Source organism: Rutidosis leptorrhynchoides, chromosome 2 (genome assembly GCF_046630445.1).
Source record: "Rutidosis leptorrhynchoides isolate AG116_Rl617_1_P2 chromosome 2, CSIRO_AGI_Rlap_v1, whole genome shotgun sequence".
NCBI classification, from domain to species: Eukaryota; Viridiplantae; Streptophyta; class Magnoliopsida; order Asterales; family Asteraceae; genus Rutidosis; species Rutidosis leptorrhynchoides.
The window spans coordinates 709,978,916-710,051,004 of NC_092334.1; the positions used below are offsets into that span (position 1 = coordinate 709,978,916).

Below are 72,089 nucleotides of genomic sequence, written 5' to 3' on the forward strand. Positions count from 1 at the left end.
AAATCTAGGGTTTGTGTTCTTGAGCAATTTGGAGCTTTTTGATATAAACAGGTTATGGCCGATTTTTGTCATGAATTATTGCTAAATTGAGTAGTGTAACATGTTTAGATAGTTAAATGATCCAAACAATGATCCTAAACATGATTTTTGGAGATTAAAGTGGACTTTTTAAGTCCAAAATTCATGAACTTGATTAATTTGATATATTTGCCATTTGAGACTTGTTTAATTATTAATAATGAATATTTTGACATGTTATTTGAGTTAAATGCTTATGAATTTTGTATACATTTTCATATGTGCTTATTTGAAAAGTGTAGAATTGTGAAAAATTGTGAAAATGTGTATAAGTTTAATTTTGATTTAACATGTTATAGTGATTGTTTTAAGTTGTTATTTTGCTAACACTAATGCATATTTGGATGCACAATTTTTGTGTTTAATGTGTTTTACAGAGAGCCGATACTGGAGGTTCAGGAGCATCATCATCTAGACGACCAGCACCAGCACCAGAACAAGAACCAGAAATGCAACACGAACAAGAACCGCAACAGGAACAACAACAGCCTGATCAGCACATACCTTATTATGATCCAGTACAGTTTGTTGATGAATTCATAGTATTCCCAATGAGGCCGCCAGTAGAATTCCCAACAATTCCTGAGCATACTCTACATCCTAATCTGAGATTTGATAGAAGATGGAGAGATTACGAGACATATCAAAGGAACAAATTCAAATTGGTAACAAAAAATGTAGAGGTGCCAAGGGTAATTGATTGGGCCCCTTTGGAAACGGTCCATCTAGCTGACCGTGTTAGACAGCTTTTAGTTCAAAGGTATGGCAGTTCTTCTTTTACAGATTGGGAACGTCTTTTCACCATTCGTAGACCTGTATATAAGGAATGGTGTGTTGAGTTGATGAGTACTGTATCACTTGATACAAATATAGTTAGGATAGATGATAGAAGATTTCTTAGGTTTATCCTTGGCGGTAGGATGTACAGAATGTCCATGCTGGACATGGCCAGGGCCTTACAGATATATACTCCTGGTGAGTTGCTATTACCCGATTGTACAAACTTGATTCATTATGGTGAACGGGTAGATAGTAACTTTGACGCTGACGCCATTTGGAGGCGTATGTCACATTTTGATGTTTTTACACGAGCAGGAGGACACTCCTATACACATATTGACAGAGCCGAGCTTCGTATTATTCATAGATTTTTGGCTAACTCAATTACACAAAGAGGTCATAATAAAGAAAAAATTACCTTATATGATTTATTCTACCTAAAGTGTATTCGGGATCCTAGAAGCTTTGTCAATATCCCTTACTGTGTTGCTTTTTATTTATCTAAAATGGTAGAGGGAATGCAGGACGGGAGTATAATAGGAGGGGGTATTTTTGTTACTCTCATTAGAGAGTATTTAGGTGTTAATAGGAACCAAGGGGGTCCATTACAGATTTGTAGAGAACAGGTTGAGCCCTTAGGATTGAAGGTTTATGTGGGTGCTAAGGTATTGAAAAGTAGACGTAACCAGGCAGTACCCTATGAGGGATCTCATCCTCAGGTAGAGAGAGGCTCAGACGAGGAAATGGAGGAGGCGGAAGACATTAGGGATGTCTTTCGAGATGCTATTCTTGACGTCCACGTTCGTATAGATGAGGAAGCAATGACGAACGCGGCAAGACATAGTATGTATGAGTAGTGGAACTCCGAGCGAGTATACGAGGATTATAGGCGACGCCAACATGATAGCTGGTTAGTTCATCAGCACCAAATCATGAGCCAGCTATCATATCAGGTACCAAATAACTATGTACCTACTCGACCTGCTCATTTTCCGCCACATAGCCCCGATATCCGACCACCCTTTAACCGGTATGACTATAACCAAGCCTATCAGAACACCTATAACCAACAATGGAACCCACCCGATGAGATGAACTGGAACCCCTATCCAGACTGATTTAGTTCCATTTGGTTATTTTTATGATTATTATGTTTTTATCTTTTGACTTTTTCATGTTTAAACTTATGTTATTGGATAAATTTGTGTAATTTTTATTATTTTATTATTATTGTGTACTAATATTTCATATTTAGAATTTGAAAGTGGGATATTAAGTCCCATTTCAAATTGCCATGCATGATTATACTTGTATATATGTATATTGTCGATTGTTCAAAACAGGGTAAAACAGCGCATTTTCAAAGACTGGCATTAAGTTCAGCAAAAGCTACTAATTTTGACGACAAGATGACAAATAAATGTGATGTAACAACAGACGAAATGAACAAATGCTATGCACCATTTATCATTCAGCAAACAAACGCCAATATATTTGGAAACTTTGGTAAAATTTAATCATTTTCACACAAATCACCCTCAATAATTTAAATTATTACTGATTTCTTGCAAATGAGGGCATTGCAGGATATTAAGTGTGGGAAGGGGTTAAATTCTTTCGGATTTTTAAATTTTTATCTTTATACACTTGGTTACCATTAAAAATACTAGTAACGTAGTAGTTGTATTAGAATCTAGTGCTCTCTGATAATAAAGAACAACCCTAGTCTTATATACTGACTACCCAATTCTAGTAAAAATTTTCAAAATTTTCAATTAAATGAACTCAAAATCATGTTTATACATATTTATGAACGATAAAACTAGGTGTTAACACCGAAATTATTGTTACCTCGGAAAGGACATAAATTGAGAAACAAACCAAAATGTTGAAATTCATTTAAAATGAAATAGAGGACGATAAAGAGGAAAATAAAAGCCAAGTGTGGGAAAATTTACCAAGTTATCTTAAACATATGTCACATATATCTGTAACAAATAACTGAAAATACTTTTGCTTTGGACTAAACTAAACCATTTTACCCGATGAAAGAAAAAAAGAGATGGATCTACACGATGAATCAATTCCATCATTAAAAGGAAGTAAAGTCTTCCGAAAAAGACACGCGCTTCTTGATTTAGGTCAAGAAGTTGTCGTCCAGACCAGCTGTAGGTTGACGAAAAATCTAGAAAAGTCATCACTAAAATCAGCAGGAAATCCACGGACCTCAGCATTAAACAGGGTCACCAAGTGGTCAGATTTATCCTAACCATGAGAAGGATTTATCTCGTACAATGGGGGGCACCATGCAAATTAGCTTGATAAGACTAATGAATCAGATCCCCAGAAAGGATAATCTCCTTAAAGATTAAAAATCAGCTTTTAAGCCTGATATTACTCAATCCTAGAGATTGACTTTAAAGATTGAAAATTACAAACTCATGGAATTCGATGATATCTAAACTCGAGCTTGAACGAGAAAATATTTTGATCAAATTAAAACCGATTTGTTTTCTGAAAACCCATTTTCAATGCGTTCATTACCATTGAACGTAAAATCTTAGGAATTCACCTGGAATTCATTAGGTCACCTGAACCAAATCGGGTGTCAACCGTAAGAACGGTGGTTGCATAGTGGTCAAAGACAGGACCTTGTGCCAGACCGAAAAATCATAAGGGTGAGCTTTACTATTGCTCCTACCAAGGATAGTAATTGCATCCGACACGTTATAGACCATAATTAAAAGCATGTCAGGGGACATTGCCTTAACAGTTGCTTGTTCAACGCTTTCCTTTACAACCGGACGGTAGTTTATCGAAAGGTAATATACGGGACAAGTAAACTGGACGTGTTGCTTTCCAAATACAAGGTTAGCAAGTGGGTGACACAAAACCGCAAGTTTTGAGCTAAAATTTTCAAATCTGAAACCCACCAAACCCACAAAAATATTTTGCAAACACCGGTAAAGGGTTATTCCGGAAAACTTATCTAGGGTAAAAACTAGATTTAATTTTCAAAAGATCAAATGTTTTCATAAAGATCCAATTTCCTTAATGGATCTAAATTTTTATAGTCATGTGGGACTGTAAACCATATCGTTACTACCATTGTTTATACCGCCGTATAGAAATCACTGATGTACAAAGTGTGAAGAATAAAGAAGTGATTCTAGTATTTCAAGACGATATTGCTTGAGGACAAGCAACGCTCAAGTGTGGGAATATTTGATAATGCTAAAAACGAACATATATTTCATAGCATTATTCCTCAAGAAAGACAAGCTTTTAGTTTCAATTGTTCTATTTACAAGTGATATTCGTTTAAATAATAAAAGGTGAAGACAAAAGACAGATTCGACGAATTGAAGACGCAAACGACCAAAAAGCTCAAAAGTACAAAATACAATCAAAGAGGTTCCAATTATTGATAAGAAACGTCTCGAAATTACAAGAGTACAAGATTCAAAACGCAAAGTACAAGATATTAAATTGTACGCAAGGACGTTCGAAAATCCGGAACCGGGACCGGAGTCAACTCTCAACGCTCGACGCAACGGACTAAAAATTACAAGTCAACTATGCACATAAATATAATATAATATTTAAATAATTCTTATAATTATTTAATATATTATATTATTTATAAAACCGTCGGCAGAAGAAAACAACCAAAAATGAGCCTCCCCAGCTGGCCATGCGATCGCATGGCCTGGAAGGCAAAAATCCATGCGATCGCATGAGCCCCAGTTCCAGCCCACATGCCTATAAAAATCGAGCTTTGGTGCACCAAAAACATATCCATCTTTCTCTTTTCTCATACGTAAAACATATATATATATATATTTATAATTTATATTTTAATTTTAATTATAATTCTAATAATAAGGGTATGTTAGCGAATGTTGTAAAGGTGTAAGTCGAAATTCTCTCCGTGTAACGCTACGCTATTTTTAATCATTGTAAGTTATGTTCAACCTTTTTACATTAATGTCTCATAGCTAAGTTATTATTATGCTTATTTAATCCAAAGTAATCATGATGTTGGGCTAATTACTAAAATTGGGTAATTGGGCTTTGTACCATAATTGGGGTGTGGACAAAAGAACGACACTTGTGGAAATTAGACTATGGGCTATTAATGGGCTTTATATTTGTTTAACTAAATGATAGTTTGTTAATGTTAATATAAAGATTTACAATTGGGCGTCCCTATAAATTACCATATACACTCAATCGGACACGATGGGCGGGGTATTTATATGTATGAATAATCGTTCATTTAACCGGACACGGGAATGGATTAATAAGCCACTAGAATAATTAAAACAGGGGTGAAATTATGTACAAGGACACTTGGTATAATTGATAACAAAATATTAAAACCTTGGGTTACACTCAGTCGACATCCTGGTGTAATTATTAAAAAAAGTATTAAAATCTTGTTACAGTTTAAGTCCCCAATTAGTTAGAATATTTAACTTCGGGTATAAGGATAATTTGACGAGGACACTCGCACTTTATATTTATGACTGATGGACTGTTATGGACAAAAACCAGACGGACATATTAAATAATCCAGGACAAAGGACAATTAACCCATGGGCATAAAACTAAAATCAACAAGTCAAACATCATGATTACGGAAGTTTAAATAAGCATAATTCTTTTATTTCATATTTAATTTCCTTTATTTTATATTTAATTGCACTTCTAATTATCGCATTTTTATTATTATTGTATTTAATTGCACTTTTAATTATCGTACTTTTTAATTATCGCAAGTTTATTTTATCGCACTTTTATTATTCGCAATTTCATTATCGTTATTTACTTTATGCTTTAATTTAAGTCTTGTATTCATTTTTAATATTTTACATTTGGTTTTAACTGCGACTAAAGTTTTAAAATCGACAAACCGGTCATTAAACGGTAAAAACTCCCCTTTATAATAATAATATTACTTATATATATATATTTGTATTTTTATAAAAGTAAACTAATATAGCGTTAAGCTTTGTTTAAAAAGATTCCCTGTGGAACGAACCGGACTTACTAAAAACTACACTACTGTACGATTAGGTACACTGCCTATAAGTGTTGTAGCAAGGTTTAAGTATATCCATTCTATAAATAAATAAATATCTTGTGTAAAATTGTATCGTATTTAATAGTATTTTCTGCTAAAATATAAGCTATTTCGTATACCACGCTGCAGACATCAGTTTCTGAAACCTGACTGCCATGCGATCGCATGGCTTCTCAGTGCAATTCCCATGCGATCGCATGGGATGCCCTGACAGCTCACAAACTTTTGTTGTTTTGCTTGTCGACATAATTAAATATAATATATATAATATATATAATTTAAATTAATTAAGTATAAAATATATTATATTCTCTTGTCTAGTTGACTTGTAATTTTTGTTCCGATGTCTTGTACGTTTACGTTCGACTTATGTCCCGCTTTCGGTTTCTCGAACGCATCGTACCTTTGTCAAAATATAGTCTTAAATTATCCATAAACTATACCACTCGAGATATAACTTATACATTTGAGTGTTTAGGTCATTTACTTCTATAAATCAATGGCTCGTTATCTAACAAAGTATATTTAATAATATTGTTTTAAAACAAAATGTTTTGTAACCAAGTTAATATATATTTTCAATATTCATAACCACGTTTTAAATACACGTCGCAAGTTATTCATATTAATTCTTAACAATTAATATTCCAACTTATCATAAATATTCAAATAGATATTTAAACCAATAAGGTTAATGCACAGTATCATATACTTAATACATTGTTATGTTATCAAGTTATAGTATATATATGTACCTATTTACATATAATTGTTCGCGAATCGTCGAGAACGGTCGATGGGTAATTGAACATATGAAAGTAGTTCAAAATTATTGAGATTCAGTTTTACAGACTTTGCTTATCGTGTCGGAAACGTTAATCATACAAAGATTAAGTTTAAATTTGGTCAGAAATTTCCGGGTCATCACACATACATAGCTTTCAGGTGTAGTTAATTTTAGTTGTCACCTGAATATGATTAGATACTTTAGCTTGTAGCTTGGGTTTAACTTTTATTAATCAATTTATCCTATTAATCAATTTAGTGCCATATGTTAGGAATTACTTCACGTAAAACTAACTACATAAAGAACATTAGAGAAATAAAAAGAAATAGTGAAAGATCATAATAGATTCATAATACATACGTGGTGATAGATGTAACAAAGGCATTCTGGCATGAATCTCAAGTTTGCAGCTTCACCCCATATAAGAAGATACAAACCTATGTATAAAAGTTTCCTTTGTTGCACTTCTTTTTGAATATTTGGGAACCTGTGAATGCCAAATATTAGACTCAAAACAAAATTCTCTTACATTTTATGTAATCCGTGTACAGGAATACAGATTAAGGTTAAAAGACAGTAACCTGAAAGTTTATGGATACATAAAACAGCATCAAACAAATAAAATCCAAAATAATACCATAGTACAGTATGTTTGCATTGTTTGTTTGTAATTAGGTCAAAAGAAAATATACACAAAGCTCATACACAATTGATGTTGAACCTAACAGAATGTAACAAAATTCAGTTTTCATTCAAGCATTTCACCGAACACCTAATATGCATGAATCAAATAATCATAAGAGATAATTAAAATAACTAAATTCAATGTTAAAAGTTCAACATGATCTAAAACAGCATCAAGTTCATCATGCTTAAAACCCACCAAAAACTAAATTGTTAAATAAAATAATTCACGATTTGATTATGAACACAACTTATTTTTTGTACCTTCTCTCGTAACTTCAATTGAAGTGAAGCAAACAGATTCATCGATGATTTTTGCAGTTAGAATGATTTCATTGTCCTAAACCCGATTTGATTCATTTTCACAAAAGCTTCAAGCTAATACTTGCAGATTTGATTCCTTGTTTGGAGATGAATTGAAACAATTTTTTTCCAGATGAAAGGGTAAAGAAAGAAAGATTGCTAACAAAGAAAGATTCCATGGAGAATTGGATTATCTAGGTTTAATTTCAATTTGAAATTGAAATAGGGTAAAGAAAGAATGAAGAGATTAGGCGTGCGAGTGATGATGATTTCAAAGTAGTTTCAGGCACGCGTGCATTTATTTTTATCCAGCATGGTTTTTTTTTTTAAATTCACGTTTTATATTTTATTTTAATTGTACACGGTTTTTTTAAATACCTTTTTTTTATTAAATAGTTTAAAAGTTTATGTAATGGATGATGTAAGCAAGGTGTTTTAGATATGTGTCATGTGTCCCATATTATTTTTTAACCTAAGGTAAAAATTATAAAATGATGTCATGTATGTGGCATTTTCATAGCATGTAATAGATGAGGTCTAAAATGTATAATATATTACTGGAGTATAGTAGTAGGAGAGAACCTAAAAGATACTGATATATTTATGTACTATGTACTTTATAAAAGCAAATAACAGGGCCCCATGTAGTCATCTTTCTCATGCTAATAAACCTGTAACTTCCATTTCCATTAACACATATCTACTTTTTTTTCTTTTTCATTTAATAACTTCAAAAATTAAGTAACTAAAACACGTTTCATACCTAAAATTATCATATAAATGCATTAATATACTCAAAAATTAGTATTTCACACTAAGAATATGGACACATGATGCCCCTATCTATTTGATGCCAGTGCGGTGGCACTTACCGCCTATCCTGAGATCCGATCATGCTCACTCGAACGTTATAAAGCCAGATTAGTAGGTGATGGACAATCACAAACTGTTAATGTTGATTGCAATGAAACATTTAGCCTGGTAGTCAAACATGCGACCATTCGACTTTTTCTATCTATTGCGCCTTCCAAGTCATGTAACATATCATTTGGACATTAAATGCCTTTCTACACGACATATTGGACAAAACCATTTACATGCACCAACCTTATTGTTATCGTGACTCGTCTAAACTTGGTCATGTATGTTTCTCGAACGCTCATTATACAGATTAAAATAGGCGCCCCGTGCGTTGTATCAACAGTTTGGCAATTATGTCGCGTCCATTGGTTTATACATAGCGGACAAGACAGCTCTCTTTTCGTCTAAAAGCATGGTCCACATACGCCTTATCTTCTTCTGTACGTAGATGACATTGTCTTGGTTACCTCATCCACATTCCACAACCCTACGTACATCGCTCATGTCTCCACTTGCTTGTGAATTTGCCATGAAAGACCTTAGATCACTTAGCTACTTTTTGGGGACTGTTGTTACTAGAATCGCACAACGGTTATTTTTAAGTAGACAAACGCATGCTCAAGACATAATATCACGAGCAGTGGCGGAACTAGGATTTTTTTCACCGGGGGAAAAAAAAATTAAAACCGTAGCAATATTTTTGGGCAAAATTTGGAGGTTTTGGGGAATAAAATTGAGGTTTTTAGGCTAATTATAGAGGTTTTTAGGCAAAATTTGAAGATTTTTGGGCAAAATTTTAAGGTTTTGGGGTAAAAGTTGGAGAATTTTAGGCAAAATTTGAAGATTTTGGGGCAAAATATGTAGGTTTTTGGGCAAAAAAATAAAATAAAATCCACCGGGGGCAAAGTCGAAAAATCCAAAATTATTACACTGAATATTGCAAATCCAATAGGGCGGGCGCCCCACCCTGCCCCCACATAGTTTCACCCCTGATCACGAGCATGCATGCTACCGTGTATTAGGCCTTACATTTCATATGCAGTCCGACAAATATGTCTACACATACACGATCGGAAGGTTTGTCACATGCAATCATTGCGTCGCATATTATGATATTTGCAAGGCACTCTTACATTCGATTTACAACTTACCAAATCATCGCTTACATCCCTGGTTTCATACACGGATGCAGACTGGAATGTTGTCCAGATACATGAAGATCTACCTCACTCATATTATTGTGTGTTTTTTGGTAATAGTATAGTTTCGTGGTCTACTAAACGTCAGCCTACAATTGTTCGATCAAGGGCTGAAACGGAATACATAAGAGTGGCTAATGTTATTTCGGAATCTTCTTCTTGAATTACATTGTCAAATTTCTAATGCGACTATAGTATTTTGTGATAACGTAAGTGCCATTTACTTGCCCGGTAATCCGGTTCAACACCTACGCATAAAGCATATTGAAATGGATAACCATTTTGTGTTGGAAAAAGTTGCTCGTGGACATGTTCGTGTAATCTACATTCTTACTCGTATTCAGATCGCAAATATATTTACTAAAGGCTTATCTCGCGTTTTGTTTGAAGATTTTAGGAATAGTTTAAGCGTCCGGTCACCTCTCACTTAAACTAAGGAGCTATATTAGAGATTTGCGATATATATTAGATCTATGGCATGTGAATATATTGTAATTTATATAATGATTAGGATTAGGATGTATATATCTTCTACATATGTCAAGCTAAGTTATTTAGGTTACTAAAGAGGCAAGGTTATATATATATATATATATATATATATATATATATATATATATATATATATATATATATATATATATATATATATATATATATATATATACCCATGATTAAATTCAATAGAAATCATCGATATTATCAAGTTACATATATATACTAATTTTATGAGCCCGTGCGTTGCACGGCATTTGTATAAATTATTAGCCAATAACGTTAGTATTCTTATTAAATTTATAATACTATTAAAATAAAACAATCATTTATTACGGATAACATTTTTATCGAAAACATTAGTATTGAATAATAAAGCATAGATTATGAGTCTGTCCGTTGGAATCAATTTAACTTAATTGACAAATAATCGATAAAACACCAAACATAAGCACCTAAAAAATTGTTTAAAATCGATCGTTAAGAATAATATTTTATGTACATTTTTAATTGTATATATTTTTAGTACAAACTCATTACAATACGATATTGATCATTGAGCTTCAAATTCATGAGCTTTTATTATATTTATATATCTAATTATTATCAATATTTATATTAAATTAGTGTATTATATAATATAATATTATTTATGACCATTTAAAACAATTTTATAATAATAATATAATATATAATAACATAATGTATAATGTTATTAATAAAATTCATTATATTATCAAGTCCGTACGATGTATGATCGATAAAAATGGATGAACAATCGTTATTATTTATATTAAAAGAATTTTTTAAAGTATAATCTTAAGGGCTATTTCTAAAACTTCTAAACATGCTTCATTAAGTTGTATTCTTTCATAACCACCCACCAACTTTTGAAAATTGCCTCACCCGCTACCTATATACATCACATATGCTAGATTTAGTTTCTTAGTCATAGCTCCAAAGAGTACATTTAGACAAATCCATCCTTTACCTCATTATTTTTTTCTGTTATTTAACATATACTAATATATTATTATTTAATTTAAATTTGAATTCGAATATCTATAATAGGAATTGCTAAACGATTCTCAATTCGCATTACATGTATTTTGGTATATGCACGGATATTTTTATATGCATATTATATTATATATCTATCCATGATAGGGATATACACGAATATTTATATATGGATATTACGGAGAATATATTAATATAATATTTTTGGATATACCTTCTTTCCTTTTTTATAATAATGATTATATGTATTTAATATTTAATTCAGTTTAATAATAAAAAGACACGTAGGATTAGTTTAATTAAGAATTTTACACATAGGATTATAATAATTCAGAATAATGAGAAAATGACACGTATGATTTAAATCACGTGCTTTATAATAAAATATATATAATATATATATATATATATATATATATATATATATATATATATATATATATATATATATATATATATATATATATATATATATATATATATATATATATATATAGGGGCAGAATCAATGGGGAAGTAACCAAGTGGGGGGAAGCAAAATTTTATTTTTTTTCTTTTTTTTGGAGTTTTTTTCCGGCATCAAGATCACACGAAAATATGAACATTTAGAAGAGACACTTCGTGATGAATGTTATTATTTAGGCGGGAAAACGATCGACAAAAATAACATTCAAGATAATATTGTTCGTGAAGAATATGAACGTTTTTTTCTTCTTCATGTTTTGTGAAGTAAAATTTAGCCCAGTTTAGGGTTTAGGGTTTGGTGTTTTGGGTTTATTCCATAAACTCAAAACACCAAACCCTAAACCCTAAACTCTAAACCGTTCGTGTTAAAAACTCAATCTAAACCCTAAATCTAAACCCTAAACCCTAAATTTCTAAACCCTAATATCTAAGCCCTATGAACCCTAATATCTAAACCCTAATATCTAAACCCCAATAGCTAAAACCTTAACATACGCCCGAAAAACACGATAATTGTTATATATAACTTCTTCGAGCGTTTTCCCGCTAGAATAAAAACATTTATCACAAAGTGTCTCTATTAAATGTTCATATTTTCATCTCATCTATAATGTTCGTGAACAAAGTTTTTTCAGAAAACGAAAAAAAAAAGTTTTTGCTTCCCCCCGCTTCCCCCCGATTGGTTACTTCCCTCTTGATCCTACATATATATATATATATATATATATATATATATATATATATATATATATATATATATATATATATATATATATATATATATATATATATATATATATACTATCCAATCAACTAGTTCTAAGAATAACTAAAGTGAATAAACTATAAATTAAGCATGAGCTTTTAACTATCCAAACATTGTATCTATTACTCTCTCCGTTCCAATTCTAGTTTTAAGAATAACTAAAGTGAATAAACTATAAATTAAGCATAAGGTTTTAACTATCCAAACATTGTATCTATTACTCTCTCCGTTCCAATTCTATAGTCCAGTATTCCTTTTTGAGATGTTCCAAATTAATTGTTCACTTTCATAAATGGAATATTAATGTGATAAAGTTCTTTTATGCCCATACTTTATACATATAAGATAAAAAGATGCGTAAAAAGTAAAGGGTAAGACTGGAAAGTTAACAGAAAAGTACATGTGTTAGTAACTTTTTCTTAAACTGTGTGTTTTTTGTCTGGTAATAATAGATTTGGGACGGAGGGAGTATATTTGATTGTAACTGATAGTGCGAACTACCAATCAAACTAAAAAAGAAATCACATCAAACAAAATTTGATGCAATTCATAAATTTTTTTCAAAAAGATGATAAGCTAAAATAGTAAGCTACATCATAATTATATACGAGTATATAATTATTTTCTTTATATTTTCTTTCTAACATTTTTACTCGTAATAAACAAATGCTCATTATTATTATTATTATTAACTTTAACTTTGATTCCGAACAGATTGATATTGTTGTTGCTTTGTCGATATTCCTATAATGATAATGATAATGATAATAATAATACTGATGATAATGATAAAACTTAAATAAATATGTAAATTATGATGAGGTGGATAGATGCGGATATTGTGTGAGCTTGGTCCGATTTGAATTTATAGACCCGAGCTCAAATTTTCACAGGGCAACTGTATTTTGCTATTTGACTAGAGTTCCTTTTGCAACTGGACCAATATTCACCTACAAGCTTCGAGAAAAAAGAGTCCGTCTCCATTAACTTTGAAGGCTCATCATATTCCACCATTTGTCCTGCAAATCAATAAGCTCGATTTCTTATAACAACTCCTATAAGTTTTGATGTGGACATGTGTTAAAATATACTCTATACATGGTACAATACTAAATTGTTATGTTGTTTTTTTGACATCAACTACTGCACTGGAGGAAACCCGGACCAATCCGAGGCATGACGGGAGTAAAACCCCCTTCCCCGTTACCCCCACACTAAGCGAAATGCGATCTGGGTGGGACTTCAGGTCAGAGATAACATTGAGTGCAATGTTGCAGCCCAACGGAGTTGAACTTATTACATTTCGCTAAGAGATACATGCCACTACCAGCTGAGCTACAACTCAATGTTATCTTGTGAATTGGTTTTAGTGAAGCTTTTGGTTAGCAGTGGCAAACGAGTATTTGCACATATACTTTAACTTCCTTCTTCTATTCAAATTCACCGATCATCTCAAGCATCGTTGACTGCGTACGTATTAATTTAGGGTTTAGCTTACTTACTCTGTAAAATAGCTGCTTATACACCACTCCCCTCATAACCACCGCCTCTCTTCTAGATCTATCTGATCCCGTTGAAACCAGAGCTCTTCGGCAATTAATTTCATCTGGGTCAGTTTCACAATTCATAAATTTTTCATCTTTTTTGTTTAATTTGTATAATTGAACGAATTTGTGTCATATATATGTGTGATTTGTTGGGGTTTTGGTTATGCACGCAATGTGTTTGTTTAAATGCCTGAATGAGATATGACCGAAGATGATGTAATCCCTATGTCGAAGCCAAATGGCTTTTCGCCTACAAAGTCGAGTGATAGTCGTGTTACATCGTTTTTGATTTTCAACTTTCCGGATTCTTGGTCTCTTGATGATTGTCGGAGAGTTTTCGAGAATTATTGGGCTCTCAAAGACGTGTACTTTGCTCGGAAGAGATTGTCGAGCGGCCAACGCTTCGGGTACGTCCGATTCGATGGCATTTCCAACATCGATTCCTTCACGAAATTTTTAAACAACATACATGTTAACGGGAGGTGGATTCGTGCCTATAAAGCCTTAGAGAGAAATGTAACCAAACGAGTACTGAATAAAGGTCGTGTTTCTAACCTGAATGCTGATGTTTGTGGTCGTGCTCCCAATCTAAATGTCGATGATTATGATGAATTTCCACATGCTCCTTGGAGTCGTGCTTCGTCAAACCCGTCAAATCCAATTAGTCGGGAAGGTAAATCCTTCGCAGATTCTGTTGTTGGGTCTAACCAACAACCCAATGTGTCTCAGCATAATAATTCAAATCGTATCGAGATAAAAGTCGGAGGTAAATGGATCGATTTTGATCTTCCGGAATCGGTGAGCAATCATAATCTTGTTTTTAGTTTTAACAAGGATCGGATTTCGTGGTCTCTAATCGAAGTAAATAAGTTCCGATTCGAAGATGCTGATAGTGGGATTCATTCGAAGCAGGCCAAGGGTTATAATTTGGGTGATAATAAATCGTCAGATATGGATTCAGTTTCGTCACGTGAGCTTAATGTAACGGCGGAGGGGGATGTGCATTGTGAAGAAGTTAAGATGGGATTTCAGGGTGATAATCTTACCGTGAATATCGATGTTGTCGTTGATGAAGAGGTTGAAGAGGGAGAGATCACGACGGTTGATTTTGGTGATAACGTAGTTCCGCCACAGTCCGACGACCCTCTAGACTCGGCATCCACACCGGATTTCAAATTAGGCGGCGACTCACTGCCCAAAAATTTACAGTCGCCGATGTCTTCTGATGCAATTTTCAACGTTGATGGTGTTGTGTTCGAGGAAAGCAAGGGCACGCGTGTGCCTGTTTATCTGATTCCCCATTCGTGCAGTTCCCAAAATCAACATCAAACTGGACCAGTTCCTCATGTTGGGCCAGTTCCTCATGTTGGGCCAGACTCTCCATGTGAATTTGCTATGGACAATCAGGCCCTAAACAGGCTGGACCTGGGCTTAGATGAACGTGAAGTGGGTGATCCTAGCCCAATAGAAAATGTTCATGCCGACTTGCAGGACGTACCCCTCTGTCCTGCTTTTACCGCGGTAGCTCGGTTTCGTGTTAAAAGGAAAAAAGCTCCTCCTTTGATCAAAAGTCATTTTATTAAACATGTGTGGGGTAGGAATAATTTGAAGCGTAACCGACATCGAGATAATTTTCGGTGGCACGATAGATATTTTATCGAGAATGTGATAAATAACTCGGAAGAGGATATTGGTTGTTGCTCGTGTTGCTCTTCTTGCGCGTCATCGGACTCGGAAACATAGTATTTTAGTTGTCGTGTCGTGTCCTCGTGATTGTGTGTCTTCTTTAGTTTCGTGCCTTTGTATGTGCGAGCGTCCTTTTTTTGCGGTTGTGTGTTGTTTCGTGTAATTGTCTAGCTCCTTGCTAGCCTTTTTTCGTGTCTAGCTCAATGCTAGCCTTTTTTCGTGTACTGTTTTATTCTTAATAATAAAATCTGCTTGCCTTTCAAAAAAAAATTGTTTTTTTTTTTTTTTTTCTTCATAAGCCACAAAATTTTCATAAAATAAAACAAGTACAGTTGCCATCAGAGGCAATACAGACCCATTTAGTCATGAAGCCAATGACTATAAGAGCCATGCAGAAACCTATTCACATCACATCAATACAGTATAGGAGCTTCAAAATTCAAATTGTTAGAAAAATGTTACTTGAGATGAATGAAAATAATTTGTTAAAAGTTAAGGGGCTAAATTATAAAGAATCTGAAAGATAAATGGCTAAAATGTAATCATCTTAAAATGGTCAATGTAAATGTTGACCTACCGTTTTGAATTTGTAGTTATAAACGTTAATGAGAAGAGATATAGAGAAAAAGAGGGTGAAGATAAGTGATTGTATCTTCAAACAGGTCGCATCTTCAATCATTTATTTTCTTCTATTAGATTTTGTTCTTGGTAATAATCTCTCTATCCTTATGTTATATCTATTCACATATCTAGTATCATGCTAGTTGAATAGTTTATAAAGATTAATTATGTAATGTAATCGTACATACAAAGTTAGGGTTTTTAGTGGATCATAGTTTGATCCGGTATTGTATAGTTGAGTCATTTAGGATTGCACACAATCGTGAATTCATAAAATCGAATATGTAATATTTGATAGTTCAATCTATCTATTAATATGAAAAATTTAAGTTAGAAAAAGTGATTTTCATTGTGTAATTTTAACATGTGCTTATTTTAACCAATTGACTAATGGACAAATGTGCTTACCGAAAGAGAGAACCATGACCTTGTCACTGTCAATAACTGTTGGAACTCTGTGAGCGACGGTTATGACAGTGCAATTCGAAAATTCTGCCCTTATGATTCTTTGTAAAATGGCATCGGTGGCTGAATCGATGGATGCAGTCGCTTCATCGAGTACTAGAATTTTGTTTCTCCTGAGTAATACTCTTCCAAGACAGAATAGCTGTCTTTGGCCAGCACTCCAGTTCTCTCCTTCGTCACTTACTGTCAAAATGGAAGAAAAAGTGTACCTTTTATAACGAGTTAAATGGGTGAAAATTGGCCAAGTTACCTATTCTTGTATTACACCTGTCCATATCAAAAGATTACCATTTTGTAGCTAGGAGCCTAGGACACGATCCCTGTCTTGTATTAGATTTGGTTAGTAATAAGTACTGTGAAGCTGAGTTACCTGAAGAATCTAGCAAATTTGGAAGACTTCTGATTGTACGTTTAAGTTGACACTTCTCTAGTGCCTGCACGTAAATTAGAAATACAACAAATTTTGAATAAATATTATGCATATCAAATTCATTAAGAATTTAAGATCATATATAAATGGTTATGTTACCTCCCATATCTCATCATCTGAATGTAGTCCAAGAGGGTCCAAGTTTGTTCTAATACTACCCCTAAAAAGGGTTGGTTCTTGAGGAATGACACTCAGTTTCATCCTGAGATCTTTAAGGCCTATAGAACAAATGTCTAATCCATCTATAAGAATTTTTCCGCTATCAGGTTCTACTAAACGAAACAGGGCTGTTATCAGTGTCGTCTTCCCGCTTCCTGTCCTTCCAACTATTCCTATTCTATTCCCTTCTTTGAATGTACACGTGATCCCTTTAAGAACTAGTGGTGCATTCGGACGATACCTCAACTAAAACAACATACATAAGCATTACAAAAATGAGAAATGTTGAACACAAAAAAGGGTAAATATGCATTTACCTTTAGATCCTCAAACTGTATTATTCCTTTCGAAGGCCACAAAGATGGTGGTCTAGTGTTCTCCACAATCGCGGGTGGCTCTTTTGGAATGTGCATGTATTGTTTCATTCGTTCTACCGAAACGATATAATTCGCAAGGTTACAATACCATCTAGTAAAGAATACTTGGTTACTCGATAGTGCTAGTGCATAAGAAAGAGATAGGCCAACCAACCCTATATAAATATCAAATTCATGAATTTAGCAAATTTTTTGTTTATATACATGCAAACTGCAGGAACTGTGGAGTCAAAAGGATCGCACACCTGAAGATTCAGAACCTTTTGGCATGAGAACCATGAGGAAACCAGCTGTAAAAAGGGTCAGATTTGAAAAAGCTTCAGTTCTTAAAATCAACCACTCCAAGGTTGCATTTGAGAAGATGAAAGTACTTGCATCTGTATCCACTAGCCTCAAGTATTCTTTGAAGAACCTGTCTTGCATCTTGAATGCTCGTATTGTTGCCACTCCAAGTGATGTTTCCGATGCATAGTTCATAACAGGTGCTTTTGTAGTTCCATTGATTCTCATTAGTTCTCTTGCAGTTGGTTGATAATATCCCTGTAATTAAGAAATAGATGTCATGCCAATACACGGGCCTATCCATAAGGTAGTTAGCCAAGAAAGTAAGTTAGTTCAAATAGGAATGACGTAGCATGCTGCATGGTTGTCAGAAACTAGTGGATATCTGAATAAATGCAATGCATTGTTTTTGTAGTAACTACTTTGAGGATAATCACCTGAACGTATTTTGAAGCTGCGATAGCGAAGATGGCTACGATGAGAACTTGCCAGGTTACTGAAGCCATAATGCCAATAGTAACTAGTAATTCAATACCACTACCAACCACAAAAGCAACTGATAATGGTATGTCAAAGTCAATCACGCTTAGATCAGATGAGGCCTACATATATAACAGATTAGTTATCAGACATGTTGTATAGCACCCTTTTCTTATCCCCTACTTTCATCTGACACGGGTAAAAAACGTTATTATAATAAACAGGTCAACCCACCCAACCTAGTTTCCACTGGACCAACTTAACCCGGCTAATAAACTTGAACCGTGAGTCCGTGACTTGTACAACCCAAACCCGTCTGACTAACCCTGTCCCTTTTTCCAACCTTAAGTTCAATGAAATCGTACCCTTGTCAGAATTCGTCCAATCGGAGTAGAGTCAAAGAAGACCATGGGTGCGCTGAAAATTGAATCGGTGAACTTATTGAAGAAGGATTTAGAGGCTTTTAATCCTAAAAGGGTAGCAAATAATGATCTCATAGACACAAATAAGATGCTTGTGGATGAGAGCAAACTGTAAACACCAATCAACATGATGGTGGTGATTTTAGGAATTTGAATACCAAATGCTAGCCAATAACTTGCTGCTGCCTGAAGAGCAACAAAACCAACATAAGTTAGGATACATAAAAAGAAGAAGCATGATCCTTTTGATATATTGACGTAATCTAAGAACGTCTTCCATCCAACATCCCCAATCTCCTTCTCTTCTTCTTCGGTCAGCTGTACGCCTGTGAAGCCCTTTGGCGGTATCTTCTCCTCGCTAATTTCTCTACTGAGGTAACTTTTATTCATGTCTTTCATGCTTTGATGTATATTTCCTGTTTCATCAAGTTCATTTTTATCTTCACTAGGCGATGGCTCTAAGCTTGTATTGACACCTCTATGAGCATTCACAAGTTGTTCAAACGTTGTCCCTGCCATCAACAGATCCTTATAGTTTCCTGACTGAGTAACTTGACCATCTTTCATTACCTGAAAAGAAAAACATTTGAGTCGTAAGTTTGATTGAAAAACCATCGGTAACAACGACCTGTGTAACAATATGTGTTATAGTTTTAATCCTGTTTACCAAAATATTGTCAACTGACGATAGAAACTCCACTTGATGAGTTACAAGAATGACTATTTTCTCCTTGAGACAAGACATAACACAATCCTGTAGCAGAAGTTATAAAAATTAAGTATCTGGACATGGTAAAAACAAGATAGCTAGAAAATTGAAACTGATTAAATGAACCCATTTTGAGATGGTCGAATATCACATTAAAGAGACTTGCTGCAGTATGTGCGTCTACTGCACTAAAAGGATCATCAAGAAGATAAATGTCAGCATCATTGTAGACTGCTCGAGCGAGTTGAATCCTTTGTTTTTGTCCACCACTCATGTTAAGTCCTCTTTGGCCTATTTCAGTTAAATCTCCATGGTCGAAAGCTTCTATGTCCTTATCTAAAGCACACGCATTTATAGCCTTTTCGTACCTAGTTCTCTCCATTTGAAGCCCATAGAGTATGTTATCCTGAATTGTGCCACTTTGGATCCAAGAAATTTGGCTAACATAAGCAATTGATCCAGAAACATCTACCTGTAAGCAGAAGTTTGGGTAACATAAGCAATTGTCCCACATTGAACTGAGTCGGAAGACAAGCCGGTCAAGACATTCTAGGGACGCGCCGGTCAAGATCTTCTAAAGACAAGTCGGTGTTGACCAATGTTGACTTTTATTAATAAATAAATTAAACATATATATTACGCATAAATATATCAAACATAAAACATAAATATTTCAAACATAAATATATGGCACAAAATCTAATTTAATAAATATAAAAATTTTGACCTAACTTTGACTTTGACAGACTAAGACCTGACTCGGCCGACTCAACCCGACTTTTTTGGCGTTGACCGACTTTAAAGGCGTTTTTATGCGAGTCAGGACGGGCTAATCCCAAAACCGACGCGTTGGCCGACTTTTACAAAAGTGACTGTATATATATCGCAGAAAGTTAAATGCTTTTAAACATTCGTGAACTCACTGTTCCCGAAGTTTTGGTTATTTCTCCAAGGAGTGCATATAACAAAGATGATTTTCCAGCACCAACGGGCCCGCAAACTGCAACCTTTTGCCCGCACTTTACTTTAAGATTTACATTCTGAAGTATTGGAGCAAGTGAATCAGGATCCCAAGCGAAATCTGCATCCTGTATTCTGATGCAATCATCCGAGTTCTCCAATTCTCTGTCCCTTTTTACTCTATCATCTTTCAGTTCGTCGTCAACTAAAAAAGAAGCGATCCTATCAAAGGATACCTTGACCTGGATTAATGCAGAAAGAGCATCAGGAAACACCCGTACAGGTTCAGACATACTTCTTAATGTTGCTAGAATTGTAAAGATTGTCGCAGCATCTAACGTTCCGCTTCTCAGTAGCACACATCCGAATAGAATGAATGAAGATATGAGTGTCGGAGACATCCAATACAAAACGTTAGCATAAACCTTCATTAGGTGAGTGTCACGCAGCCATCTGAATTCAATTTCCCGACACGATTCAATTACTTTCTTGAAATTGTCTTCCCAAGATTGTAACTTTATGACCTTCATATTGTTTAAGATCTCTGAAGTGGATCTTAGTCTTGTATCCTGAGCCACCATAAACCCCAACTGACAATTTTGGATAGCTTTTGCAAATGGCACATTAAGAATCCCGCAGAAGATTAGTGGGGTTAAACCAGGAAGAACACCTATTCCTACTATAGAGAACAGGACACCAATGGCTAGAAGTAGTTGAATGAAACAAGACCAAGCCACATGAAACCACATAGGAAATTCACCCATTCTGTACGCATCTACCGCTATGTAATTCACAACTTCCCCGGTTGAATGCCTTTTCTTTCCTAAATTCGAAAGCTTAAGTTGTTTCTCGTACACTGCCACCATTAATGCTGACCTCATCCTCATACCAGTTCTTCTTGCAATAAAGAAAAAGTGTCTGTGAGCCAATGATTCGGTTAACTTGACTACAATCAAGCATCCTACTAGTAAAAATCCCTGACTTAAATCCTTAAATCCACGGTTTGTATATCTCACAAACGCGTAGAGTAACAACGGGCTAGCCACAACAGCAATTGTTCTAAAAAGAACAAGAAGTCCGGCCAAAATTATCTGTCGAAAATGAACTTTGGCTAATGCTTTAGGAACCATGTTAGTTTTGTTTGAATTTTTTGGCGTTTGAAGCGAACCCAATGCTTTGGTAAAACCTTCATGTGCAATGGCTGCTTGGTCTACAGAGGGTAGAGAAGGAATATCTTGAAGAAGTAAGGGTTTATTGTAACCTAAAGCAAGCAATGGGTTAACCCAAGAAAACATGAGCTTGCTGAAAAAACTAGGTTCTTGTAGTTGGTTTAAATTTTTGTCAGCAGCCAGTAAAGGGTCTGATACAGTCTGGTTTAAATTTTCCCCTGTAATTAATAAGTAAAGATTAACAAGTTACAATCATAATAATATCAGTATGTATTACTTTGCTATAAGTATGACATAAAAAGTTGCATGCATGATGCATTGTACAGAATCAAAAGAACAGACATTTTGATTTTGGTGAAAGTGGACTCAGTTGTAACAGTATTTAAGATTAATTAAGATGATGAAGGTACTGTACCGTGCAAACTAGTCCTCACAGAAGAAGCCATCTAGCTAGGTTTCTTAGATTAAATAATTGTTCAAATCAACTACGAGAAAACCACCAAAGTATAGATTGCACTTGGACTTATTTAGAAGCTAGTAAGTACGTGTGGAAATGCTATGGTATTATCTTAGAGATATACTGGGTACCAACCAGTGAAATGACCCGTGAAATCATGGGTTTGTTTAAACGAAACAGTTTAACGATATGTTTTAGGTATTAAGTGAACGTAAATGCTAAAGTCATTTAGTTTAATGACCCGTGGAACCACGGAGTCCGACTAAGAAACTCGTCAGCTGAACATTGCATCAAACACCTAAAATGCATATTAAACAATTCACTTCCAATCATAAGAGATAATATTTATTGTCATTTTATTTAAAAGTGTAAATTAAAATATAAATTTAAAATTGATTTCCTTCTGCCTAGCTTTTATACCTTCTCGTACTTAATTCAAAATAATTAATTAAAATAATTCAAAATTATTTAATTTAATAATTAAAATAATTATTAATAAGATTTAATAATAATAATAAATTAATAAGATTTAATTTTAATTTAAAATTATTTATATTAATGACATCATCTACCATGTCTAGATTTTTTTTCTTTTTCTTTTTTGAATTTTTTTTAACAAAAGAATTAGTCTAATAATGACATCATCAGAAACTATAGATAGATAAGACAGATACTCCTAAGACATATACAAAATACATGTATATATGTATATGTAACCACACAAGAAAGCTAACTCAAAACGATAATTCGATATAGCTGAAACGACGAATTTGGCCTTGCATTTAGTATATAGGGATAATAACCAATTCATTTTCAAATATAGTTGGGACTTGGGAGACTTTACCCAAGAAATGAGTAAAAAAAATGGAAAGATCGGAACATGGGAATAGCTCTAATACCAATACGGACTGCCCATTTCAATTGTTGTGCTTTCTTAAATCGCATACCTATACAAGGGTTCAAGTTTCGATCGATATTTGCGGAGTTGATCATCCCTCTTGAAAACGAACCTTGTATAGCCAAAAGTTCAATACAGAACTTTTATAATGTGCACCATTGTGCACAAGTGTATTTTTGTGCACAAATACAAGTGCACATGTGTAAATCTGTACACATTAGTTAGTTCTATAGCTTTTTCGTTCTTTATTGAACCTCCCTATAAAATTATAATAATTTATAAAATTTAAATTAATGAGCGAAATATTGCATGTCGGCATCGTAGTTCCCAAGACAAAGATGTTCAAATCCAACCACTCTTTCATTTCTATTTCTACATACAACATATAATTAGAGTTGATTATTCAGTTTTATCCGTACACTATTAAATATAACTAGATATGACTTATATAAGTTGTTTTTTATTTATTTATTTTTTTTTTTATTGGAACGGATAAGCTCGTTTGGTGTTACATGGACACAATCATTGATGTACAAACCATACTATTTTTTTTTTTTTTTTTAAGCGAGGAAACCCTCCTATGAACGAGTACATTGGCTCCCCTATAGAAGGTAAACCCTTGGATAATCAAGCCCCCCGAGCGCGAGACCTGGTACTGGGTGAATTGCGCATTATGCGGACCCTCTAGTCACACTCCCTTTTTGAACAATTTGGCATAGCCAGGAATTGAACCCGGGTGGTGTGCTTTATTGGACAACTCGATGGCCACTCAGGCAAGCCTGCATGGTTAAACCATACTATTTTTTCTACTCAATCAAAATATAATAGTCTAGATCGAGGTAAGTTTAATGCCAAACTTAGTTTGTACTTCTTTGTCACAAGTTCATCCATAGCATTACTTAATTGTTATTTTTAATTGGACTGTAATTTTTTTATTTTTTTGAACGGCGATATCGACATTGAATGCTCCCATTTGTAACCCACACACCCGTTAGGAAGAAACTTTTCACACACCATCACCGCATCGGGTACCCGGTGTGCTTTGGATTAAACCGAGAGGCTTAAGGCATGCGCCGTATCACCCCAACAAAATCCTTCAGAAAACCCCCTCCCAGTATTAGAACCCTCGCCTATTATTTCAAGGACGTGGGTTCGGGATCAACATAGGAGTTGTACCACTCAGTCAATGCCCCTCCTAGGATTGATGAAGGCTTGATCGTACGTATTCCGGACACGAAAGATATGGGAGTGCACTTAATCACGTTGATGGTGAACGACTTAAAAAAAAAGATTTCCCCGTTAGCGATGACTATCGTATCCAAATGAGATTCGAGTCCGAATCGGTTGTCTTGCTCATATTGTAGAGAGAAATATTTTCTTAGAGAGAGAAATATATAAGCTTTAACAGATTCCATGTGTCGTTTTAATGGAGGCTCAAGTATCCTATTTATAGACGGCGATCAAGGCTTGACCTCCATATAACACGTCATGTTCTGATCCACCAGTTAACTCTTGACTCGGAGTTGATTGGTTAGTCCCTGGATATTCGGAGCATGGTGGCTTAATTGAATACTTGACATCAAAATGGACGCTTTTTAAAAAACTCTAAATATTTGGGGTATTTTCCATACACGTTATCGAAACGTGGAGATGCACATATATTGTTAATTTAAAATAACATTTAAATCTTTAGGGTTATACCTTTTAATTCGACTCGAGTTGCGCTTCAACGACATTATCGTTAGCTACGAAATAATTTTACAAACTAAACACAATAAAATACATTGAAAACCGAACCCCCGGCGCGAAGCGAGAGTTCGAAAACTAGTTCAATCTAAATGAGTCTACAAATACAACTATACAAATGTATGACATCAAACATCAAATATCTTTTGGACTAAATTCAATTACATATCTCACTAAGATATGTAGTTTCATTCACGTCAAACATCATTTTCACTTCACCTAATTTCTTCCTAATCTTTGTATATATCTTTTTAAACACAAATTGAAAATCACGATGTTAACCTTGTGCCTCATTAAACTAATTGAAGAATACAAACGGTTGAGTATTTCATTAACCTCTGATGTATATACATCACTTCCGATGAATATCTCATTTTCATTTACTGATGGAGCTTCCTTTTTCATCATCGTTTTCTTCAATTTATCGTTCTTGTTGTCTGGTGTACATAATTATTAACAATAGATATAGATCGGTGTACGTATAACCAACACCACGCGATAGACTAATTGAAAATCAAGATCTCGACGTCTTCTTTTATACCAATTGATCTAACAACGGAAAAGCTTCTGATCGTCGTTTTCTAGATAATACTCTATCCATCCCAAATTAATACACTCAGTTTGACTTTTGAAGTCTTTCTTCTTAAATTTGACTTTAATCGATGAAAATTATATTAATGAAAACGCATTTAAAACCAATCCGTTCATATAAATTTCATCAAATAACATACGGGTATATCACAAGCAAATAAATTTAAAGTCAAAGTTGAAGAAGAAAGACTTCACTATCGGTTTTGGACGGGAGTATGTGTTTTCATATCAGATCATTCCGGTGTCAATCAACGGTGATCGGACGTGGATTGAGGATCGAAAAAAGTGGATTAATGGTCATCGAAAGTGGAGACCAGCAGAAACTGAATGACAGTAATTGGAAGAGGATCGAGATCGACGGTATAGATAGAGTGTTTCTATTTGCATAAGTAATAAATAAAATATAAATATACTGGAAAACTAGAAAAAGAAATAAAAGTTTATTTTGAATGTAATTGTGTTTAATATATCGGGGGTACCGTTACATGTTTTACACTGGATGATCTCAGCCCTTTAAGTACGAGCTACTTGCTTGAGTTCACAAAGTATTATATCTTTCCGGCTGAGGTCTGCCCGCTAAGACTAATCTTATTCAAAACTAGCATATTTAAAAGATATTAGAATAATAATAGATAAAAATTCAAGCTCAAATGATAATAATATTGTTAGAAAAAAATTTAGAGCATGCATGGCTGTTCTTTTGCTATCACCGAAATTCATTAAAAAATGTGAGTAGAGTTCCTTCTGCTGCTAGACCAGTATTCAGCTAAAGTATTGAAAGAAAGAACTAGTCTCCATTAGCTTTGAAGGTTCATCATACTCCACTATTTTTCCTGCAAATTAACAACCTTAACATTTGATAATCACATGATATATTAAAAGTACAAAAATATGATATATAATAATTGAATAGTAGACGTTTCATACATGTATGTAAGACCATTTCCAACCATGCATATGATATCACATACAATTAGTGCACTTTTTGGCCAAAAAGTGCAAACTGTCTGTGATTAGGCGGTGTCAGTTTCTGACAATTTATAATTGTTGTGTCATTATTTTGAGTCAAATATTGAGTAGGGTGATGTGGTAAAATCTGATTAGAAATTGGGTGAGAAAAAATAAATTAATTAAAAAATATATATATTTATTAAATCAAATATGTCTGATTGGTTGGAGGCAAAAATGATGAATTTTGTTTTTGGATCACAAGTCCAACTGACGAAACTGACTGGCTCCCCGTTAGGCTCCCTCAGTTTTTGAGTTTTGTCCATGTAATCTGACGGAGGTAACTAACGCATGGTTTGTATTGGTCTAACATTAATGCATGTCTTAAAAGTTAAATTATATGCATTGTCATAATTTAAAATAAATGGTCAATTAATATTTGACATTTTTACATTCCTCGTCTCTATGGTTTGACACAAATAACACTCCTCGTCCTTATACTTTTTTTTTTGCTTTCCTCGTCCCTAATGTATTTACTTTATACATTCCTCGTCCTTCTGTCCAATTGCTGTTAGTTTCTGCCGTTAAATCATGTCATGTGCCAGACATGTGAGGGTACTTTCGTCTTTTTCATATTTCTTCTCCATTTTCATTCTCTTTCATCTTCTATCTCTTTCTTAAAGTATGAACCCTAATAAAAGTAAATTCAAATTAAAATTCAAATCAAGATTCCTAACTAAATTAAAATCCAAATCAATAAAAACATAAAATCTCATATGATCTTCAAAAGTATCCCCATGCCTGATTTTGACTACTGATCCATTTTCTTCAACCTTCATTAACATCGAACACAAACTTTGTAACTTTGTAATCAAACACAAACTTTTGGATGTAAAATAAGGTATCATTCAAGACTAAAATTTATCATCCTTTTTAATTGATATTTGCTAAAATAATCATATCAACCCTTTAAAACAAATAGACAAATTAAATCGATGGTTATGGTAAAAGTTCTGAAACAAATCAATTTGGAAACTGAAATAATTCAGTTTTTGACGATAAACGTAAAAACTGAAATAATACCCAATATTCAGGTGGCTGCATCTTAAGGGTGTAATCAAATTAAATTCTTCAAAATCAAAATTAGTACAACGGTGACTGACTCAGAATCGATCTCCATCAAATGCAAGATCCGCTGTGAACCACCAAACTTTGCAACCTGGCAATCTTTGTCGTCTCCGGCATTATATCAACAAACAACCTCCGCCGTCTTCACCTATCTCCGCCACTTATGGCGGAGAACAACCTCCCTCCGACGCCACTGTAAACGAGGTAGGTGAAATGTCCCGTTCTTATTGATTAAAAACGTTCCATATTAATTGATTTCGTTGCGAGGTTTTGACCTCTATATGAGACGTTTTTCAAAGACTGCATTCATTTTTAAAACAAACCATAACCTTTATTTCATAAATAAAGGTTTAAAAAGCTTTACGTAGATTATCAAATAATGATAATCTAAAATATCCTGTTTACACACGACCATTACATAATGGTTTACAATACAAATATGTTACATCGAAATCAGTTTCTTGAATGCAGTTTTTACACAATATGATACAAACATGGACTCCAAAGCTTGTCCTTATTTTAGTATGCAACAGCGGAAGCTCTTAATATTCACCTGAGAATAAACATGCTTTAAACGTCAACAAAAATGTTGGTGAGTTATAGGTTTAACCTATATATATCAAATCGTAACAATAGACCACAAGATTTCATATTTCAATACACATCCCATACATAGAGATAAAAATCATTCATATGGTGAACACCTGGTAACCGACATTAACAAGATGCATATATAAGAATATCCCCATCATTCCGGGACACCCTTCGGATATGATATAAATTTCGAAGTACTAAAGCATCCGGTACTTTGGATGGGGTTTGTTAGGCCCAATAGATCTATCTTTAGGATTCGCGTCAATTAGGGTGTCTGTTCCCTAATTCTTAGATTACCAGACTTAATAAAAAGGGGCATATTCGATTTTGATAATTCAACCATAGAATGTAGTTTCACGTACTTGTGTCTATTTTGTAAATCATTTATAAAACCTGCATGTATTCTCATCCCAAAATATTAGATTTTAAAAGTGGGACTATAACTCACTTTCACAGATTTTTACTTCGTCGGGAAGTAAGACTTGGCCACTGGTTGATTCACGAACCTATAACAATATATACATATATATCAAAGTATGTTCAAAATACATTTATAACACTTTTAATATATTTTGATGTTTTAAGTTTATTAAGTCAGCTGTCCTCGTTAGTAATCTACAACTAGTTGTCCACAGTTAGATGTACAGAAATAAATCGATAAATATTATCTTGAATCAATCCACGACCCAGTGTATACGTATCTCAGTATTGATCACAACTCAAACTATATATATTTTGGAATCAACCTCAACCCTGTATAGCTAACTCCAACATTCACATATAGAGTGTCTATGGTTGTTCTGAAATATATATAGATGTGTCGACATGATAGGTCGAAACATTGTATACGTGTCTATGGTATCTCAAGATTACATAATATACAATACAAGTTGATTAAGTTATGGTTGGAATAGATTTGTTACCAATTTTCACGTAGCTAAAATGAGAAAAATTATCCAATCTTGTTTTACCCATAACTTCTTCATTTTAAATCCGTTTTGAGTGAATCAAATTGCTATGGTTTCATATTGAACTCTATTTAATGAATCTAAACAGAAAAAGTATAGGTTTATAGTCGGAAAAATAAGTTACAAGTCGTTTTTGTAAAGGTAGTCATTTCAGTCGAAAGAACGACGTCTAGATGACCATTTTAGAAAACATACTTCCACTTTGAGTTTAACCATAATTTTTGGATATAGTTTCATGTTCATAATAAAAATCATTTTCTCAGAATAACAACTTTTAAATCAAAGTTTATCATAGTTTTTAATTAACTAACCCAAAACAGCCCGCGGTGTTGCTACGACGGCGTAAATCCGGTTTTACGGTGTTTTTCATGTTTCCAGGTTTTAAATCATTAAGTTAGCATATCATATAGATATAGAACATGTGTTTAGTTAATTTTAAAAGTCAAGTTAGAAGGATTAACTTTTGTTTGCGAACAAGTTTAGAATTAACTAAACTATGTTCTAGTGATTACGAGTTTAAACCTTCGAATAAGATAGTTTTATATATATGAATCAAATGATGTTATGAACATCATTACTACCTCAAGTTTAGTAGGTAAACCTACTGGAAGTGATAAGAAATGATCTAGTTTCAAAGGATCTTGGATGGCTTGAAAGTTCTTGAAGTAGGATCATGACACAAAAACAAGTTCAAGTAAGATTTTTACTCGAATTAAGATAGTTTATAGTTATAGAAATTGAATCAAAGTTTGAATATGAATATTACCTTGAATAAGAAAGATAACCTACTGTATATAACAAAGATTTCTTGATTTTAGATGATTACTTGGAATGGATTAGAAAGCTTGGAAGTAAATTAGTAAACTTGAAGGGATTTTTGAAGTGTTCTTGAAGTGTTCTTCCTATGATGATTATAGCTTGATTCTTGAAGTGATTTTTGATGAAGATGATGATTAACTACTGGAAAAATACGTTCATAATAGTGTGGGTGTGTTGAGAGAGAATTAGAAAGAGAATTGGAAGTGAAATGGAGTGAATGATGAGTGGTAATTGGTGAGTGGTGAGTGGGGTTAAAAGGAGTTCTAGTTAGTTGACTAGCTCATGGTAGAAGTTAAAATTGATTAGTCATACATGACATAATAAAGAGTGGAATCCCATGCTAGTTCCTATTGGTATATACCCATAGTAAGTACGTTTTGAAGCTGTGTATAATACGGGTAAAAATACGACTAGAATTCTTGATGAAAGAAAAGAATGGGAAAGTAACTGTAACCATTTTCGTTAAGTATGAGTGTTTTGATATATGTCTTGAAGTCTTCCAAAAGTATTTTAATACATCTAAATACACTACATGTATATACATTTTAACTGAGTCGTTAAGTCATCGTTAGTCGTTACATGTAAGTGTTGTTTTGAAACCTTTAAGTTAACGATCTCAATTAATGTTGTTAACCCATTGTTTATTATATCTAATGAGATGTTAAATTATTATATTATCATGATATTATGATATATTAATATATCTTAATATGATATATATACATTTAAATGTCGTTATAACGATAATCGTTACATATATGTCTCGTTTCGAAATCCTTAAGTTAGTAGTCTTGTTTATATGTATATAACTCATTGTTAATATACTTATGGAGATACTTACTTATCATAATCTCATGTTAACCATATGTATATCCATATATATATCGTCATGTCGTTTTTACAAGTTTTAACGTTCGTGAATCGCCGGTCAACTTGGGTGGTCAATTGTGAAAGGACCCGTTCATATACATTATAAACGATTCACAATAGTTGATTACATTGCGAGGTATTTGACCTCTATATGATACATTTTACAAACATTGCATTCGTTTTTAAAAGACAAACTTTCTTTACATCGAAAATTGACAGGCATGCATACCATTTCATAATATCCACTATCCAACTATAAATTGATTTAATAATAATCTTTGATGAACTCAATGACTCGAATGCAACGTTCTTCGAAATATGCTATGAAAGACTCCAAGTAATATCTTTAAAATGAGCAAATGCACAGCGGAAGATTTCTTTAACACCTGAGAATAAACATGCTTTAAAGTGTCAACCAAAAAGTTGGTGAGTTCATTAGTTTATCATAATCATTTATTTCCATCATTTTAATAGACCACAAGAATTTCATTTTCAGTTCTCATAAATATACGTCCCATGCATAGAGACAAAAATAATCATTCATATGGTGAACACCTGGTAACCGACATTAACTAGATACATATAAGAATATCCCCTATTATTCCGGGATCCTCCTTCGGACATGATATAAATTTCGAAGTACTAAAGCATTCGGTACTTTGGATGGGGTTTGTTAGGCCCAATAGATCTATCTTTAGGATTCGCGTCAATTAGGGTGTCTGTTCCCCAATTCTTAGATTACCAGACTTAATAAAAAGGGGCATATTCGATTTCGATAATTCAACCATAGAATGTAGTTTCACGTACTTGTGTCTATTTCGTAAAACATTTATAAAAGTTGCGCATGTATTCTCAGCCCAAAAATATAAAGGGTAAAAAGGCAAATGAAACTCACCATACTGTATTTCGTAGTAAAAATACATATAACATCATTGAACAAGTGCAAGGTTGGCCTCGGATTCACGAACCTAAATTAATTATATATATTTATATGTTGGTCAATATTTGTCTAACAAATTAGGTCAAGTCATAGTGTACCACAATCCTAATGCTCGAGACTAATATGCAAAAGTCAACAAAAGTAAATTTGACTCAAAATAATTTCCAAAAATCTATACATGATTAATATATAGTTTAAATATCGTCATTTTATATTTTTAAATATTTTTAAAAGATTTATTAGAGTAAATAATATAATTTATTTATTAATAAATAAAATTTTATATTAAATTTATATAATAAAATATACTTTTATATATATTAAGTAATAAAATTTATAGGGTTCATTTAATATCATAAAGATAATATGATAGGTATTATTAAAGTAAGTTATTACACGTAGTAAAATATGTTTGTATCACATATTTATTTGATAAAATAATATCTATAATGATAGTAAGTAAAAGTTGTATTATTTTGTAATAATAATTATTATTATAAAAATATCAATATTTATAATTACTAAGATGACATTATGATAAAACGATAATTCTAATTATGATAACTTTAATATTTACGATAATTTTTAATATTATCTTTAAAATAATAATTCTATTTAAAATAATAATAATAATGATATTTTATAGTAACAATGACATTTCTATTAAAATGATAATTTTTGTTAAAATGATAGTTTTAATACTAACGATACTTTTAATAATAATAGTAATGATAAAAATAATAAGAACGATAATTTTATCTAAATTAATATCTTATAATATTTTAATTTCATCATGATACTCTTACTCATTATTTCCTAATCGTTTCGTTTAATAGCTTTTAATCGTCTTTTATATCGTGTTCATAATAATGATAATAATAGTAATCAAAATATTTAGGTGTTACAATTATTTGTTTTAATTACACTAATATTAATAATGATAGTTACTATAATATTATTAACGATAATACTAATAATTATCTTAATGATAATATAGTAATAATAATAATAACAATAACAATAACCATTTTTAAATAATGATATATATATATATTAATAATGATAATAATAATAATAATACTACAAATAATAATAATAATAATAATAATAATAATAATAATAATGATAATTGGATAATAATAATAATAATACTAATTATAACTTTAACGATAATAACGATAGTAATAAAAAAAACAATTTTTAATGATAAATCCCTTTTATTGATAAAGATAATAATAATGATAATAATAAGATAAAACTAGAACGACGATAAAAACGACGATAATAATAATCATTTTTAATAAAAATATCGAAAATTCAATTGATTATAACTTCTAATCCGTTCATCGAAACCATTCGATATCTAAAGGAAAAGTTCTTAATTTTTCGCTAGCTTTCCAAGGACATGCATATCTTATACCTTATCTCAACCGCAAGTGTAACTAATTCAAGATTCAACCTAACCTGTCTAAGGGCAATATCAAAAGTACAAGCATGCATAATCCTAAATACTCGAGCACTAGTCAGGGATACACTATTAGTATGTAAAAGTTAAATTATGAGTACTCACGTATCAATATTGAGATTCAATATTGCAGGAAAGGTATGTAGACGCAACGGAAATGATAAACACTATATTGACCTCACGAGCATACCCATGAACCATACTCAATCACCTCCATAGCTATAACCCATAATTTCCTTAATCCTATCCTACTCGAAAAACAATTTCGAAATCACTCGGACAACACTCCGTCGTAATATTTTATGTATACTAATAATATCTTGAAATAATACGGAGTAAATATATATATGTAAATCGATTGAGAGAGTTTAGAGAAAAATATTTTCAAGTTTCTATGAAATAATGAAATCTATTTAATTCTATTTATAATAGATTTTTGAATTATTAAAGTGAATTATTAAAGTATGAATTATTAAAGTGAATTATTAAAGTATGAATTATTAAAGTGAATTATTAAAGTATGAATTATTAAAGTGAATTATTAAAGTATGAATTATTAAAGTATGAATTATTAAAGTGAATTATTAAAGTTAAAGTAAAGTAAAAATAAAGTAAAGGTAAAGTTTAAGTATAGTAAAAGTATAAAACTATGTACGTATTATACGCGTATAAATATATATAATATTAATTTAAATCGTTATATATATTTAATAAAATAAAATATAAATATCGTTATCTTTATCATACTAGTTAAGTAATGAGTTGTCAAAAGTGGTTCTAGATATTTATAAAAGTTATATACGTTTTAATAATAAAGTTCTTTTTAAACTGAAAACGTTTTTGTGCGTTTGAAACTAAATAGATCAATCGAGTCTTTATGAGATTCAATCTTCCACTATCCTTTGTCTAGTTCTCAATGATTGACAATTTGTTCTTATTTATAAATTACTTTACCATTTTCCGAATATTGTTAAAATGGAAAGATTTCTCAAATCAACGTGGGCCTTTCAACAGAGACTTGTAATCATAATTTAATATATCTGATAATTCAATCATTTGATCTTATCTTCTAATTCCATTGATAAACATTTTGAAACAGATACAATCATATAAAGTATTTAATCTAATATTTTGTTTACGTTTCAAGTTATAATATATATACACATATACATATATAATCATATTCGTTTAATGGTTCGTGAATCGTTGGAACTTGGTCGAGGTTGAATGAATGTATGAACATAGTTTAAAATTCTTGAAATTTAACTTAATAAATATTGCTTATTGTGTCGGAAACATATAAAGATTAAAGTTTAAATTTGGTTGGAAATTTCCGGGTTGTCACAAATTGTCTATATGAAACATATTTCAATTAATCAAGTCTTAACAAGTTTGATTGCTTAACATGTTGGAAACATTTAATCATGTAAATATCAATCTCAATTAATATATATAAACATGGAAAAGTTCGGGTCACTACAGTAGGTACTTGGATCTTCCGGTGACTCGCTGTAAAATGGAGGTGGGTACTTGGATCTGTGATGATGATAATGTTGTTTTAATGATCAGGTGATGTGCAAAAACTAGAATCTCAAGTTAAGTTGTTAAATTGAGCTTGAAACTTGAGGTTTGAATTGATGTAGATGAATGTCGAACACATGATGAGATTGAAGATGAATTATTTTTGGATCTGTTGTATGATGACGATGTGTATATGTTTGTTGATATTTGTTAGAGCGTTCGTATCGGTTCGTTTTGCAGCCGCCATTTAGTGATCCTATCACCCCAATACTAGCAACTTAGTGATCCTTGAGCCCTTGATATTCCGTGTTGCAAAATGTCGTTGGGTAGCAAATTTGATCACGGACCACTTCTATTAATTTGTTGTACATTTTGCCTTGAAACTTGTACCCGTAAATAATTAAATAATTTAATAGGTGTGAGGAAGTGTGTGATGGGTCCGTCATGAATATTAGCAGTTTAGTGGTTGGTTAGTGATAGGAAGTAAGTGCTGATGTGTCGCTATAAAGTCTTATGTTCTTCATTTTAGGTTAAGCCTCTTATTTGTTACACACACTCAGATCTAGTGAGCTCCTCCGATTCTCTCTCAGTCCAAATCACCCATGTGGTGAATAATAGCTCTAGGTGTTGATCTAATCACACTTGATTTAGTTGTGGTTTGACTAAATTAATCAAAAAAAACTTAACCTATTCACTAGAGGGTTTGATTCACTTATTCTGCCATTGTGTGAGTTAAATCTGTTGATTTCTAAGTTCCTAGTCATGTTTCATCACCTTCTATTCTTTCCCCCTCAACTCATATTTTAAAGTATTCATCAATATGCTCCATCCAGCTCTGATTCTCGATATACTTCTAACTTTCATATCGGTCATTCTTCTTTTTCATCTACTGCCGGAAGAATCTATTTATTTCTACTATACTCTTGGGTTTATAGTGTTTCTAGTTCTCCCGTGTCTTTATATTGCTATATGCATCGATATATGGTTTATAATTTCTGGTTTGTCGTTGGGCTTTATATGTTCCCTTATATTTCAAAGTCTCTGCTTCTGTCTTCTATAATCATTATCATTCACAGTTAATGCTCTCTTTTATTTGCTGCAATTTATACCCCAATTTCTATTTCGGAGTTTTGTCCTTTCGTTTCTTCTTCTTGCGATTAAGCACCGCTTGTAATGGTCCAGAATTCACAGATATGAATTTCGGAATGAACATTGTTAATGTTCTAGGAAGGAAATTGTGATGTCACGATCTTGACTTGTCAAATTACTAGAATACCTTGGAAAAGGCCGAATCATCAAGAAATATTTTCTTGATATTTTAGAGGTTAAATAGAATACAAGAGTCGTATAACATGGCACATGATGATGTTATGATATGTGAATCATCACGTTCCATTTAAAAACTCAGCATGACTTACTGTAATATAATCACATTGATCAAGTGTCATTATATTATACTAATTCATGCTTCAGTTCTCAACACTACTTCAAAATATTCCTATTTTAAACTTGAATCTTTCAGAATTTAGAAACTAAAATAGTTTCTTTTATGATGTAATACAGATAGCGCGAAGAGGTAAATGATTTCAAATAAGAAAAATTAAGAAAATATCTTCAGAAATATGGAGGATATTTATAATGAAAGATATGATGATATTTTAGAATTTCTAATATCAGAGGATGATGAAGAATATTGTTCGCAGGGGTTTAGAGTCAGGAGCAAGGTATTCGTTAATGACTTCAGTAGGTACTGAATCATTTGGATCCTTTAAAGTTAGGTTCAGTCTTTGTAATTTGTCCACAGCCTCCTTCCTACTTTGCTCAATCCGTTTTCCAGTTCCAAAACTTCTCTTTTTCTGCGCTTTGCCAGCACACTTCATCATTATCATCCAGCTTTTACCATTTAAAGTCGTTTATAGTTTTTGCTGCTTCATCAGCATTTTTTCCATTTTCGGAGAACCAATTCGTAGTTCGGAGTGTTTTTCAGAAACTTCACATTCAAATTAAGTCCAGAAGATAGACGTTATATATACACATATAACTGTTGGCGCAGACATGCTGCAAGATTTCAAAATACTGATTGCTAATTCCCAATGATTCGTATGGCAATTCTCATTACAAGATGCGAATGAGTAAATGATGGGGTTTCAATGAATAATTATGATGACTTTTTAGAGAGGCTAAAGTCAAAGGGTAATGAAGTTGTTGGTACATCTGCTAATAATATGGTGGAATGTAAAAGGTTCCCTGGTAATGATGGTGTATATCTCAAGGTTATAATAAGGTTAGTCTGACTGAAAAGTCGAAGTTGACTTGCTGGAGCTGTGACAAAACTGGCTACTTTGAATAGGAGTCGCAAAGTTATTTTTGCTAATAAATGCCAAAGAATCTGACGCGGATACGTTGTTTAAAATTTTACTTTGGTTTCAAGAGTTTTTCGGGTACATAAATGTGGGTAACATGTGGTTGGAACATCATCTCAATTGCTCATCATTCGAAGTGTCTTCAGAAATTTTCGAAGGGTTTGAACACAGATTGTAATCGTTAACATACATTTGATGTTCTAACACAGTTTTGAAGTCAAAATATAGCTTGTGAAAGATGTAAGGATCTAAGAGTGATGATTTTGGTCATATCTCAAGTTAAATTTTGAGATTTCAAAATCAGAATATGTAATTAAATTTTGAATGAGTATGGTTGTTTTGATTTCTATAAAAGAATGTATATTGTTGTGAAAGTAGGGAGTATAATGGATGATTTGCTGAATCAGGTTCGAAGAATGTAACATATTAATTGTGAATTTATATATCTCTCGGGTATTACCTACCCGTTAAAAAAAAATTTCACAATTAATATTTTGTACAAAAAAATTTTATTACAGTCTTTATGAAAATATATATATGTATATTTTCTTCAGATGTAACATAGATTTAATGAGTTAATGTTAAATTAAACTCATTTGATTTATGGTTGAAACTAGAATTGAATAATCCCTAAAGGCTTTAAAAAGTACATAACTTTTACGCAGTATTTCTTTAATGACATTGAAATTATGAATCAATACTTCGTTATTTGTTGATGTATGGTGTTCGGTTCGTGGAATTCTTGTGAATTTCGCAAAGTACGAATGATGTTATCTGAAAAGTTTCGGGTACATTGATGATGAAAGTGTAAAATCAAATATATACTTGATTTATTATGAATTGGAATTTGTTGAATTGCGACAGAGATTGTAGTTAACGCTGGTTAAGTTGCGGCCGAAGGACGTACATTATTGCATATTTGTAATATGAATTAACCGAGTAGTTAAGATTCACACACAATAGCTTAGCACTGAAAGATTTATTTCAATATATATATATATATATATATATATATATATATATATATATATATAATATACATATAATTTCTTCAGAGGAAATGAGTTAATTATTCATAACTCGTTGATACAATATAAACGTTATTGATTCGTAATGATGTCCACAGTGATTCTTGAACTGACGGAGTTTGTGATGTTATCGGTGTTGTTGATTCGGATGTTGACTGTACTGACGATGCTGGTAACGCTGATGGTACTATTGATGTTGTTGGTAAAGCAAGTTTAGCTTGTTAATCACACACCATTTTTGTCAGGGTTTCTACTCTTCCTTCCATCATTTTGGTTCGCTTAACTGATTTATGGTTAGGGCTAGATTAGATAATCTCTAAGACTTTAGAGATTACATAATCGCCGCGGAATGTTTCTCCAATGAAGTTATGAATTAATACTTCGTCAGTTATTGTTGTTGGTACTCCTTGGTATCTATGGTGCGTATGTCGTTGATGCTCGTGGGACAGATTGTGAAGTTGAGGTTTACGACGCGGTTGTGGTTGGAGGTGGTAATGGTACTGTTGGCGTTGATGATGGTGGTACTGGTTATGCTGCTGATGCTGCTGCTGGTGTTTGTAATCTCTGCACCATATTCTCCAAAGCCACAACCCGAGCGCGAAGCTCGTTGACTTCTTCTATTACACCGGGGTGATTGTCGGTTCGGACGAGCGGATAAATAAAATCTAAAATTTGATGTAATATATAATCGTGACGAGATACTCTGAAAATGAGGGAGAAAATGGTGTTTCGGACAGGTTCTCCGGTAAGTGCTTCAGGTTCTTCATCAAGAGGGCAATGTGGTGGATGGAAGGGATCACCTTCTTCTTGTCTCCAATGATTGAGGAGGCTACGAACCCATCCCCAATTCATCCAGAATAGGTGATGACTGATTGGTTGATCTATTCCGGTCACACTGCTTTCGGAGCTTGAATGGGATTCCATTTCGGAATCTGAGTGACTTGAACTGATGACGAATTCCATTTCGTACGATTGGATAAATGATTTTTTTTTTCCGATATGAAATGATTTTGGCTAACGGATGGTATTCTAATTACATAGAATATATATATATATATATATATATATATATATATATATATATATATATATATATATATATATATATATATATATATATATAGATCAAAAGATTTCGTAGATTACGGAGGACTTTGCGGGATATGTCAGGCAAAGTTTAAAGTAACAGATACAATAAGATATGATTTAGCAGATATGCTAAGATATTAATTTTTGTCTATACACTATTCATGCAATCAATACAGCAAGACGTGTCTTAGACTAAAAATGATAAGCAGGTAATTTCCTGAGGATGATAAGTAGTTAATTTTCGACACAAAATGATAAGCAAAACTTTTGACATGCAGATACGGTCGAAGTCCAGACTCACTAATGCATCCTATCGACTTATCAGTTAGACACACTAATGCAGACCTGGTTCGCTAAGACCACCGCTCTGATACCAACTGAAAGGACCCGTTCATATACATTATAAACGATTCACAATAGTTGATTACATTGCGAGGTATTTGACCTCTATATGATACATTTTACAAACATTGCATTCGTTTTTAAAAGACAAACTTTCTTTACATCGAAAATTGACAGGCATGCATACCATTTCATAATATCCACTATCCAACTATAAATTGATTTAATAATAATCTTTGATGAACTCAATGACTCGAATGCAACGTTCTTCGAAATATGCTATGAAAGACTCCAAGTAATATCTTTAAAATGAGCAAATGCACAGCGGAAGATTTCTTTAACACCTGAGAATAAACATGCTTTAAAGTGTCAACCAAAAAGTTGGTGAGTTCATTAGTTTATCATAATCATTTATTTCCATCATTTTAATAGACCACAAGAATTTCATTTTCAGTTCTCATAAATATACGTCCCATGCATAGAGACAAAAATAATCATTCATATGGTGAACACCTGGTAACCGACATTAACTAGATACATATAAGAATATCCCCTATCATTCCGGGATCCTCCTTCGGACATGATATAAATTTCGAAGTACTAAAGCATCCGGTACTTTGGATGGGGTTTGTTAGGCCCAATAGATCTATCTTTAGGATTCGCGTCAATTAGGGTGTCTGTTCCCCAATTCTTAGATTACCAGACTTAATAAAAAGGGGCATATTCGATTTCGATAATTCAACCATAGAATGTAGTTTCACGTACTTGTGTCTATTTCGTAAAACATTTATAAAAGTTGCGCATGTATTCTCAGCCCAAAAATATAAAGGGTAAAAAGGCAAATGAAACTCACCATACTGTATTTCGTAGTAAAAATACATATAACATCATTGAACAAGTGCAAGGTTGGCCTCGGATTCACGAACCTAAATTAATTATATATATTTATATGTTGGTCAATATTTGTCTAACAAATTAGGTCAAGTCATAGTGTACCACAATCCTAATGCTCGAGACTAATATGCAAAAGTCAACAAAAGTAAATTTGACTCAAAATAATTTCCAAAAATCTATACATGATTAATATATAGTTTAAATATCGTCATTTTATATTTTTAAATATTTTTAAAAGATTTATTAGAGTAAATAATATAATTTATTTATTAATAAATAAAATTTTATATTAAATTTATATAATAAAATATACTTTTATATATATTAAGTAATAAAATTTATAGGGTTCATTTAATATCATAAAGATAATATGATAGGTATTATTAAAGTAAGTTATTACACGTAGTAAAATATGTTTGTATCACATATTTATTTGATAAAATAATATCTATAATGATAGTAAGTAAAAGTTGTATTATTTTGTAATAATAATTATTATTATAAAAATATCAATATTTATAATTACTAAGATGACATTATGATAAAACGATAATTCTAATTATGATAACTTTAATATTTACGATAATTTTTAATATTATCTTTAAAATAATAATTCTATTTAAAATAATAATAATAATGATATTTTATAGTAACAATGACATTTCTATTAAAATGATAATTTTTGTTAAAATGATAGTTTTAATACTAACGATACTTTTAATAATAATAGTAATGATAAAAATAATAAGAACGATAATTTTATCTAAATTAATATCTTATAATATTTTAATTTCATCATGATACTCTTACTCATTATTTCCTAATCGTTTCGTTTAATAGCTTTTAATCGTCTTTTATATCGTGTTCATAATAATGATAATAATAGTAATCAAAATATTTAGGTGTTACAATTATTTGTTTTAATTACACTAATATTAATAATGATAGTTACTATAATATTATTAACGATAATACTAATAATTATCTTAATGATAATATAGTAATAATAATAATAACAATAACAATAACCATTTTTAAATAATGATATATATATATATTAATAATGATAATAATAATAATAATACTACAAATAATAATAATAATAATAATAATAATAATAATAATAATAATGATAATTGGATAATAATAATAATAATACTAATTATAACTTTAACGATAATAACGATAGTAATAAAAAAAACAATTTTTAATGATAAATCCCTTTTATTGATAAAGATAATAATAATGATAATAATAAGATAAAACTAGAACGACGATAAAAACGACGATAATAATAATCATTTTTAATAAAAATATCGAAAATTCAATTGATTATAACTTCTAATCCGTTCATCGAAACCATTCGATATCTAAAGGAAAAGTTCTTAATTTTTCGCTAGCTTTCCAAGGACATGCATATCTTATACCTTATCTCAACCGCAAGTGTAACTAATTCAAGATTCAACCTAACCTGTCTAAGGGCAATATCAAAAGTACAAGCATGCATAATCCTAAATACTCGAGCACTAGTCAGGGATACACTATTAGTATGTAAAAGTTAAATTATGAGTACTCACGTATCAATATTGAGATTCAATATTGCAGGAAAGGTATGTAGACGCAACGGAAATGATAAACACTATATTGACCTCACGAGCATACCCATGAACCATACTCAATCACCTCCATAGCTATAACCCATAATTTCCTTAATCCTATCCTACTCGAAAAACAATTTCGAAATCACTCGGACAACACTCCGTCGTAATATTTTATGTATACTAATAATATCTTGAAATAATACGGAGTAAATATATATATGTAAATCGATTGAGAGAGTTTAGAGAAAAATATTTTCAAGTTTCTATGAAATAATGAAATCTATTGAATTCTATTTATAATAGATTTTTGAATTATTAAAGTGAATTATTAAAGTATGAATTATTAAAGTGAATTATTAAAGTATGAATTATTAAAGTGAATTATTAAAGTATGAATTATTAAAGTGAATTATTAAAGTATGAATTATTAAAGTATGAATTATTAAAGTGAATTATTAAAGTTAAAGTAAAGTAAAAATAAAGTAAAGGTAAAGTTTAAGTATAGTAAAAGTATAAAACTATGTACGTATTATACGCGTATAAATATATATAATATTAATTTAAATCGTTATATATATTTAATAAAATAAAATATAAATATCGTTATCTTTATCATACTAGTTAAGTAATGAGTTGTCAAAAGTGGTTCTAGATATTTATAAAAGTTATATACGTTTTAATAATAAAGTTCTTTTTAAACTGAAAACGTTTTTGTGCGTTTGAAACTAAATAGATCAATCGAGTCTTTATGAGATTCAATCTTCCACTATCCTTTGTCTAGTTCTCAATGATTGACAATTTGTTCTTATTTATAAATTACTTTACCATTTTCCGAATATTGTTAAAATGGAAAGATTTCTCAAATCAACGTGGGCCTTTCAACAGAGACTTGTAATCATAATTTAATATATCTGATAATTCAATCATTTGATCTTATCTTCTAATTCCATTGATAAACATTTTGAAACAGATACAATCATATAAAGTATTTAATCTAATATTTTGTTTACGTTTCAAGTTATAATATATATACACATATACATATATAATCATATTCGTTTAATGGTTCGTGAATCGTTGGAACTTGGTCGAGGTTGAATGAATGTATGAACATAGTTTAAAATTCTTGAAATTTAACTTAATAAATATTGCTTATTGTGTCGGAAACATATAAAGATTAAAGTTTAAATTTGGTTGGAAATTTCCGGGTTGTCACAAATTGTCTATATGAAACATATTTCAATTAATCAAGTCTTAACAAGTTTGATTGCTTAACATGTTGGAAACATTTAATCATGTAAATATCAATCTCAATTAATATATATAAACATGGAAAAGTTCGGGTCACTACAGTAGGTACTTGGATCTTCCGGTGACTCGCTGTAAAATGGAGGTGGGTACTTGGATCTGTGATGATGATAATGTTGTTTTAATGATCAGGTGATGTGCAAAAACTAGAATCTCAAGTTAAGTTGTTAAATTGAGCTTGAAACTTGAGGTTTGAATTGATGTAGATGAATGTCGAACACATGATGAGATTGAAGATGAATTATTTTTGGATCTGTTGTATGATGACGATGTGTATATGTTTGTTGATATTTGTTAGAGCGTTCGTATCGGTTCGTTTTGCAGCCGCCATTTAGTGATCCTATCAACCCAATACTAGCAACTTAGTGATCCTTGAGCCCTTGATATTCCGTGTTGCAAAATGTCGTTGGGTAGCAAATTTGATCACGGACCACTTCTATTAATTTGTTGTACATTTTGCCTTGAAACTTGTACCCGTAAATAATTAAATAATTTAATAGGTGTGAGGAAGTGTGTGATGGGTCCGTCATGAATATTAGCAGTTTAGTGGTTGGTTAGTGATAGGAAGTAAGTGCTGATGTGTCGCTAATGTGGCAGTCAGTGATCCTATGACGGACCGTCATGGTTAAAAGTGGTCTAATAATATGGTGAGATGTTGATGAAGGATTAAATCTCAGAAAGTGATATTGAGAGAGAAGGATGAAGATATGATTTTGGGGAAGTTGGTTGGTCAGGTAAGAGAGAAAAGGCACAACAAGGACTAAAATACCCTCACATGCCTTGCACATGACTTAATTTAACAGCAGAAACTAACAGCAATTGGACGGAAGGATGAGGAATGTATAAAGTAGATACATAAGGGACGAGGAAAGCAAAAAAAAAAAAAGTACAAGGACGGGGAGTGTTATTTGTGTCAAACCACAGGGACGAGGAATGTAAAATGTCTTAATATTTTTATGTTAAACCAAACAAATAAGATCCGTTGAGATTCGAACCCTTGGATCTTAATTCATGGAGCCTAAAAGTTTACCTACATTTACGAGCATATGGAGGCCACATATATCATGGTGGGTTACTGAAGTCATTTGTTGTTTTTGTTTTTTTTTTTTTTTTTTTTTTTTTTTTGTTAATATTATTCATATGGTCATATTTAGTTTTCATATAATTACATGATCCGCCCCTTAGTATGTGGATGTGATTGTCTCTTTTGTAATCCTTCTTCATCATTTTGATGAATCTCTTTATATATTATCGTTTTTCGCCAAATGAAGTAAGACTGCTGATTATTAAACGAATCAATAGGTCTGCTAAAAGATCTGTACGCATTGGTTATTTGGAAGATTTACGAACAAGACTAAACTCGTTTATTATTTAAAATTTTTTCATAAATATTAATCTATTGCTAATTAAAAGGGGCAAGATAAAGTGAACAAATTAGATTTACATAATGTATATACTTCGGTCCGGGCCGTTTCCCGTCTTTTCTGGTTCGGTCCATCCCGTACCGAGGATCGAAATATGTGAAAATTAAGGACCATGAACCGTATCGAAATTCCTTGAGTTTTTTTTTCCCGTAAGACTAAATAGAGTAATTAATTTTAATAGGACAAATTTTTAACTATTAAATTACACAAATTACAACAAATACACTCGTCATCGTGCCATTCATTATAAAAATTTTAGTTAGCGTAGCATCTTCCTGACTTAAATGTTGCATCACATTTTGACAAGGATAATGCTACTGAATGTTCTTATATTTTCCATTGTGTTGGGAAAGTTTGTGAGTTTTCTTGTCGTAGCGAGTGGGATTTATTGGTTAAAGGCAAAGCGGTGGCGGAGTTGATGGGTACGGAGGCTAAGGTTGATCCCGGGTCAAAGAAGAAGCTACCAAGTAAAGCCGGCAAAAGCGTGTCTTTTTGTTCGCAAGATACACTAGTAGATTTAGATTTCGGTGATGCGGTTCAAAGACTTTTCCAAGATGCTCCTTCCGACAGAGGATGGTGATGGGTGTTCTTTGAATTCTCTTGGTATTGATGGGTGTGGTTCCTCCTTAGGTAAGGTTGTCGGTGTTTTTTGATAATGCAATGGCAGGCTTCGAGCATTTGCGAGTTGAAGGAAAGCATCTTTGTCCCAAGCCCGTTTTCAAACCGAGAAAAGTTAGAGGCGAAGGAAGAAAGGCACATGGTGCCGAGTAGGGGTGTAAACAAGCCGAGCTGAGCTCGACTAGGCTCGAGCTCAGCTCGTTTAAAATTCACTGAGCTCGACCTCGGCTCGAGCTAGACTCTATTAAAATATAGTACTTTTTATTATTATTTTATTTATATTATATTATTTATTTAATTTATTGCACACTTGTATATTATATATGATATATGATTCAATGTACTTATTAGATCGTGTTTTTATATATAAAATAGTAAAGTAATTATTTTGTAAATATTTAATATTTAATATACTATTAAATTGAAATAATAAACAATTCATATACATGAAAAGCTCGTTTAGAGTCGCGAGCCTGTTCGAGCTCGATATAAGAAGCTCGAGCTCGATATAAGAAGCTCGAGCTCGTTTAATAATCGATCCTAAAAACATGTTCAAGCTCGGGCTCGAGCTCGTTCGGATCGGCTAGAATCGAGTTTTTAAAGAGTCGATTTCGAGTAGCTCGCGGGTAGCTCGGCTCATTTACAGCCATAATGTCGAGTTAACTAGTTTTAATGTCGAAGGTTTTTGATGTCTTAGTGTAGGTTATAGTTCTTGATTGTTATTGGTGTGTACGGTATTGTTTTTTGTTTGTATTTTAGAGGGTTTGAAATCGGGCCGGGTGTTTGATTTCTAACCATCTTATTATCCTTTTAGTTATGCTCGGTCTTTTAGAGCTTGGGCCTCAGTTTAGGAAAGTTTTTTGATGTTTTGTTAGGTTTCTTGGTTTGTTGGTTCGTGATGTGTCGGTCTTTAACTCCTTATTAATAAAGTTCTCGTTATTTTTGGTAAAAAAATAAATAAAATATCATAAACTTCTCACATGATATACCGAAATTACAACCAAGCATCCTAGCCTAGTAATTGATAGGGAGACTTTAAATTATTTATATTTATAATTATAATTATAATTATAATTTATACGGAGTAATTGTTCTAAGAGCTCTCGGTGTCCCCCGTCGATTCTCGCCGTCGGTCCAAAATCGACGTCGAAAACCACCGTCGGTCGACACCGCTTCCCCGTTGGTCGACACCGTTGCGTAGGCGACGGTGAAAAAACGACCGTTGCCTTTTTTTGTTTTTCTTTTCTTTTTTGCTGTTTTAATTATTATTTGTGATGATTTTTTGTGGTTTTTGCAGGTTTGGGAAAATTGAAAAATAGGGAAGAAGAAGATGTGAAAAGAGACGCAGGAGAAGCTGTGATGACCCGGAAATTTCTGACCAAATTTAAACTTAATCTTTGTATGATTAACATTTCCGACACGATAAGCAAAGTCTGTAAAACTGAATCTCAAAATTTTTGAACTACTTTTATATATTTAAATACCCTTCGGTTGTTTTCGACGATTCGCGAACAATTATATGTAAATAGATACATATATACTATAACTTGAAAAGGTAACAATGTATTAATTATTTGATACCGTACATTAAACTTATTGGTTTAAATATCTATTTGAATATATATGATAAGTTGAAATATTTATTATTAAAATTTATTTATAAATAACTTCCAATGTGTATTTAAAAACTGATTTATGTATATTAAAAAGATATATACATATATATAATTTCAAGTTATTTAGTAAACGATAGTAACATTTTCAAATTGCGACAGTACCCAAAAATGCTACAGTGTTTTTGAAAATCACTATTTGCTACAGTAAACGATAGTAACTTTGCTACAGTGGTATAGTTTATGGATGATTTAAGACTATATTTTGACAAAGGTACGATTCACGAAACGTAAAGTACAAGTTTTCTCAGTATACGATAGGACGTTTGAAAAATCGGAATCGGGACATAAGTCGAGTGACGACGTACGACTTATCGGAACGAAAATTACAAGTCAACTATGCATGTGAATTTAATATAATATATAATTAATTATATAAATTAAATATATTATATTAATAATTAAAAAATATGCCGACAAACTAGAAGTTAAAAGATCATGAGCTGGAAATCCATCCCATGCGATCGCATGGGAAATGGTCTTGGAGGCCATGCGATCGCATGGCAGTCCTGGACAGGCCACACCTATAAAGCTCGAGATATCTGCCTCTGTTTTAATTTAAAAATTACTCCGTATTATATTTATTAATTATATTATTATTATTATTATTATTATTATTATTATTATTATTATTATTATTATTATTAAGATTAATATTATTATTAATCTTATTATTATTAGTAGTATTTGTATTATTATTAGTATTATACATAAAATACTACGACGAGGTCATGAGCGTGTCACTTTCAAAATAATTTTATGAGCCGGATAAAGCTAAGGAAATTATGGGTTATTGCCAAGGAGGTTATGGGTAATATTCATGGGTATTATTTGCAAGTCAAACCTAGTGTTATCATCTCCGTTACGTCTACGTACTTTCCTACAATATTGAATCTCAATATTGATACGTTGAAATCTACGGTTATTTGGTAATCCGTGTTTCGATCACATTTTGGTGAACGACTTTATATGCTGCTAAGGTGAGTTTCATTTGCTCCCTTTTTAATTGCTTTTGCAATATATATTTTTGGGCTGAGAATACATGAACTTTATTTCAAACGCAATGGATACAAGTACATACTAAATTCTACACTGAGTTTGAACCGAAAATCCCTTAGCTTTGGTAACTAGTAACTGCCGGTTATAAGAACTGGTGGGCGCGAGTAGTAGTATATGGATCCATAGGGCTTGATATCCGCGTCCGAGCTAGAGCACTAGCATTTTAATGGACGTATGCTATTTGAGAAGCGTACACGTTGGTTTGCATGTATTATTAAGATGATTATACAAAGGGTATAAATTATATATACGTTAAGTTTAGTTACCAGGGTGCTCAATTTCGTAGAATATTTTGATAAACGTTTCTGGATGAAACAACTGAAATCTTGTGATCCACCTTTATATACAGATTATACGAAACATTAAAACTAAGAACTCACCAACCTTTGTGTTGACACTCGTTAGCATGTTTATTCTCAGGTTTCCTAGAAGTCTTCCGCTATTTGCTTAGATGTTAGACAAGCTATGTGCATGGAGTCTTACATGACATATTTTTTCAAGGAGACGTTGCATTCACCAAATCATCACCATGTATCTTATTTTGACTGCATTGTCAACGGAAATACTGTTGTAAACTATTATTTATGGTGATTGTCTATATGTAGAAATCATCAGATGTCGAAAACCTTTGATTTAAATATTCATTTATGGTGTGCCTTTTCAAAAGAATGCAATGTTTACAAAATGTATCATATAGAGGTCAAATACCTCGCAATGAAATCAATGAATGACGTGTTCGTCTATATGGATTTGGAGCGATTGTCACAGAAGCCGAGAAGATGTGAAAAAAAGATGTGGTTTTTGCAGGTTTTTTGTGGTCTTTATCTAAATATATTTTTATTTTGTTTGTTTGTTTTTATTTTTTTTTTCTTTTTTAGATACTATAAAAAGCAATAATTTTTAACGACCCGTCCTAATCCATCTGGACGAATACATTACATTTGGTTACATCGCGAGGTACTTGACCTCTATATGATACATTTTACAAACATTGCATTCGTTTTTAAAAAGACAAACTTTCATTACATCGAAAGTTGATGGCATGCATAACATTTCATAATATATCCCACTATAATTGACTTAATAATAATCTTGATGAACTCAACGACTCGAATGCAACGTCTTTTGAATTATGTCATGAATGACTCCAAGTAATATCTCTAAAATGAGCAAATGCACAGCGGAAGATTTCTTTCAAACCTGAGAATAAACATGCTTTAAAGTGTCAACCAAAAGGTTGGTGAGTTCATTAGTTTATCATAATCGATCATTTCCATAATTTTAATAGACCACAAGATTTTCATTTTCATTTCTCATAAATATACGTCTCATACATAGAGACAAAAATCATTCATACGGATTGAACACCTGGTAACCGACATTAACAAGATGCATATAAGAATATCCCCATCATTCCGGGACATCCATCGGACATGATATAAATTTTGAAGTACTAAAGCATCCACTACAACGGATGGGCTTTGTTGGGCCCAATAGATCTATCTTTAGGATTCACGTCAATTAGTAGAGTGGTTTACTAATTCTTAGGTTACCAAGCAAAAAGGGCATATTCGGCTTCGATCATTCAACCATAGAATGTAGTTTCAATTACTTGTGTCTATTTCGTCAAACATTTATAAAAGCGCATGTATTCTCAGTCCCAAAAATATATATATTGCAAAAGCATTTAAAAAGGGAGCAAATGAAACTCACAATACTGTATTTTGTAGTAAAAATACATATGACGACATTGAACAAGTGTAGGGTTAGCCTTGGATTCACGAACTGTGACACCGCTGATTTTTTTTTTTTTATAAATACGTGGCGGAAGCATAATATTAATTAAATACGATATCGACATTTGTACAGACCGATGTCACGTGTCATTAAAACAATTTACATATTAACAGGAAGAGACGTAAATACATTCTGTTTTCAAAAGTACTCGGTTCATATTCTAAAAGACCACATCAGAGTTAACCCTATCAAACATAACATCATCATGCCCGTCTTCTCCCAAAAGCACTATCTACAAAAGCTAACAACCTGCAGGGAGGAGATGGAGGGGAATTAGCACGAAGCTAAGTGAGTACGACTAACTACAGGCTATAGCATACATAAGCGTTATACTAATCATGTCACAATAGTCTAACACACAAACATCACCCAAGTGACGTCTACAGAGACTCTGGCGGCTCGGCCAAACCATTAACCACCAGCTGATCGGATTGGGGCTTACCAGAAGTTCCTCCACCACCGTATGTATATACATAATCCACACGCGACGGACGCGTCATTCACATATATATACACCACGGCTGTCTAGGCTACCACAGAGGAACTCAACCCGCAGGTTGATCTCTCCTACCGAGGATACCACACAATAGGGACGCACTGGGCTCCAGCAGACAAGCATCAACTAACATGCAGTCATCACAACAACTAACTAACCACAACAATAAGTATATCTAACAAGCATGACAATCATAATATAACATGCTTCTATATACTATATTCTCCAGTTAGTCCCACTCACCAAATACCAGCAAACGAGAAGGTATTCAGCTATCTAATCACTGAACCTTCTCTTTCTCCTTTTCTCCTGAGAAAAACATATCCACAAGTTAGTTTCTGTTCGTTAACATCAAATAACGCAATATATAAATTTTTGTATCAAAAACTGTCCGCTAAAATTTTTTTTGCTTAACACTTATGCACTTTCAAAATTTACATCATAAACGTCAAAATACAAACGGGCAGCATAACGGCTAAAAATCAACACTTAGGTAAAATATTCTGCTCTGTACACTCAGTCAGTCGACTGTCGACACAACCAGTCGACTGACTTTTCCAGTCGGTCGATTCATTTGGTATTACATCAATCGGCCGAAGGTAAATCTCAGTCGGTCGGTTCACTCAACAGTCGGTCGGTTGTCTTCATCAATCGGCCGGTTCAACCATCAGTCGGTCGACTGTCGACCGACAGTCGGCCGAGTGTGTTCATCTTCATCAGAAACTGAACAAAGGCTACGGACTTCACGATGAAATCCTCAAATCTCGATCTAGAGCTCGTTTTAAACACCAAAATCGACCACAACTTGTTCACTACATGCTATAGACTCAAAACCCACAACAATTTGATCATAACAACACTTAAATCACTTGTTTTGACACAAATTTACACTTTTATGAAAACTAACACAAAAACTCCATTTTCTTGAAGATTAAAGTATGAAAAGCTATGAATCTTACCTTGTTAGAATCAGTAAATCACAAGGAACACAAAGATGTAAATGATTCGAGCTCTAAAACAAGGATTAGAAATTAGGGTTTGATAGGTGGAGAAGATGAAGAACGGGTGTGGTTTGGGAAGAGTCTGGAAAATGCAAGAAAGTGGACAGCACTAGCCATCTAAAGTGGGATAAAATCCCACACTGTGCAACACACGGGTATTTATCAGTATCTGATATCTTTCGTACAACATTTGGAAACTCAAACGAAGTCCAAATTAAATAAACAAACCTGTTCTGTGACCCTTGTCACAAACTGGTCCTAACCACATCATTAAATAATAATAAATATTAAATAAAAATAAAAGCATATAGTAACACAATACTAACCTAAGGGCAATATAGTAATCTTACATCTAGGCCCGATTGAGGATGTTACAAATCTACCCCCCTTAAGAAGATTCCGTCCTCGGAATCTGGTCAAGGTCAAACAATTGGGAATAGCGCGCCCTCATTAACTCCTCGATTTCCCACGTCAAGTTAGAACCTAAACTGTGCCGCCATTCCACTAACACCATAGGAATCTGTTTCTTTCTTAGCTTTGTGACTTTCTTGTCCACTATTCTAACCGGTTCTTCCACTAATTTCTTAGTCAAATCAACTTTCAAATTCTTCAACGGAAGAATCTGACTTTCATCATCCACTTTGCACTTTCTCAGATAGCACACGTTGAACGTGTTATGTATTCCTGCTAACTCTGATGGAAGATCTAAAACAACAGTCTGATCATTCAAAATTTCTTTGATCGGAAATGGCCCAATAAACCTCGGAGCTAGCTTACCACGCTTACCAAACCAAATCACCCCTTTCCATGGCGAAACTTTCAGATAAGCACGATCACCTACATTAAATGTCACCGGACGTCTACGCGGATCAGCATACATCTTTTGTCGATCTCTGGCTGCTTTTAACTTCTCACGTGCAATTTCAACCTTTTCTGCAGTTATCTGAACAATTTCGGGACCAGCAAATTGTTTCTTGCCTGCTTCTAACCAACACGTAGGAGTTCTACATTTTCGACCATACAACATTTCATATGGCGGCATTCCAATACTCGAATGATACGAATTGTTGTAAGCAAACTCTATCAGTGGAAGATGCGAATCCCAAGAACCACCATATTCTAAGACACACGCTCTCAACATGTCTTCTAACGTTTGAATCGTTCGTTCACTCCGACCGTCTGTTTGTGGATGATATGATGTACTTATATTCACACGCGTACCCAGATTCTGTTGTAAACTGTTCCAGAAGTTCGATACAAACCTAGTATCTCTATCAGAAACTATTGACAACGGTATACCATGTCGACTAACGATCTCTTTCAAGTACAATTCTGCCAAACCACTTAACGAAGCTGTTTCACGAGTAGCTAAAAAAATGAGCACTCTTTGTTAAACGATCCACAATCACCCAGATCATGTCGTGTCCTTTATGGGTTCGGGGTAACTTGGTTACAAAATCCATCGTTATATGATCCCATTTCCACTGAGGAATTTCTAACTGTCTTAGAGATCCATACGGTTTCTGATGTTCTGCCTTAACTTGCGCACAAATATGACATTTTTCGACAAAATTTGCAACATCTGTCTTCATTGTCGGCCACCAATACAATGTTTTCAAGTCTCTATACATCTTTGTACTACCTGGATGCACTGATAATCTCGATTTATGCGCTTTAGTAAGGATTAAATCCCTCAAATCTTCAAGCATAGGCACCCAAATTCGATCTTTATAGGTCTTTAATCCTCTAGAATCATTGCATAGGTCAAATTTTCTTTTAGTCATTTGTTCAGTCTTTAGGTTTTCGTCATTCAAAGCTACTAACTGAATGGTTTTCAATCGATCAATCAAGTCTAAAACTATTTCAATTCTCATAAATCTAACATTTTTGATGGTTTTCTTGCGACTCAGAGCATCTGCGACCACATTTGCTTTACCCGGATGGTACTTAATCTCACAATCGTAGTCTTTAATCAATTCTAAACATCGACGTTGACGCATATTTAATTCTTTCTGCGAAAAGATATATTGAAGACTCTTATGATCTGTATATATTTCACAATGTGTACCATACAAATAATGTCTCCAAAGCTTCAAAGCAAACACAACTGCAGTTAACTCTAAATCGTGAGTAGGGTAGTTTCGTTCATGATTCTTCAACTGTCGTGAAGCATACACTATAACTTTATTTCTCTGCATCAAAACACAACCCAGACCTGCACATGACGCATCGCAGTAGACCACAAAATCTTCTGTTCTCTCTGGTAAAGCTAAAACCGGCGCTTGACATAACAACTGTTTGAGAGTCTGAAAAGTCTTTTCTTGTTCATCAGTCCATCGAAATGCTACATCTTTTCTAGTTAACTTATTCAACGAACCTGCTATTTTAGAGAAGTCTTTAATAAATCTGCGGTAAAAACCTGCTAAACCCAGAAAACTCTTAATTTCTGTCAGCGTTTTCGGTGAGTTCCAATTCATTACGGCCTCTATCTTAGACTGATCCACTTTAATACCCTGTTCACAAATCACATGACCCATAAACTGTACTTCCCGCAACCAAAATTCACACTTGGAAAACTTAGTGTACAACTGTTCCTGTTTCAGAAGTTCTAATACCAATCTCAAATGTGTAGCATGATCTTTCTCGGTTTTCGAATATATCAAGATATCATCTATGAAAACAATCACAAACTTATCAAGATACTGATGACACACCCTGTTCATTAAATCCATAAACACTGCTGGCGCGTTTGTTAACCCAAATGGCATGACTAAAAATTCATAATGACCATATCTAGTTCTAAACGCTGTTTTCTGTATATCACTCTCTGCAACACGTACCTGATGATACCCTGAACGTAAATCAATCTTTGAAAAGTAGGAAGCACCCTGTAACTGATCAAATAAGTCATCTATTCTTGGTAAGGGATACTTATTCTTTATTGTTCTCTTATTCAAATCACGGTAATCTATACACATACGAAGCGACCCATCTTTCTTTTTCACAAATAACACAGGAGCACCCCATGGTGAAGAACTTGGTCGAATAAACCCCTTATCTAACAATTCCTGAATCTGAGACATCATTTCTCAGATTTCCGATGGAGCTAATCTGTAAGGAGCTTTTGCAACTGGTGTAGCATCAGGAACCAAATCGATTTTATACTCTACTTCACGTACTGGAGGTAACCCTGGTAAATCATCTGGAAACACTTCGGAAAATTCTGACACAACGGGAATATCGGTCACTTACTTCTTTTCTTTCTTAACATCGATCACGCAGGCTAAGAATGAATCACACCCTTTCGCTATTGCCTTCTGGGCTTTCATTAGGGAAACCATAGGAAAGTTAAATCCACTGCGCTCTCCCCTAGCTATCACTCGGGATCCATTGGCCAAACGGAAAGAAATCATCTTCTTATCACACTTAATATTAGCCTTATTAGCTCTTAACCAATTCATACCTAAGACTACATCAAAGCTAGGTATAGGCATCAGCAAACAGGTTAAAGGGAAAGAATGGCCGTCGATTTCGATGGTAATTCCGGTCACAGATGATGTGCATGGAACCATTTTACCATCAGCTACTTCTATTCCCAAAGGCTCATCTAACATCCTAACAGGCAACTTCAACTTATCACAAAAGTCTAAGAACATAAAAGAACGATTCGCTCCTGAATCAAATAACACACGAGCTGGCAAGGAATTAACCAAGAACATACCGGTAATGATGTCATCGATAGCGGTTGCAGCATCTACCGTCATCTAAAACGCCCTTGCCTCTGCTGTTGGAGGATTCTTTCTCTTCTGCCCGGCAGTAGAAGCAGAAGATCCCCCAGAAGTTACCGACTTCGCCCCTGACCCTGCCCCAGAACCGGATCTTGACGCAGATGGACAATTTGCTGATCTATGCCCCTCTTGATGGCAACTCCAACAAACATTAGACTTAAAAGAACAAGCTGTTGATTCATGACCTAACACTCCACATTTCAAACACCTTCTGGTCATTGGAGAACACGGACCGACATGGGTTGACTTACAAATATTACACCACCCAGACTGACTTGAACATGATCCACTAATACCAGAATTACTTTTCTGTTTAAACCCGCCTGACTTTTTACCACGAAAACCGGATTGCTTACTCGACTGCTGATTTGACTGTCCACCCGATTGACCTTATGATTTACCCCCAAAAGATCCACTTCTTGAACTTTCTCTTTTTGCTGCCATTATATCACCTTCTGTAACTTTAGCCATCTCATGAGCCTGCGCCAAGGTTGTTGCAAATCTCGCAACGGTTCTGTACTCCAGCTTAATCACCCGTATAAAATGCTGAATCTTATCTTTCTTAGTTGGTACCCACTGTTAAACGAACCTTAGCTTAGATGTGAAATCTCTGAAAACCTCATCAATCGTCATAGTTTCTGTCATCTTCATACTCAGAAACTCAGTTTTCAATCTTTCCATCTCATACTCAGAACAATACTGCTCACGAACCTTAGCAGCGAACTGTTCCCAAGTTATCTGACTGATCTGTTCTTTGGGTAAATATGCAGTAATAGAATCCCACCACTCTATTGCTTCACCTTTGAGAAGCCTACTAGTAAACAGTACCATAGATTCAGGCTCACAAAAACATGCTTCTAACACCCTCTCCACTTCTCTTAGCCAATTGAGGGTCATCGTAGGGTTTGTGTGTCCGCTGTACTCAGGAAGTTTGCAGTCCATAAACTGTTTATAGGTACACTTCCTTCTTGTCTCAGGGACTTGAAATGGGTACGTCATTTGATTAGGAAAAGTCTGGTTAAATGAAAATGGCATTTGATAGTTTTGATAGGTATTTTGTGGAAACTGTGATTGGGAACTGCCACCGGCTTGATTATAAAGGTTTGAAGGAAACGTTGTGTTTAACGCAGTGGTATTAGGGTTCCATTGCGCTCGTTCTTGTTCCAATTCCTTAATTTTCTCCTGAGCTTCTAGTAACCGACTTTGAATTTCCATTACTTCTTGAGAGGTTTCTTCTTCTGAAGACACATGTCCATCTTCGCCAGGGGCTCTAAAAGTACCAGTTCCAGGGACAGTAGGGCCAGTAGCGGTTGATTAATTATCTGCCATTACTGCACTACCACAACACTCACACCAAAGCTTAGTATAAATTTTGTTAGTACTAACAACTAACACATAACCTGTCCTAATACTCACTTGACCCATCCCCAGCATGTTATGTTTGACATGACTTTACTAAGTTTGGGAACATGACATTTATATCACAATGCACATGCTGCCAAACTCAGCTCTGATACCAACTTGTGACACCGCTGATTTTTTTTTTATAAATACGTGGCGGAAGCATAATATTAATTAAATACAATATCGACATTTGTACATACCGATGTCACGTGTCATTAAAACAATTTACATATTAACAGGAAGAGTCGTAAATACATTCTGTTTTCAAAAGTACACGGTTCATATTCTAAAAGACCACATCAGAGTTAACCCTGTCAAACATAACATCATCATGCCCGTCTTCTCCCAAAAGCACTATCTACAAAAGCTAACAACATGCAGGGAGGAGATGGAGGGGAATTAGCACGAAGCTAAGTGAGTACGACTAACTACAGGCCATAGCATACATAAGTATTATACTAATCATGTCATAATAGTCTAACACACAAACATCACCCAAGTGCCGTCTACAGAGACTCTGGCGGCTCAGCCAAACCATTAACCACCAGCTGATCGGACTGGGGCTTACCAGAAGTTTCTCCACCACCGTATGTATATACATAATCCACATGCGACGGACGCGTCATTCACATATATATACACCACGGCTGTCTAGGCTACCACAGAGGAACCCAACCCGCAGGTTGATCTCTCCTACCGAGGCTACCACACAATATGGACGCACTGGGCTCTAGCAGACAAGTATTAACTAACATGCAGTCATCACAACAACTAACTAACCACAACAATAAGTATATCTAACAAGCATGACAATCATAATATAACATGCTTCTATATACTATATTCTCCAGTTAGTCCCACTCACCAAATACTAGCAAACGAGAAGGTATTCAGCTATCTAATCACTGAACCTTCTATTTCTCCTTTTCTCATGAGAAAAACATATCCACAAGTTAGTTTCTGTTCGTTAACATCAAATAACACAATATATAAATTTTTGTATCAAAAACTGTCCGCTAATTTTTTTTTTCTTAACACTTATGCACTTTCAAAATTTACATCATAAATTTACATCATAAACGTCAAAATACAAACGGGCAGCATAACGGCTAAAAATCAACACTTAGGTAAAATATTCTGCTCTAGACACTCAGTCGGTCGACTGACTCTTACAGTCGGTCGACTGTCGACACAACCGGTCGACTGACTTTCCCAGTCGGTCGATTCATTTGGTATTACATCAATCGGTTGTCTTCGTCAATCGGCCGGTTCAACCATCAGTCGGTCGACTGTCGACCGACAGTCGGCCGAGTGTGTTCATCTTCATCAGAAACTGAACAAAGGCTACGGACTTCACGATGAAATCCTCAAATCTCGATCTAGAGCTCGTTTTAAACACCAAAATTGACCACAACTTGTTCACTACATGCTATAGACTCAAAACCCACAATAATTTGATCATAACAGCACTTAAATCACTTGTTTTGACACAAATTTACACTTTTATGAAAACTAACATAAAAACTCCATTTTCTTGAAGATTAAAGCATGAAAAGCTATGAATCTTACCTTGTTAGAATAAGTAAATCACAAGGAACACAAAGATGTAAATGATTCGAGCTCTAAAACAAGGATTAGAAATTAGGGTTTGATAGGTGGAGAAGATGAAGAACGGGTGTGGTTTGGGAAGAGTCTGGAAAATGCAAGTAAGTGGACAGCACTAGTCATCTAAAGTGGGTTAAAATTCCACACTGTGCAACACACGGGTATTTATCAGTTATCTGATATCTTTCGTACAACATTTGGAAACCCAAACGAAGTCCAAATTAAATAAACAAACCTGTTCTGTGACCCTTCTCACAAACTGGTCCTAACCACATCATTAAATAATAATAAATATTAAATAAAAATAAAAGCATATAGTAACACAATACTAACCTAAGGGCAATCTAGTAATCTTACATCTAGGCCCGATTGAGGATGTTACACGAACCTATATCAGTTATATATATTAAAACGCATAATTATCATGTAATAATAATCAAACCAGTTTATATATATTAATTATATAATATATTACTTATTACAATGTATTTGTTATTTCAAATGTTATATATATCTATATATGTTTCTTTTATATTAAAATAGTAAATTAGATATACTTATGATATATGTAGTAATTATATTTTTATATAAATATCTTTTATTTGTTAAAATAATAATTATGATAATACTAAAATAATGATAATAATACTAATAATGATATTGATAATAATAATTTTTATAGTAATAATAATAATAATAGTGATAAAAATATTAATATTGTCTCTAAAAATAATACAATTGATAATAATAATAATAATCCTAATAGTAATTAAAATGATAATTTTAATAAAAGTGCTATTTTTAATAATAATGATAATAATAATTTTAATAAAAATAATACTTTTACTAAAATGATACTTTCCATAATAATGCAAATAACGATAATTTTTGCAATAATGATATTTATAATAATAATGATAATAATAATAACGATATTGGTTTTAATCATAATGATACTACTAACCTATATGATAATACTAATGATAGTAATAATTATAAAATATAATAATAATAATATTAACAATAATAATAATACTTGTAAAATACTAATAGTAATAATAATAATAATAATATTAATTGTATTAATGATAATAGTAATTATATTTTTGTATTAGTAATAACATAATAATAATAATAATAATAATAATAATAATAATAATAATAATAATAGTAATAATAGTAATAATAATAATAATAATAATAATAATAATAATAATAATAATAATAATAATAATAATAATAATAATAATAAATACCTTTGAAGCTTTTCCCAAAAAGGATGCCTCAGACAAGACTCGAACCCAAAACCTTACACTAACCCCAAACAACACCCAGCCACTCCTCTGTTCCATTAATTCTGTTATAACTTAACACATTAATTATATAAGCCATATCTCTGTTTCTTATTTCATCTTTATCTTCACAAAACCAGTCCACCAGCCCAAGTGAAGTTGGATCACGGCCCAACTTAAAAACAGAAAATCACAGTTTACGGCCCAGTTAACTATTTTAGCCCATTACTCATAATTATTTGATCCGTAATAGTTAATAATCAAAAGTGTGCGAGTATTTGTCTGACTCCTCAAAAGAAAGAAAAAAAATAGCGGTAGTAATAACAAAACAATATCTTCTTTACCACGGTTCCATCATCTTCTTCTCATGTTTCCTTTACTCACCATCATTCATCAAACAGTTGCAACACTCCAACTGGGTTTCGGTTATTTGTAGCATAACAGAAATATTGAACAAACTATCGCTGTAGTAGCGAAGCAGAACCAACAGAAAAATTAAATTATTTGCAGCAGCTACAGTGGTTTTTATAGTGGTCCTGGGTGTGGTTGTTGATGGTGATTTGGTGGTGGGTTTTCGAAAGTTGGTGGATGGATCTTGGGTTAGAAGCAGAAACCATAGCATCATCATCTTTATTCGATCGTCTCCTTCATCACTTAATAACGTATCATCTATCATAAACTATCATCATCTTTATCAATCATCAATATCGTCTTCGTGATTATCATAAGTGATAAGGTTAAAAAGGAACATATATTTTATAGCATTATCCCCCAAGAAAGACAAGATTTTAGTTGTAATTGTTCCATATTCAAGTAATATTCGTTTATATTTAATAAGTGCGAAGACAAAAGGCGTAAACGAAGATTTGAAGACAAAAAGGTCCAAAATGCTCAAATGTACAAGATTCAATCAAAAAGGTTCAAAATATTTATGAAGGACGTCTAAAAATGACAAGAGTACAAGTTGCGGAACGCAAAGTACACGATATAAAATAATACGCGAAGACGTCCGAAAATCCGGAACCGGGACCCGAGCCAAGAAGAAACGCGCGACGCAACGGACCAAAAATATCTAGTCTACTATGCATATAAATATAATATAATATATAAATAATTATTAAAATTATTTATATTTTATTTATATTTAATATTATGTCGGCAAGCTATGAGACAAATCAATGTGAGCTGTCCAGGGTGGCCATGCGACTCGCATGGCCAGAAGGCTATTTCCTATGCGAGTCGCATGAGGATCAGAATCAGGCCTGGTCTATAAATTTGCCAGTTTTCGTTCGTTTTAACACACACCACACACATAATAATAATAATACTCTGTAATAAATAAATATATATATAATATATATAGTATAGTGTAGTTTTATATTAGATTAGTTCGGATTATGTAAAGGTTATTTTACGGATTTTAAAGTCGGAGCTCTGTCCGTGTAACACTACGCGATAAATAATCAATGTAAGCTATGTTCTTCTTTTTAAATTAATGTCTCGTACTTAAGTTATTATTATGCTTATTTGAGCCAAAGTAATCATGATGTTGGACTAAATATTAAAAATTGGGTAATTGGGCTTTGTACCATAATTGGGGTTTGGACAAAAGAACGACACTTGTGGAAATTAGACTATGGGCTATTAATGGGCTTTATATTTGTTTAACTAAATGAAAGTTTGTTAATGTTAATATAAAGATTTACAATTGGGCGTCCCTATAAATTACCATATACACTCAATCGGACACGATGGGCGGGGTATTTATATGTACGAATAATCGTTCATTTAACCGGACACGGGAATGGATTAATAGCCACTAGAATAATTAAAACAGGGGTGAAATTACATTCAAAGGTAATTGGTGTAATTGTTAACAAAGTAGTAAAACCTTGGTTTACACGCAGTCGATAACCTGGTGTATTCATTAAACAAAGTATTAAAACCTTGTTACAATTCGAATCCCCAATTAGTTGGAATATTTAACTTCGGGTGTAATAATAATTTGACGAGGACACTCGCATTTTATATTTATGACTGATGGACTGTTATGGACAAAAATCAGACGGACAGATTAAATAATCCAGGACAAAGGACAATTAACCCATGGGCATAAAACTAAAATCAACACGTCGAACATCATGATTACGGAAGTTTAAATAAGCATAATTCTTTTATTTAATATTTAATTTCCTTTATTTTATATTTAATTGCACTTCTAATTATCGCACTTTTATTTATTGTTATTTAATCGCACTTTTAATTATCGTACTTTTTAATTATCGCAATTTTATTTTATCGCACTTTTATTATTCGCAATTTCATTATCGTTATTTACTTTACGCTTTAATTTAAGTCTTGTATTTATTTTATATTTTACATTAGGTTTTAACTGCGACTAAGTCTTAAAATCGACAAACCGGTCATTAAACGGTAAAAACCCCCCTTTTATAATAATATTACTACTTATATAATTATATATATTTTATATAAATATAGTTAAAAATATAGTAAGTATCACCAGCTCCCTGTGGAACGAACCGGACTTACTAAAAACTACACTACTCTACGATTAGGTACACTGCCTATAGTGTTGTAGCAAGGTTTAAGTATATCCATTCTATAAATAAATAAATATCTTGTGTAAAATTGTATCGTATTTAATAGTTTTTTCTAGTAAAATATAAACTATTTTATATACACCTCGTACGACATCAAGTATTTTTGGCGCCGCTGCCGGGGACCCGACGAAACGCTATATTTTTAATCTATATTAAAAAAATAATAATAAAAAAAAATATCCCGTAACTCTAGGAAATTGGATTATTTCGGTTTAAACACGATAGATAGTTTACGGCCCGTCATTCTAGTCCAAGGAGGGCCCTCCAAAAGAACTGTAATTAATAGCAATACCTATCCACGTCATGTTTCCATATTCCATCATAATTGATAAATAAACAAGCTAAGACGATAATAAGATATTTAGATTCCAAGTATATGGGTATTTTAATTTTATTAAAGTCAAATATTATTATATTTTCTATTAATCTACACTGCACGTATTTCAGAAATTTGGATATGAAAATTAAGCAAAATGCTAGTAATTTGCTACGGATAATCAAGGTTTAGTCTTGAGTCATTTCTTTAGTATTATGTGCCACCGAATTGCTTTACAAAAATTGCACCAAATCCTTATTTTAATAAAAAGAATTCTAGTGGTTTGATTTGAATAAGAAGCCTAGTGATATCAAGCTGTAAAGTAACACTATGACTTAGCATCTCTATCCCTATTATTACTTTCATCATCTTCTACTTTAAAAAAAAAAAAAAAAAAAAATACAACACGCATAATAAGGTGTCCTACTTGGGTCGACCACCCACTTGTAATAAGCCTTATATGAGTAGTTTGTCCTTGGATCAAAACATTCACGATTTGCAGCTGTCAAAAAAAAAAAAAAAAAAAAGTTAAAAAAAAAAAATTAAATTTTATTACCTTTAGATTTTTAGACTATAGTTACAATTTTTAGTATTAAGTTTAGTTTTGCCATAGTTATTTTTACTTCTAGAATTTTTAGGTTTGCCGTAAAATCCCTTAAGTGCTCATTCCTTAGACTAAGATTTAGGTGCTTTAGAATTTTGCGACGCCGTTTTTCGCGCTACTTTCTTATTTTTATTTTTCGACGCCTATTTTTCGACCTTTTTATTTTTCGACCTTTTTCGACGCGCAATCTTTTTCTTTCTTATTTCTCGCCATTCTAGTTTTTAGGACTTAGATTTTTTTCTACTTCTTCTCTAAATTTCTTAAAATTACGAAAATTTATTTTAAGTGGTTAAATTGATAGACATCAAAATTTTCTGGTTCGTAGTAATAGTTGGATTTGTACGTGGACCGGGTTATTGGAGCCAAACAGTACTCAATTATATTGAGACCAAACGAATCCTGCCCCTCTGCTGCATCTTTTGGCTATTCGAAACGTGGGCAAAATCAGAAAAGTCTATTGATTGGACAACTTATATAAGTTTTTCTTATTTTTATAACTAATAGGATATTCTGTGAATGCACCGAGCAAAACGTTCACCACCTTTCATACGTTCACCACCTGTAACTCGATCAAGACATCTAGCAAATATTGTCGCCGTTGATTTTTCTTTAGAATCATCATCTAGTCGACCAAGAACTCCAACTCAAATTTCCGATAATCCATCTTTTGAACCCGACCTCACAATTGAGAATCCGGAGAATATTCAGGGACAATTCCAAGATCCAGAACCACTAATTATTCCTCCTGAGCCACAAACCATTAAATCAGAATCCTCTAGTGATTCGTATTCAACAAATTCAATTATGGAAGTAACGGAACCTCTAAGTATGGAAGATCGAATGAGAGCCACACGCACGGGCCAAGGTCACGCCATTATTAAGCCAGAAGTTAATGCGCCAGATTATGAAATCAAAGGACAAATTCTACACATGGTAACTAACCAATGCCAATTCAGTGGTGCACCGAATGAAGATCCTAACGAACACCTTCGTACGTTTAAAAGAATTTGTACACTATTCAAAATCCGAGAAGTGGAAGATGAGCAGATCTATCTCATGTTGTTTCCCTGGACTTTAAAGGGAGAAGCCAAAGATTGGTTAGAATCGTTACCTGAAGGGGCGATTGACACATGAGATGTTTTAGTTGAAAAATTTCTTAAACAATTCTTTCCGGCATCTAAAGCCGTGAGACTTCAAGGAGAAATTGTTACGTTCGCGCAAAAGCCAAATGAAACATTATATGAGGCGTGGACAAGATTCGGAAGGATGTTGAGAGGATGTCCTCAACACGGTTTAGACACTTACCAAATAGTACAAATATTCTACCAAGGTGTCAACGTTGCTACACGAAAAGACATCGACATAACAGCTGGTGGTTCCATTATGAAGAAAACCGCAACTGAAGCTTACAAAATTATTGATAACACAGCCTCCCACTCGCATGAGTGGCACCAAGAAAAAGATATTTTTCGTTCATCTAAAGTGGCTAGAGCCGATTCTAGCCATGACTTTGATTCCGTTTCAGCAAAAATAGATGCTTTCGAAAGACGAATGGAAAAGATGAATAAAGATATTCACGCAATACGAATCAGTTGTGAGCTATGCGGTGGACCACACTTAATGAAAGACTGTCACATTGAACCAACATTGGAACAACGAGAGAATGTTTCCTATATGAACCAAAGGCCTGGAAATAATTATCAAAATAATTTTCAACCGCCAAAGCTAAACTTCAATCGAAATCAAAACATTCTTTACAATCCAAAAGGACCCGAAAATAACTGGTATAACCAACAAGGTCCGAATAACCAACCAACTCAAAACAACACTTTCAATCAACAAAGACCTGGCTTATATAAACCACCACAACAAACTGAAGAGAAAAAGTCAAATATGAAAGACGTGGTATTCAAGCTAGTTGAATCTCAAACACAATTTATTGAAACTCAAACCCAAACGAACGAGAGGTTTGATCAGTCATTAAGAACTCAACAAGCTTCCATTTTGAATCTAGAAAAACACGTAGGTACTCTTGCTAGCATGATGAGTGAGAGGGAACAAGGAAAGCTACCGAGTGATACTGAAGTAAATCCTCGGAATGAGAATGTTAATATGGTGTCCACGAATTCTGAAAAACCAGCTCCAGAAGTTGAGGAGGTTTTAGATATGAGTAACAATGAAGAAGTTACACCACCACCACCAACACCCGAGTATGTAAAGCCAGTGGTGACACCATACAAACCACCCATCCCGTTTCCAAGAAAAGGAGTTGAGTATGAGCAAGTGATAGGTAATAAAGATTGTGATACTTCTGGAAAGAAGAAGAAGAAGAAGAATAAGAAAGTACAAGAAACAAAAACCGTAAAGATAAACCCGGTGAAGACAGTTCCACCAAATCCTCCACCTAGGGTAGGTGATCCGGGTGAATTTATTGTTCCTTGTCTACTTAGTGACTGTGTCATGTATGATGCACTAGCAGATTTAGGTGCGAGTGTAAGTATTATGCCTTTTTCATTATATAAGAGATTAGGTGTAGGTGAGTTAAGTCCAACGGATATGAGTGTTCGACTCCTTGATCAAACCATTAAACACCCAGTTGGAATTGCTGACAACCTACCCGTTCAAGTAGGCAATTTAACCTTTCTAGTCGAATTTATTGTCATTGACATAGAAGAGGACCTAAACATTCCTCTAATTTTAGGTCGACCATTCTTTGCGTCCACCGGGGCGTTATTTGATGTAGGAAATGGAAGAATGACACTTAAAAGTGGTGACAAATCGATCACCTTTATGATTCGAAAATCTAAACCTCCACCAACCAAAACCGTTGAACCAATAAAAACGATTGGTAAGAACCATGTTGTTTTACCAACTCCAACGGTAGTGCTTAATAATAATAAAACGCCTAAGTGTGGGGAAAATGAAGTAACACCTAATGATGACATGATAACAAAGAACCCCGTTGTTGATACGAAATTAAATGATCCCGTTATTAATAGTTCAATGAAGAAACTTATTAAACGGATTCGCGATGCTAAAACCAAGGGGAACTTTAAGTTATGTAACCGGTTAGTATCCAATCTATCACCTAAAGAAAAGGAGAAACTAGTTGAAATTGTGGATATTACACAGGAATCCGACCAATGGCTTAAAGAAAAAGTCACGGATATGCAAGTTGATTATGGACCAAGAGAAATTGACGATGAAGCTAATCACAATTTCGACACCACAGCTACCTAAGTGTGGGGAGATTCAAATGTTCTAAAAAGAAAACGATGTCTGGAGTTAGTTGTTCTGTTCTCGTGTAGTTCCGAGAATGGAATCCGATTGGTCTTTTCCGCTAGCAGACACTAAAGAACTAGTTTTCTCCTCCCATTCTGAATTTTTTTTATTTTGTAGGTTTTATATAAAACTAATATGCTTTTAAATTTAAATTGGTGTGATTTTAAAAACAAAAATTTACTTTATTTCATTAAGTTTAAAAAATGATTTCTAAAATTCGTCGTGAGTTAAAGACTAGGTCGTTGAGCCGAAATTACTTTACCCGAGGGCGGGGCGACAAATTTTGTTATCATTATTTTTAATTTTATTGATTTAAAGTATGCCAAAAATATTATACTTTATAAATTTTTGAAAAGTGGGGTTATAAACCAAACTTCAAATATATATATATATATATATATATATATGTTTGTATTTTATCTTATGTACAAAACAGGGTAAAACAACGCACTTTCAAAGACTGTCATTAAAGTTCAGCAAAAGGTACTAATTTTGACGATAAGACGCAAAACAACAAATATGATATAACAAATGAAGGAATGAACGATGAGGCGCCATCTATCATTCGACGAGCTTTGTAATTACAAACTCGGTATTTTTAATCACTTTTCTACGCTAATCACCCTCATGAATTTAAATTATAGTCTGATTTCATGCAAATGAGGGCATTGCATGATCTTAAGTGTGGGGAAGGGTTATAAATTCTCTCGGGTTTATACTTGGTTTATTTGCCAAATTTTGGGAAAATTTGAAAAAAATTTCAACTAAATGAAGTCAAAATCATGTTTATACATATTTATGAACGATGAAAACTAGGTGATAATACCGAAATTATCGTTACCTCGAAAAGGACATAAATTGAGAAACAACAAAAAACGCTTGAATTCATTTAAAATGGAATAAATGAGAATAAAAAGGCAAAGAAAGAAACTAAGTGTGGGGAGAATGTACCAAGTTATTCAATTAAAAACTATCTATCACATGTTTCTGTAAAGTTATTGCAGGTGTTTTTGTTTTGGACTAAATTAACTGTTTTACCCGATGAAAAAAAAGAATAGATGGATCTACACGATGAATCAATTCCATCATTAAAAGGAAGTAAAGTCTTCCGAAAAAGACACGCGCTTCTTGATTTAGGTCATGAAGTTGTCGTCCAGACCAGCTGTAGGTTGACGAAAAATCTAGAAAAGTCATCTCTAAAATCAGCTGGAAATCCACGGACCTCAGCATCAAACAGGGTCGCCAAGTGGTCAGATTTATCCTAACCATGAGAAGGATTTATCTCGTACAATGGGGGGGCACCGTGCAAATTAGCTTGATAAGACTAATGAATCAGATCCCCAGAAAGGATAATCTCCTTAAAGATTAAAAATCAGCATTTAAGCCTGATATTCCTCAATCCTAGAGATTGACCTTAAAGATTGAGAATTCAAACTCATGGAATTCAATGATATCTAAACTCGAGCTTGAACGAGAAAATATTTTGATCAAAATTATAAACCGATTTGTTTTCTGAAAAACCTATTTTCAATGCGTTCATTACCATTGAACGTAAAATCCTAGGAATTCACCTGGAATTCATTAGGTCACCTGAACCAAATCGGGTGTCAACCGTAAGAACGGTGGTTGCATAGCATGGTCGGAGACAGGACCTTGTGCCAGACCGAAAAATTATAGGATGATCTTTACTATTGCTCCTACCAAGGATAGTACTAGCATCCGACACGTTTTTAGACCATAATCAAATGCATGTCACGGGACATTGCCTTAACAGTTTCTTGTTCATCGCTTTCCTTTACAACCGGACGGTAGTTTACCGAAAGGTAATATACGGGACAAGTAAACTGGACGTGTTGCTTTCCTAATACAAGGTTAGCAAGTGGGTAACACAAAACCACAAGTGTTGAGCTAAAATTTTCAAATCTGAAACCCACAAAACCCACAAAAATATTTTGCAACACCGGTGAAGGGTTATTCCGGAAAACTTGTCTAGGATAAAATCTAGCTTGAATTTTCAAAAGATCAAATGTTTTTATAAAGATCCAATTTCCTTAAGGATCTACATTTTTATAAGTCATGTGGGACTGTAAACCGCCTTTCAAATGTGCACTTTGCTTTGGAAACCGAAAGTAAATCGGCTATTTGATTGCCAGTGTCGTTGACCTAAACCCGAGGCAACTATAAAAGACACACCCACCTTTAACCACATCGTTACTATCATTGTTTATACCGCTCTATCAAAATCACTGATGTATAAAGTGTGAAGAATAAAGAAGTGATTTATATTATCCTATTTCAAGACTGTATTGCTTGAGGACAAGCAACGCTCAAGTGTGGGGATATTGATAAGGTTAAAAAGGAACATATATTTCATAGAATTATCCCCCAAGAAAGACAAGATTTTAGTTGTAATTGTTCCATATTCAAGTAATATTCGTTTATATTTAATAAGTGCGAAGACAAAAGGCGTAAACGAAGATTTGAAGACAAAAAGGTCCAAAATGCTCAAATGTACAAGATTCAATCAAAAAGGTTCAAAATATTTATGAAGGACGTCTAAAAATGACAAGAGTACAAGTTGCGGAACGCAAAGTACACGATATAAAATAATACGCGAAGACGTCCGAAAATCCGGAACCGGGACCCGAGCCAAGAAGAAACGCGCGACGCAACGGACCAAAAATATCTAGTCTACTATGCATATAAATATAATATAATATATAAATAATTATTAAAATTATTTATATTTTATTTATATTTAATATTATGTCGGCAAGCTATGAGACAAATCAATGTGAGCTGTCCAGGGTGGCCATGCGACTCGCATGGCCAGAAGGCTATTTCCCATGCGAGTCGCATGAGGATCAGAATCAGGCCTGGTCTATAAATTTGCCAGTTTTCGTTCGTTTTTACACACACCACACACATAATAATAATAATACTCTGTAATAAATAAATATATATATAATATATATAGTATAGTGTAGTTTTATATTAGATTAGTTCGGATTATGTAAAGGTTATTTTACGGGTTTTAAAGTCGGAGCTCTGTCCGTGTAACACTACGCGATAAATAATCAATGTAAGCTATGTTCTTCTTTTTAAATTAATGTCTCGTACTTAAGTTATTATTATGCTTATTTGAGCCAAAGTAATCATGATGTTGGACTAAATATTAAAAATTGGGTAATTGGGCTTTGTACCATAATTGGGGTTTGGACAAAAGAACGACACTTGTGGAAATTAGACTATGGGCTATTAATGGGCTTTATATTTGTTTAACTAAATGAAAGTTTGTTAATGTTAATATAAAGATTTACAATTGGGCGTCCCTATAAATTACCATATACACTCAATCGGACACGATGGGCGGGGTATTTATATGTACGAATAATCGTTCATTTAACCGGACACGGGAATGGATTAATAGCCACTAGAATAATTAAAACAGGGGTGAAATTACATTCAAAGGTAATTGGTGTAATTGTTAACAAAGTAGTAAAACCTTGGTTTACACGCAGTCGATAACCTGGTGTATTCATTAAACAAAGTATTAAAACCTTGTTACAATTCGAATCCCCAATTAGTTGGAATATTTAACTTCGGGTATAATAATAATTTGACGAGGACACTCGCATTTTATATTTATGACTGATGGACTGTTATGGACAAAAACCAGACGGACAGATTAAATAATCCAGGACAAAGGACAATTAACCCATGGGCATAAAACTAAAATCAACACGTCGAACATCATGATTACGGAAGTTTAAATAAGCATAATTCTTTTATTTAATATTTAATTTCCTTTATTTTATATTTAATTGCACTTCTAATTATCGCACTTTTATTTATTGTTATTTAATCGCACTTTTAATTATCGTACTTTTTAATTATCGCAATTTTATTTTATCGCACTTTTATTATTCGCAATTTCATTATCGTTATTTACTTTACGCTTTAATTTAAGTCTTGTATTTATTTTATATTTTACATTAGGTTTTAACTGCGACTAAGTCTTAAAATCGACAAACCGGTCATTAAACGGTAAAAACCCCCATTTTATAATAATATTACTACTTATATAATTATATATATTTTATATAAATATAGTTAAAAATATAGTAAGTATCACCAGCTCCCTGTGGAACGAACCGGACTTACTAAAAACTACACTACTCTACGATTAGGTACACTGCCTATAGTGTTGTAGCAAGGTTTAAGTATATCCATTCTATAAATAAATAAATATCTTGTGTAAAATTGTATCGTATTTAATAGTTTTTCCTAGTAAAATATAAACTATTTTATATACACCTCGTACGACATCAATAAGCATACTATCATATACTATCATCATCGACTTCATACAACCTCATCACCTATAATAATCATCATGATCTAATTGCCACCAATATAAACATCATTTTTGTTATTCCTTAAATAATGTGTGGGTGTGGTGTTGTCATCGAACCAGAATTAAGAAGCAGGAAAGGGAAACAAGAAAGACAACTGTAGGGTTCGAAGAAGAAGAACATTACGTGGGTGTTGTATGGGTGATCTTTGGAACAAAATAGAAGTAGGAGTGGATGCTGCAATCAGCGAGTAGCATAGCAAACAGTGGGGGTCATTTAATGATCGAAAGAGAACGAAAAAACAAAGAAAAATAAAGTTGTTGTAGGTGTGGATGGTAGCGGTTTACTGCAGCAATATTTGAGGGTTGTTGATGGGGTTTGCGACGGTTTAACATAGAAACAGAAATAAAAGAAATAGCAGCTACAGTGACGGGTTAAATGGTGGTTTTAGGTTGGTGTGAGGTTGTTCGATGGCTGCAAAACAAGAACAGAAATGTGCAGCAGTGGTATCACATTGATGGTGAGTTTTGTGGTGTTGGTCGAATAAGTATAAACGAAACACAAGGTGATTCGTGGTAGTGATATTGGTGGTTAGAGGGTAGTGGGTTTGATGGTGACGGTTTAGGTGATGTTAAATAGGTTTCATAAAAATGGTGAGGGTGAGGATCGATTATCATGAATGTAGTGGTTCAACGGAGAAGAAGGAAGAGGGAGGATGGCTTAGAGATGGTAGGGTGGTCGATGGTCCAGTGGTTATTGGGATATATATCTATATGTAGTTTTATATATATATATATATATATATATAACTACATATATATATATATATATATATATATATATATATATATATATATATATATATATATATATAAAGAATTGGTAAGTTGATCACAGTGGAAGAAGAAAAAGGAATCAAAAGCAAATAGTGATCGAATAGTTATAAAACAAGTCTCGTGAAATTAGTTTGTTCATATACTACCGACAGTTTTCACGGACTGTGTATCGTTCACTATTTGAAATCAGTGGCGGATAAAAGTCTTCGAAAAAGTCCCAAATTTTTACAGTTATTATATTTATTTATTTTGGTCATTATGGTATAAAATTTGGTCACTAGTTATTAAATAAAAATTACATTAATTATTCACTCCCACCCCCAAGTAAAATATAAAAAGTTTTAAAATTTGACAAACAAGTTCTACATATATTATTATTATTAAGCCTAAAATTTATAAAACTCATTTTCGAATCACCGTTTATTTTAAAATTAAAAAAATTTCTTTTTAACTCGTTTATGGTCAATCAATATGACAATTGAGCGTTACCGTTGTTTACTAAATAACTTCGAAATCA

General features: G+C 33.1%; 1 protein-coding gene and 1 long non-coding RNA gene across 3 annotated transcripts; one reads left to right on the top strand and one right to left on the bottom strand.

Annotated features, from left to right (window-relative positions):
* Positions 1-13,259: 13,259 nt before the first annotated feature.
* LOC139894696 (ABC transporter C family member 8-like) lies at positions 13,260-21,911 on the bottom strand. Its single transcript, XM_071878110.1, has 11 exons — positions 20,626-21,911; positions 19,854-20,174; positions 19,661-19,747; positions 18,937-19,563; positions 18,529-18,693; positions 18,055-18,349; positions 17,750-17,964; positions 17,373-17,678; positions 17,214-17,277; positions 16,787-17,026; positions 13,260-13,543 (listed from the first exon to the last, which is right to left on the bottom strand). The coding sequence occupies exons 1-11, from the start codon at positions 21,790-21,792 to the stop codon at positions 13,404-13,406; spliced, it is 3,627 nt and encodes a 1,208-aa protein (XP_071734211.1). The 5' UTR covers positions 21,793-21,911; the 3' UTR covers positions 13,260-13,403.
* On the top strand, positions 16,395-20,217 carry LOC139894697 (uncharacterized). 2 transcript variants are annotated; one of them, XR_011775176.1, is made up of 3 exons: positions 16,395-16,465; positions 18,027-19,368; positions 19,443-20,217. It is a non-coding gene; the product is annotated as an uncharacterized lncRNA (long non-coding RNA). The 2 variants fall into 2 exon arrangements; XR_011775177.1 differs by having other exon boundaries at positions 16,395-16,419.
* Positions 21,912-72,089: the final 50,178 nt, after the last annotated feature.

What these genes read in the sequence shown, in the direction of transcription:
- LOC139894696 (XM_071878110.1), bottom strand. Translation starts at nt 21,792, where the DNA reads ATGGTTCCTAAAGCATTAGCCAAAGTTCATTTTCGACAGATAATTTTG. An exon ending in TAACCAAAACTTCGGGAACA is followed by an intron (nt 20,175 to 20,625) that starts GTGAGTTCACGA and finishes TTCTGCTTACAG; the next exon opens with GTAGATGTTTCTGGATCAAT. An exon ending in CGTCAGTTGACAATATTTTG is followed by an intron (nt 19,564 to 19,660) that starts GTAAACAGGATT and finishes TTTTCTTTTCAG; the next exon opens with GTAATGAAAGATGGTCAAGT.